Source organism: Mustelus asterias, chromosome 5, assembly GCF_964213995.1.
Source record: "Mustelus asterias chromosome 5, sMusAst1.hap1.1, whole genome shotgun sequence".
Classification (NCBI taxonomy): domain Eukaryota; kingdom Metazoa; phylum Chordata; class Chondrichthyes; order Carcharhiniformes; family Triakidae; genus Mustelus; species Mustelus asterias.
In genome coordinates, this window is record NC_135805.1 from 63,323,850 (window position 1) to 63,384,797 (window position 60,948).

The 60,948-nt window shown below is 43.1% G+C and overlaps 1 protein-coding gene across 2 annotated transcripts; it reads left to right on the forward strand.

The window, feature by feature from the left end:
- The first annotated feature begins 31,328 nt into the window (after positions 1 to 31,328).
- LOC144494107 (uncharacterized) lies at positions 31,329 to 60,050 on the forward strand. Of its 2 annotated transcripts, XR_013497822.1 has the most exons (12): positions 31,329 to 31,570; positions 32,941 to 33,039; positions 34,717 to 34,862; positions 43,107 to 43,177; positions 47,944 to 48,083; positions 49,344 to 49,491; positions 50,043 to 50,156; positions 52,979 to 53,032; positions 53,191 to 53,307; positions 53,881 to 54,040; positions 59,225 to 59,318; positions 59,635 to 59,985. XR_013497822.1 is itself a non-coding variant. In XM_078213691.1 (11 exons), the coding sequence occupies exons 1-11, from the start codon at positions 31,344 to 31,346 to the stop codon at positions 59,669 to 59,671; spliced, it is 1,290 nt and encodes a 429-aa protein (XP_078069817.1). In that variant the 5' UTR covers positions 31,329 to 31,343; the 3' UTR covers positions 59,672 to 60,050. The 2 variants fall into 2 exon arrangements, 1 of the variants encoding a protein (XP_078069817.1); XM_078213691.1 differs by lacking the exon at positions 53,191 to 53,307 and having other exon boundaries at positions 59,635 to 60,050.
- The last annotated feature ends 898 nt before the right edge of the window (positions 60,051 to 60,948 follow it).

Here is a 60,948-nt window from a genome sequence, read left to right on the forward strand (position 1 = left end):
TCTGTCTGTCATGAATCCTTGCCATTTAAGACTTCCTGAATGACTGTCTAGGATCTAAGACTTGTGAGATTAAGACTACACAGTTTATTTCTAATAGTACTTTATTATAAACTACTCTCAATTGACACATACAGAATTGCAGAGTTAAAATATAAATTGATTAACAGTCCTTTGTTATCTGTTAACAAACTAACTTCTCTAAGAGAAGAATACATCTAAACATGGAAAATCTTAAAGTATCTCATATCAATCTCTAATACATTTCTAAGAAATTTAATAGAAACATACTTACAAAAACCACGAGGGTCTTTGTTGATGAAGCAGGCTTGCAGAACAGAATTCTTTTGACTGCACTCTTAGCAAGAGAAAGAGTGAGTGATGAATCTATAGTGTCTGCCTGTTTATGTACGTATTTTTTACTTATCTGGTACTATAGGTCCCTTTGTGCATTTATCTCTTGCATTGAGTAGTTTTATCACCAAGCATGTGATTTAATGTTCTTAGAGTCTGCTTGAATGTCAGGTGTCTAAGATATATAGTCAGACAGGGAATTTGTTAGAGACACATCTCTATTTTTGTTTATATTTTAATGTGTCAAGATTCTTAAATGTATAGATATCCAAATAGCCACTATTCCAAATGGGGATATCTTAAACGTCAAAGGTTAGGAAGTTTGCTTATTTTATTATTTGCTTGTTATCTGTAAAGTTAAAGTTTATTTATTAGTCACAGGTAAGACATTGCAATGAAGTGACTGTGAAATTTCCCTAGTCACCACAGTCTGATGCCTATTCGGGTCAATGCACCTAACCAGCACATCTTTCGAATGTGGGAGGAAACCAAAGCACCCGGAGGAAACTCAGGCAGACACAGGGAGAACATGCAAACTCCAAACAGACAGTGACCCAAGCCAGGAATCAAACCCGGGTCCCTGGCACTGTGAAGCAGCAGTGCTAACCACTGTTCTACCGTGCCGCCCCAAATAAGTGGATATTCTTTTTACACTCCAGTTAGTAGTTATAATTGCAGGAAGGTAATTAGAAGAATTTATGGGCTGTTAGTTCCTAAGGATCTTCAAGCCTGCTTTTTCTTTTAGTGGTTTCCTGAGCCAGCTAAAGTTTATTAAGCTGATACTGACTTTTGAATGAGCTGTCTGCTAAAATGGTTTTATTCCACTTTGAATTAAAACACTTTGATGTATTAATCTCTATCTCTGCTGCTTATACGTGTCCTTATTGTGAACTGAATTCTGGGTTGGTGGGCAGCCAAAAAGAATAGAGAAACCATTCAGATTTGCCAGCAAGGCATATTAGTCTTTGAATCTTTGAAATTGAGCAATACAGATAAATGAATTAAATGAACTTTTCAAGTTAGATGAAAACATTTAAGAAGGAGAAATAAAAGCTTTATTTGGTTCACATAAAGCAGCATGATTTAGGAACCCCACCCAATTACACTTACCTAAAAAGTGACAAAAATCAAAATGCAGATTAAATATATTCATATTGCAGTGTGGCTGATGATTGATTTAGCCTAAGCCTTGACCAAAATACATCCAAATTGGACATAGATGCAATATTATCTCTTGGTAACTGACTATGACAATATATTTTATAAAATGAAAACTTAATCTAAACCTGCGAAGAAGACTGAACTTTGTTCCCTTTATTAGTATCTATCTTAGCACAGCTGCTAAAAGTGGTTTCGCGGCATCTACGTGTCAGTTATTTTATCTGGCAGCATGACATCAAACTATGTGGCTTGGGTAAATATTTGAATCATGTTGGAAATGTTGGAGGCGATTCTCCCAAAAGTGCTGGATTGGTGAGAAAACTGTTCTAGATCACAACTGTTTTTTCAGAGCAGCTTCAGACCTGAATTTCCGCACCCTGTGCATTGCAGAGGTCACAATCGTGAAGGGGGGGGGGGGGGGGGGGGGGTGGGGTGGGTCTATTCGTGCTGGAGTCTGACAGTAGTTCTGGAACTCTGTGCATGCACAGTGGTCCTGATCAGTCAGTCTCCCCATTTGCTGGACAGCTCGATCGCTCGCCAGCCCAGGACCCCCACAGTGCTGCCCCTCCAGCCCCCCTCCCAATGGCCCGATCGCAGCCCCCACAATTCCCGGGCCAACTCTGACCCCCCCACCCCGGAGCGCCCCAATGTCCAGCCCACCCCTCCCAGCAGTGGCGATCCCCCCATCCCCCTCACCCCGGCAGAGCAGCCCCCCCCCGCTGACCCCCCCGGGCCAGACCCCCCGGGAGACACGTCCCCCCCGGCAGACCAACCCCCCTCAGCCCGCCCCAATCATTGGCCTCTCTCCAGCCCAGACTGATCCCAATGCAAAGTGGCAGCAGGACCCTCCACCCCCACCAATCACTCCTAGGTCCTGCCTACAATAAGCCCCACCCCCTTGGCACTGCCCGATTTCCCCCTGGGCATGGGACACTTTGCCCCTTGAGGAGTGCTGGGGGCACAGGCTGGCACTGCCAGGGTGCCCATGCCCATGGGGCACCAACCCCCCGCCGCCTGACCCCCCTGGGGGGCCCTGATTGCCTCCCCTTCACTCCAGCGGGGTCTCCCGCTAGTTGCCCGAATGTGGAGAGCTAGTGTAAATCCTGCCGGAATGAAGTACTCCTGGCAGGGTGGGAGCTGCTATCGGACCCGGCAAGTTCCGTATTTAAAACATATTCAAATTACTTACCTCACTTCCCGCCGGTTTTCTGCGCGTTCCTGGCAGTGCCATTTTCTTCTGGTTGGGAGATGCGTGCGGGTCGTAAAAGCTCGAGGGGAACCCGCAAAATGGCCAACACTCGCATCTCCCGACCCGACCCGCCAGAAAAGTTGCAGGTCACAATGGGAGAATTGGGCCCATTCTTCTGTGACATTAGCAGCCTGCAATACGAGGAAACAATGGCCACACACAGTGCCAGTACTTAAAGTGAAATCAACACCAGTCTTTTCTTATGTGAAATTTTATTAACATCCATATGCATGCAATCATCTGACAAATATTTGGAATTATTCATTCTTGTTGGATGGAGAAATACAATAAATAATTCATAATATTTTAACACAGGTATATCTCTCCCTCCACCAGCCGTCAAGCCTTATTTTTTGCAATGCAAAGATGGGAAGGGTGTGTAATTAAAGTAGTTTGCGTGTTATATGTAAAACCCAATAGTTTTACCACAAAACCTTCCATAGAATTTTGGCTTATAAAAGTATAATACTAGTCTTACCTTATGAGCCAATGTTCTGTGGAAAGTTATTTTAGTAGAATTACAGAACAGAAGGTTGGCTGCAATTGTGCGTTATTGTGGGAACACAATGCAGTCATACCTCTTTTCTGCCCCTGTTGTGGTTCATGGTTCATCTGTTTCAGAGTATTTTGGAGTTAAAATTTAACTATAGAAAATGGGGCAAAGGCAAATAAAGCAAATAAAGCTTAAGGACATGTTGCCTTAAGGGGTTAACAGCTAGAAAGCTAAGATTATTAGGATGCGGCGTTAGAGATTGCCAGAACAACTAAATAAATGATTGTTCGAAAGGTGTCCCATGTTAGTTTAATAAAGTCAGAACAGACTGGTGGAGCTATGAAAACAGGAGGGCTTATTTAGCTCCAGAGCTGGATATTTGACATATGCAATACTTGAGTATTGGCATTCCAAGGAGATGATTTTGTTTTGGAAGGTAGAGTTAAATTATTTTTAAAACATTCAGGAAACATATTTACTTCATCAGATCAAAGAAGAAATGGTGAATGAGGGATAATTCATCTTAAGGTCTGTTGGAGGACAACTCACAGCAGGTTACATCATTCTTGAGGTGGGTGGAGCTTAGAAAGATTTTCTGGTTTCAATTTATCAAGGTATTTGCTGAGATAGTTGCAATTTAGATCCTGTATAGTTTGCAGCTCAGAAGACTGCAAATGTAAGTAACAGTTAGATAGACCTAATTCCCATTACTTCGATAGATGAGGCGTAATCTAAGTTCAAATTTTGTGAGGGAACAGAGACTTGAAGTTTGAGAACAATGGGAGAATCTATAGTGGCAAAGGAAGAAATGATCAAATTAGCTTAGAATTATTGCAAAATATCCAGGATAAGGCACCAAGAATTCACAGTCAAGAGATGGTAAATTAAAGATGGTTTTACCTCTCTTTAATGGCTGGAGAATTCTCCAGATAGGACTCTGGCATGCATATATGGATGGTCCCTACAGAAGCGAATAATTTTGTGGGGAAGTAAGAAGTAACAATGAATGCATGACATATTTAATCATAAGCCAAATTGTTAAGTTAGTCCCCCAATTCTCTTCCTGTCCCTAATGATGTGCTAAGGCAGAATTTCATCTATTTCCATAATTAGTGATTTCCAGAACAGCTCGCTTGTCTATCACCAGGAGCTTATAGCTTGAGTGGCACCACACCACAGCAAGCGTGGCTGACCAGGAGTCTCTCCCACTCTTACCACCAGCCGTTGACGTGTAAAAAGGATTTGCAGGTTGATACACTCAACCTGTTTGATTGCATTATGAATGCACATTCCTTGGTCATCAAGTCCTGGGTGGGACTCGAACTGGAGCTTATGGCTCAGGGACAAAGTTAAAGTTTATTTATTAGTCACAAGTAGGCTTACATGAGCACTGAAATGAAGTTACTGTGAAAATCCCCTGGCCGCCATACTCTGGTGCCTGTTCGGGTACACTGAGGGAGAATTTAGCATGGCCAATGCATCTAACTAGCACGTCTTTAGACTGTGGGTGGAAACCCATGCAGAATAGGGGAGAACATGCAAACTTCACACAATCGAACCCGGGTCCCTGGCACTGTGAGGCAGCAGACGCTACCGACTGTGCCACAAGACCTCCCTTTCGTTAGTAATGAGTGTTTCATTTAATTTTTTATACAGATTTCTCTTTAAATAATAACGGTCCTTAATTGGATCACAGTGCTTCTTTATCAGTATTCCTACACATTGGAAGGTAACTAATCCATGATGGAGCCTGGTTCCTTCCCACAATACAGCAGAATGTAGCTCCAAATATCTGGCAGTGGATCATGTCTGTGAGAAACTTGAAATTATAAGAATAGAATAAAAATGGGGGATCTTATTGAAACTTACAGGATACTGCGAGGCCTGAATAGAGTGGACGTGGAGAGGATGTTTCCACTAGTAGGAAAAACTAGAACCAGAGGGCACAACGTCAGGCTAAAGGGACAATCCTTTAAAACAGAGATGAGGAGGAATTTCTTCAGCCAGCGAGTGGTGAATCTGTGGAACTCTTTGCCACAGAAGGCTGTGGAGGCCAGGTCATTGAGTGTCTTTAAGACAGCGATAGATAGGTTCTTGATTAATAAGGGATCAGGGGTTATGGGGAAAAGACAGGAGAATGGGGATGAGAAAAATATCAGCCATGATTGAATAGTGGAGCAGACTCGATGGGCCAAGTGGCCTAATTCTGCTCCTATGTCTTATGGTCTGATGGAATATATCCCCCAAATGTAACTGAGACTCACTACTGCCTGAACTTAGCTCCCAATTCATTTGCACATGAATTTGTTGCTGGATCCTGTACACTTATTACTACCTCCGATGCCCAAATACCATCCTAATTAATGCTTTCCTAATTTTGACAATTAAAAAGATACTCAGAGGAAAATTTGAAAGGAGGTGTTTGACAACTAAAACTGCTGTGCGTGTGGAAATGCAATACACGCAGGCTCATGGAAGCAAAGTCATGCACGGGTAGCGTTTTGAACATATGCAATTGGATTTATTTTGACAGTAAGTTAACTAAGAACTGGTCACATTTTTAAGCAAAGATATGGGACACTGATTCACAATGAATGGTGTTTGAGACACATACAGCTAACCACCTGAACACTTTTACTCCACATGGCACCTCACCCAGGCAGTGTGCTACTGGCCCACACAGGGGATGCCTCATGTCATTTAATTTTAGAATACTTCAAGATCAGTCCACATGCGTTAGAGTTGTAATGTATTTTTATGTGAGTGAGCAGCTGAAAACACCTTACAACTAATTAAATATGAATTGTATAATTGCATTCTAAGACTTTACAATTTTAATTAGCTTTAATTACATACTCATTGTTGGCCAGGGAACTGCAGCTAATTCCTTTCAAACCTCAGTGAGAATAAAAGCACCCACATCTTTTGAAGCAAATGTCTATTCGCTTTAGCTGCTATTTTTAACTAATTTCTTTGGTTGTCCTAAATTTGAGATAAATACTGAAAAAGGATTTGAAAACACTATGTTGTGATCCAGGTGTACACTGCAGTTAGTTGGACTTGGCTGTGTGAACTTTACAAACAAATGAATTGTGTATCTCTGTCTGCAGAGGTCGGTATGAATATGATTTGATGCTGGCAGTAGATATGTTCACTGGCAGACATACCCAATGGTATTACTTTCGGATTCAGAACACAATGCCAGATGTCACCTACAAATTAAAGATTGTCAACTTTCTGAAAAAAGATAGTCTTTATAATTATGGTAAGTGATATTTTCTATTGCAGAATGCTATTTGGATTTTGCATTCAACTTTAACCTGACAGATCATTGCTAGATAGATAGCAAAGGATAGAAATGTGATAGTCCATGAATTGTTGATCTTGTTACACTAAAAATGATAAGGAAGATACAAGGAAGAAGAGATCACTTGGCCTATCAAACTCTGGGCCATGTACAATCCATCCTCCATCTCAAGCATAATGTGCATCTCCTGAAAGCTGATATTGATATACATACTATAGGATATATGAATATTTTTAATTCAAAAAAATAACTGTTTAATCAAAATAAGATAAAAAATGAATTTTGCCCTGTTAATGAGTTACAATAGACAGTATAATACATCACACAGGAGAACAACTATCCTGGGCATTCAAAAAACAATGACATATAATGAAATACATTTTATAAAAATAATGACTTGCAGAACTGTGAGGATGTGACAGGAGATATTTCCAGTTATGAAATCAGAATGGCAATTTAAACATATTTAATTAGGTGAAAAATGCAAATAAAATTGAGGAAAAATTAGAGTAATAAAGTCTTAATTTAAAAATCAAACAAAGAGATGTTCAAAAACAGGAGAATGAAATTTATTGGTTTCTAATTTGATATGGTGCAGTGAAAAGTCCATTATTTCAAAGCCTTGGAGAGGGTGCAAAAGGGGATCTACTAGAATAATGCCAGGATGAAGGATTTCAGTTATGAGGATAGACTAAAGAAGATGTAATTATTCTCCTCAGAGCAGTGAAGGCTAAGAGGAGAGCTAATAGAGATGTTCCAAGTTAGGAGGGGACTTGATAGAGTAGATAGGGATAAACTGATTCCACGGGCAGAAGGGCAAGTAACCAGAGGACACAGATTTAAGGTAATTGGCAAAAGAACCAGAAGAGAGGTGAGAAATGTTTTATGCAGCATTTTGTTATGATCTGAGGGACACTGCCTGAAAGAGCCAGCAATAACTTTCAAGTGGAAATTGGTTACATTTTTGAAAAGAAAAATTGCAGAGTGATGGAGAAAAGCACTGGAATTGGGATGATTGAGTAGCTCTTTAATAAAGCCAGCACAGTGTAGGCCGAATGACATCCTACTGTGTTGTTGTCATTGTATGAATGTTGTTCCACAGAGACTGAAATTTTAATGAGCTAGAAGATTTTCTTTGCAGTAGGATTCCAGAATGCCGCAGCTTTTCTTGGAAAGGAAAGCGCTGCTGATGTGCTAATTGCAAAGTAGAGGGAACATGAACAAAGAGACAATCGCCTACATTCACAGGCAAACAACCTTTCACATAGAGTCCACTATTGGTTGCTTGATAGTACAGAACTTGAGCAATGCTGTAAAATAGAGTTGCTGTCAAAGCTTTCATCTTACACTCATCAGAACTGTTCACAAGATTACCAGTAATAAAGGAAACAACAATTTATACTGCATGAGAAGAGAGCTGATTTGTTGAAAAGTGGACCCTGATTGGTAGTGGAGTTGCCATTGAGAATATACCAGGGAATAATTTTAGTTTAAATTCAAACCAGGCAGGTTGATTCTGATTGGTCATGGCATTGCCATTGGGAATGAACCAATGCATAGCTGTCCCTCAAGCTTTAGTTTAGTTGAAGAAAGGTGCAATGCATCGACATCTTCTGACCACAAAGGACAGGGCCTTGTGTATGAATATATGTAGTTTATAGCATGCGTAAGTGAGTCACACTGCCAGCTGGACTGTTAATCTTAAATTAGTTTTCAGTTTACTTCTTAGCACGATCAAAATTACAAATATTGGGTGGGATTTTTCAGCCTCGCCCCCTGAAACCAGAAAATCCCACCTGAGTTCAACGGACCTTTCTATTGTCCGCCCTTTGCCCGCTCTGATTCCCGTGGTGAGTGGGATGGTAAAATTTGCCCAATTTTGCTTAGCTGAAACAGGTGCTTTGTGTGTTCATATTCTCTTGGTTTGCTTCCAATAAATGCAAATGTGTCACACCACCTCCCAGTGAAGGCAAGCATGTAATAATTACCTTACATGTCCTAATGGACTCTATCCTATGTTCAAATTCAATTTTGAAATGGAGCAGTCAAATTAACATCCCTTTTCTTGATGTAAGTTGACAAATCTGCCAGGGCTTTCTCTACCATGATCTACCACAAGTCTACCTTCACTGATCATCATACATGTTGCGGTCCATGCAGTTCCATGCCCGAATAGATTGGCCTTATTGGCAAACTGTAAATTGGGCCCAAGCCATTTGATCACCATGCAAGCTCGATGCTGAAATAGGGCTCATCAAAGACACCAACAAAGCTCATCAGAGCTCCCCTGATCATATCATTTCGCACTGTATATTATGCAAACTCATGAATGGGCCTAAGGCCATCACGTTTGGCCCTGGAAAGTCTCTGGTCAACGTCAGATTATCCTGGAAGGGCAAGGTACCTCAGAACTTTGAGCAAAAGGTGAAGCTAGCTGTTTCATGTTGCTACAATGAAGTAGCAACACGAGTGGTATTCACCACTAACAGAATGCTACCACCAAGTCAAAAGGACATTCTGTCCATTGCACAAATGAATAATGTGCTATATGAATTCCAGTGCATGTGTAAAGCTAAGAATGTAGGCTGCACATCCAAAAGGCCGGTGGATCATATTTCTCTTCCTTGTTCACAATGGGTGAGGCACAAACCATATCCAACCAGCCCATGCTTGCAAAACTCAAAACAGTGTCCAACATTAGATGTGATCCCATGATTGGACAATAATCCTCAGTGTGTTAAGAATTATAGAGTCATAGAGGTTTGCAGCATGGAAACAGGCCCTTCAGCCCAACTTGTCCATTCCGCCCTTTTTTTTAAAAAACCCCTAAGATAATCCCAATTGCCCGCATTTGGCCCATATCCCTCTATACCCATCGTACCCATATAACTATCTAAATGCTTTTTAAAAGACAAAATTATACCCGCCTCTACTACTACCTCTGGCAGCTTGTTCCAGACACTCACTTTTGTATCTCTTCCCTATCACCTTAAACCTATGCCCTCTAGTTTTAGACTCTCCTACCTTTGGGAAAATATATTGACTATCTAGCTAATCTGTGCCCCTCATTATTTTATAGACTCTATAAGATCACCCCTCAGCCTCCTACGCTCCAGAGAAAAAAGTCCCAGTCTATCCAGCCTCGCCTTATACCTCAATCCATCAAGTCCCGGTAGCATCCTAGTAAATCTTTTCTGCACTCTTTCTAGTTTAATAATATCCTTTCTATAATAGGGTGACCAGAATTGCACACAGTATTCCATTGAGGCCTTACCAATGTCTTGTACAACTTCAACAAGACATTCCAACTCCTGTATTCAATGTTCTGACCGATGAAACCAAGCATGCTGAATGCCTTCTTCACCACTCTGTCCACCTGTGACTCAACTTTCAAGGAGCTATGAACATGTACCCCTAGATCTCTTTGTTCTGTAGCTTTCCCCAACACCCTACCGTTAACTGAGTAAGTCCTGCCCTGGTTCAATCTACCAAAATGCATCACCTCGCATTTGTCTAAATTAAACTCCATCTGCCATTCATCAGCCCACTGGCCCAATTGATCAAGATCCCGTTGCAATTGGAGATAACTTTCTTCACTGTCCACTATGCTTCCAATCTTAGTGTCATCTGCAAACTTACTAACCATGCCTCCTATATTCTCAGCCAAATCATTAATATAAATGACAAATAACAGTGGACCCAGCACTGATCCCTGAGGCACACCGCTAGTCACAGGCCTCCAGTTTGAAAAACAATTCTCTATAACCACCCTCTGGCTTCTGTCAAGAAGCCAATTTTGTATCCATTTAGATACCTCACTCTGGATCCCGTGAGATTTAACCTTATGAAACAACCTACCATGCGGTACCTTGTCAAAGGCCTTGCTAAAGTCCATGTAAACAACATCAACTGCACTGCCCTCTTCTCTTTCTTGGTTACCCCTTCAAAAAACTCAATCAAATTTGTGAGATATGATTTTTCACTCACAAAGCCATGCTGACTGTCCCTAATCAGTTCATGTGTCTCTAAATGCCTGTAGATCCTGTCTCTCAAAATACCTTCCAACAATTTACCCACCACAGATGTGAGGCTCACTGGCCTGTAGTTCCCAGGCTTTTCCCTGCAGCCCTTTTTAAACAAAGGCACAACATTTGCCACTCTCCAATCTTCAGGCACCTCACCCGTGACAATCGATGATTCAAATATCTCGGCTAGGGGACCCGCAATTTCCTCCCAAGCCTCCCACAATGTCCTGGGATACACTTCATCAGGTCCCGGGGATTTATCTACTTTGATGCGCTTTAAGACTTCCAGCACCGCCTTCTCTGTAATATGTACACTCCAATTACACCGACAAACATTTTAAAATTGTCAGTCGGGCTTGCCATGTAGCGCATTTGTGTTTACTAGAAGCTATGTTAATACACAGGGTCCTGTTCTATGCAGACAGAAAGAATATGTATATACAGTGTGCCGATTTCAGCTAAATAAAATAAGTGACAGCCATTCACTGACCCATTCCTCAGGGCAATACCTTGACCAATCAGACTCAAGCTTCCTGGTTTAAATTTAAAACTGTCAGTAACCATCAAGTGGTGCATTCTCCATGGCAACACCTCTACCAATTAGAGTCCACTTGCCAACCAATCAGTACTCTTTTCTCATGCAGTATAAGTTTTCTCACATTGCTATTCTTGCAAATTGTCCTGACGATCCTGTCTCTCAAAATACTTCAATAAATTGACTCTTTTTTCAACAACGCAATCCGTATTGTTTAGCAAGTGTTGCCCAACCACAGAATAACATTTAATATTGTAAACTGTTTTGAATTTTGCAAGCACTGGCTGGTTGAGAATGGTCTGTACTTTGCCTGTTGTGAACAGCTGAAAGGATGTGCTGTTTGATATGATACACCAATCATTGGCACGTATCTGGCTTGAATTTGAATAAACACTAGAAAACTAACTGTTCCCTGGTGCATTCTCAATCATACCGCATCTACCAACCAGAGTCCACTTGCCAACCAGTTCTGCACTCTCTTCTAATGCAGTCTAAATTGTTGTTCCTTTTACTACTGGTATTCTTGCAAACTGTCCTGATGAGCGCAAGACAAAAAGCTTTGAACAGCATTTGTCTTTTTCAGCAATGCTAATGTCCACTGTGTTTAATTCAACTTTAATTTCTGTTTATTTTTCTATTAGGAATGAAACCTCTTGTTTACTCAGAAAAAGATGCAAGAGAGCTAAAAATTGGTTGGTTTCGTTCAGGGCATCACATCACATATAAACCATGGAATAGGAAAAACTTCAACAACATTTTTCCTTATGTGCAGCACTACTGCTTAGAGTTTCAGATAGTAAGTGGAAATTCCCTGTTCATTAATGGCATAAAATCAATAGGATTGAGTGAAAACTCTGTCAATGGAGAGGTAACTACCTCAAAATGGGGTCAGTGTGCTCAGTGCAACTTTTATAGAAACCAATTGCTGGACATTTGAAATGCCTGCCTAAGGCAGCAAGCCTCTTTTATCATGCAGATTGGGGCACCATGACTTTTATGGATCTTTATTAGGACAAATTGAAATGTTCACCATGCACACTCTGGCTGGTTTTAGTGGTGATCGTAACCAATTGCTCCCTAACCAATCTGAGCCAGTATAATTTTGTCTCTTCTGGAATGAACGTACCAGTATCAATTTATTTGTTATTCATTAGTCACAAGTAGACTTACATTAACACTACAATGAAGTTATTGTGAAAATCCCCTAGTTGCCACACTCTGACACCTGTTCGGGTACACTGAGGGAGAATTTAGCATGACCAATGCATCTGAGCAGCACATCTTTTGGACTGTGGGAAGAAACCCATGCAGACACAGAGATAACGTGCAAATTCCACACAAACAGTGACCCAAGCTGGGAATTGAACCCAGGTCCCTGGGGCTGCGAGGCAGCAGTGTTAACCACTGTGCCACTGTGCCGCACCAATGGATAACAACTCATCACCGTTCTGATAAAGGGTCACCTAGACTCAAAACGTTGGCTCTATTCTCCCCCCACAGATGCTGTCAGACCTGCCGAGATTTTCCAGCATTTTCTGTTTTTGTTTATAACAATGCACATATTGGCCTGATTTTACCATTTTGAGCCTAAGTGCCGAATCTGGGCGTCAAACAGATCCGAGCCTGGAATCCTCTTTCCAGCGCGCCCATACGCGTTTTGCCGGCTCCGGTCCGATTCGTGCTGTGGGCGGGGCTTAGCGCTGCCGGAACGATCGGAGCTCTGAACTGCGCATACGCAGTTCGAAAAGAAATCCGAAGCAGTGCGCAAGGGCGGGGAGAAAAAAGCAGAGAGAGCGGCTCTCTGACCCAGATCATCTGAGGGGGGGCGGGGGGGGAGGGAGGAGGAGAGGGGGCGTGATGGATCATCCTCTGGGGGGTGGGTGGGAGCAGGAGAGGGGGTGTGACGGATCCATCTGGCTCATCAAGTCAGTTACAATATTGCGTTCAGCATCTACTGAACCATCTTGGTTGGATACAAAGGATAATGGCATTAGGGTTCTGCATGTAAGTTTTGCTTATGCTAAAAATTATATCCTTGGTGGCGGCAGCCATTCCTGATGTTACAGTAATGGTAGCACAAGAAAGATCAACCAGTACCATTCATTATCCTTTGTATCCAAGATGGTTCAGTAGATGCTGAACGCAGTATTGTAACTGACTCGGTGAGCCAGATGGATGCCACAAGGCAGAAGGATCATCTTTGTGTTGACGAAAGTGGATCTAGCTGAGGAACATACAGCTTATCTTGCTCACGGAAGGATGGTGGAGGGAGACCAGCAATTGAGGTAGGTTGGGGGTGTGCTCTACCAGGGTGGGCCTGCCTCCCAAGGGTGTCCGATCCCGGGGGGGGGGGTCTGCCGGGGTGGTTAGCCGGGGGGAGGGGGGGTCCACGAAGGATGGCTGAGGAGGATGGCGACTTCACAAGGGCAGAGAGGGCTTCAGAGGTTCCCCTGCAGAATAGAAATCCACTTCGGACTTTTATTCTGCAGGTCGCTAAAAGCGCAGATCCGGAACGGGCCAGAAGACGGTAAAGTGGGATTTGGCGGTAGAGTTGGGCGTGCGGTTCATTAAGTCAATTTAAATGCATGCTAATGCATTTAAATCATTGGGGCGCCCGAACCGGGTGTCGGTAAAGCCGCAATCTGCTTGGAATCGGGTGCAGATCGCAGTATAGGCCCGACGCCCAACTTTACCGCGATTTCGCGCCCAGAGTTTTGGTAAAATCGGGCCCATTGTGTTTGTCGAATGCTTATTTACTTGACTAATGAATGTTTTATTGATGGTTCACATTGCATTCTCATCAATGGGAATCAAACCACTGCAGTAGAATTTCCCCTGATAAGGACTTAAGGTGATCAACTTGCCGTCCACTAATCCCAATTGGTCATTTGAGTTTCAGAAGCTTTCAGACAGGGTACAGGCAGAAAAGGAGAAAGCTGCCTGCAGCTTACTGGCTCGCTCTTTCTGAGAAGTGTTTGTGGAATTTAAAGCTCTGAGTCCAAAGATAATATCAGTATCTAAAGTGACAAAGTTCTAAAGCCATTAACTCAACAAGATGTAAAAATTGCAAGTTAATTAGCACCACTGCAAAACAGTGTTGGGAGTCATCACACTGTTGATAAGAACATAAACATGTCTTCTGGTAGCTTCTGATTGCCTCAAACACTGCTAGCCAAATAATTACCTCATCAGTTGAACACTAACTGAATAGTTTGAAATGTGAGACAATCAATCTCAAGTTTGTTGAGCACCGAATTTTATTTGCTCTTGATCATATTTTTACACAAGTTCCTAAATGCCTTTTCAGGAATTTCATAATAAGGATGATACGTACTATCTGGCACATTGCTACCCCTACAGATATACTGACCTGAAGGCTCATCTGGATGAAATAATAAATGATTCCAAATATTTGGCATATTTTAAAAAGGAGGTTCTGTGTGAAACAAGAGCAGGGAATAGCTGCTTTTTACTGACAATCACTGACTATACAGGTGAGTGCCATGTGCCTTGTGCTGACTCATGTAGTCCGTTTACAAAACTTGTTATCAACTTCAAACAACTATAGACAGTACACAAGTCACAACAGTGATTTGAGAAGTTCATTAACATTTAAATAAACATGATTGGCATAGAACATAATTATGTTTGTTACGGTTATTAATTCCCTTAATAGGCTACACAGAAGCTGAATGAAGATTAGAATATGGAGACACAAGCACTATGACTTTTTCAGGATTATAATCCTTTTAATTCATTCATGAGATGTGGGCATTGCTGGTAAGGCCAGCATTTATTGCGCAACTCTATTGCCTCTGAGAAGGCAATGATGAGCCATTTGAACCCCTGCGGTCCGTGTGGAGATGGTACTCCTTTAAGAAGCAGTTAAGAAGGGAGTAACAGGATTTTGACTCTGCGACATTGAAGGAACAGTGATATATTTCCAAATAAGAATAACGTGAGACTTTAAGGGGAACATGCAGGTGGTGGCGTTCCCATGTGGCTGCTGTCCTTGTCCTTCTAGGGGTTAGAGGTCACAGGTTTGGAAGGTGCTGTCGAAGAAGCCTTGGTGAATTGCTGCAGTTCATTTGTAGATGGTATACATTGTAGCCACATTGTGTTGGTGGTGGAGGGAGTTAATGTTTAAGGTGAGGCATGGAATGCCAATTAAGCAACTTGCTTTATCCTGGATGGTGTTGAACTTCTTGAGTGTTATTGAAGCTGCACTCATCCAAGCAAGATGAGGGTTCTGACTTGTGACTTCTGGGAGGAGGGCATGCTTTGGAGAGTTAGGAGGTGGGTCACTCAGCACAAAATCACCTCTAATCTGATCTTATCACCACAATTTTTAAAGGGCTAGTTCAGTTCAGTTTCTGGTCAATGTTGATCCCTCATTTCCGCATGCAGGATATGCAGACAGGCTGGTTTAGCCACTTAGAGTCAAGCAAGGTGACATTCAGCTTTCATGAGACACTGAATGAGCAGAGCAAATTGACCATACATTATTAACCTCAGTACCTTTTCTGATTCTTGAAGTCAATGGAAAGGGGCGTGGGGGGGGCGGGGGGGGGGTTGCAATTTGTTACCATTATGTGCCCCCACTGAAATTCAGTTTTACTCCTATATTTGTTTAGGAATGTACTTACCAAGTCTGTTCAGAATGATACCTTCAATGGTGGTTGCTTATCCTTTGAGATTAAGTTGAGCAACCTTTCCCAGTCAAATTGTGTTATTTATTCTGCAGGCCCTATTTTACCATTTAAATTCTAAGTTCTGGGCGGACTTGAAACTGGGAGTGTTTCAAATCCAGCTTTTAGACCCGTTCTCAGGTGCCCCATACGCACTCTGCCTGAAAAAATAGCAGCGATTCTGAATCGCGCTGCACAAGCCTGTGGGTGGGGCTTATCGAGCTCGAAACGCTGCAGTTCCGATCGGCACCTCCAACTGCGCATGCGCAGTAAAGAAAAGATAGAGAAACGCTCCCCTGCCACATCACCCCCGGGCCAGATAATGCCTCCCCCCCGGCCCCCACAGACATTGCCCCACCTCCACAACATAACTGACCCCCTTATCCCACCTCCCGAGGCATGGTACATTGGGGAAACTATGCAGACGCTGCGACAACGGATGAATGAACACCGCTCGACAATCACCAGGCAAGACTGTTCTCTTCCTGTTGGGGAGCACTTCAGCGGTCACGGGCATTCAGCCTCTGATATTCGGGTAAGCGTTCTCCAAGGCGGCCTTCGCGACACACGACAGCGCAGAGTCGCTGAGCAGAAACTGATAGCCAAGTTCCGCACACACAAGGACGGCCTCAACCGGGATATTGGGTTTATGTCACACTATTTGTAACTCCCACAGTTGCGTGGACCTGCAGAGTTTCACTGGCTGTCTTGTCTGGAGACAATACACATCTTTTTAGCCTGTCTTGATGCTCTCTCCACTCCCATTGTTTTGTTTCTTAAAGACTGGATTAGTTGTAAGTATTCGCATTCCAACCATTATTCATGTAAATTGAGTCTGTGTCTTTATAAGTTCTGTTTGTGAACAGAATTCCCACTCACCTGAAGAAGGGGCTTAGAGCCTCGAAAGCTTGTGTGGCTTTTGCTACCAAATAAACCTGTTGGACTTTAACCTGGTGTTGTTAAACTTCTTACTGTGTTTACCCCAGTCCAACGCCGGCATCTCCACATCATCACTTCTAGATGGTAGCAGTCATGGGTTTGGAAGGTGCAATCTAAGGAGCTTTGGTGAGTTCCTGCAGTGCATCTTGTAGATGAAAGGCAGAACAAGGCTGAACGCATTTTTAAAAATTCATTCGTGAGACATGGGCGTCGCTGGCTGGCCATCCCTAGTTTAAATGTCCTATTCCTGCTTGTGTGTTCTTCCAATCAAAATGAATATTGCCTATAATGACCTCTTGATAAAAACAGGGCCATGTTTTTTTAAGAACAGGTAAGGAAGATTCTAAAACAAAGCTGGGTGTTGTGCTGACAGCACGAGTGCACCCTGGGGAAACTCAAGCCAGCTGGATGATGAAAGGCATTCTGGATTTCCTGATATCTGAGGAGCCCACAGCAAAGGTAGAGATTAAACAAGATAACTATGTTTGTTAAATGTTGTATTTTCACTTCTACACTACAGCCATAAAAATGGAAGGGAGTTTTTAAAGTTACTTATTAGTGTTACAAGTAGGCTTACATTAATAGTGCAATGCAGTTACTGTGAAAGTCCCCTAGTCGCCACACTCTGGCAACTTTCAGGTACACTGAGGGAGAATTTAGCATGGCCAAAGTCATAACCAGCACATCTTTCAGACTGTGGAAGGAAACCGGAGCACCCGGAGGAAACCCACGCAGACACAGGGAGAACATGCAAACTCCACACTGACAGTGACCCAAGCCAGGAATCGAACCCGGGTCCCTGGTGCTGTGAGGCAGCAGTGTTAACTGCTGTGCTACCGTGCCGGGAGGGAGGAACTCAGGAAAATTGCAGTCACTAAAGAAGTGGTACCTAGTAAATTGTTGGAGCTGCGGGCTGATAAGAGACTGGGTCCTGATGGACTTCTTTCCTAGGGTCATAAAATAGTTGTCTAGCGAGATAGCTGATTAATATAATATAAAAGCAAAATACTGCGGATGCTGGAATCTGAAACAAAAATGGAAAATGCTGGAAAATTTCAGCAGGTCTGACAGCATCTGTGGGAAAGAATAGAGCCTCACAGATGCTGTCAGACCTCCTGAGATTTTCCAGCATTTTCTGAGATAGCTGATTCATTTATTTTAATTTTCCAAACATCCCTTCATTCAGGAAGAACCTATTAGATTGGAAGATAGCAAATGTAACTCCATTATTCAAAAGGGAAGGGAGACAGAAAGCAGCAAACTACAGGCCAGTTAACTTAACATCTGTCACAGGGAAAATGTTAGAAGCTGTTATTAATGAAGTTATGGCAGAACAGTTGAATAAGTTCAACGTAATCAGACAGAGTCAACCTGGTTTTTGGGAAAGGGAATCATGGTTAACCAACTTACTGGAATTCTTTGAGGAAGTAACATGCGCTGTGGATAAAGGGGAACTGGTGGATGTTACTATACTTAGATTTCCAGAAGGCATTTGATAAAGTGCCACATGAAAGGTTATTACGGAAAATAAAAGCTCATGTTATATGGGTTAACAAACTGGCATGGATAGAAGATTGGCTGGATAACAGGAAGCAGAGAGTAGGCATAAATGGGTCTTTTTCAGGTTGGCAAAATGTAATGAGTGGTGTGACACAGGGATCAATGCTGAGGCCTCACCTGTTTACAATTCACTTAAATGACTTGGATGAAGCAATTGAAGGGATGGTTGCCAAATGTGTTGATGAGACAAATATAGGCAGTAAGTTGTGAAGGAGGCTACAAAATGATATAGATAAGTTAAGTGAGCAGGCAAAGATCTGGTGAATGGAGTGTTATGTGGGAAAATGTGAAATTGTCCATTTTGGCAGAAAGAATAAAAAAGAAGCATATTATCTAAATGGTGAGAGATTGCAGAGCTCGGAGGTGCAGAGGGATCTGGTTGTTTTAGTTCATGAATCACAAAAAGCTAGTACACAGGTACAGTAAGTAATTAGGAGAACTAACAGAATGTTATCATTTATTGCACTGGGAATTGAATACAAAAGTAGGGAGGTTATGCTTCAGTTGTACAGGGCACTAGTGAAACCACGTTTGGAGTACAGTGTACAGTATTGGTTGCCTTATTTAAGAAAGGATGGAAATGCATTGGAAGCAGTTCCGATAAGGTTTACCAGACTTTATCTGGAATGTGTGTGTTGTCTTGTGAGGAAAGGTTGGGCAGACAGGGCTTGTATCTACTGGAATTTAGAAGAGTAAGAGGTGACTTAATTGAAACATATAAGATCCTGAGGGTTCTCGAAAGGGTGGATGTGAAGAGGATGTTTCCTCTTGTGGGAGAATCTAGAACTAGAGGTCACTGTTTAAAAATAAGAGGTCGCCCATTTAAAATGGAGATAAGGCTATTTTTTTTTACTCAGAGGGTTGTGAGTCTTTGGAACTCCCTGAAAAGGCAGTAGAAGCACAGTCTTTGAATATTTTTAAGGCAGAGGTGGATATATTCTTGGTAAGAAAGGGAGTGATAGGATATCAGAGGTAGGCAGGATACAGATTTGAGGTTGCAATCAGATCAGCCATGATCTTAAATGGCGGAGCAGGCTTCAGGGCTGAATGGCTTACTCTTGCTCCTTATTCATATAAACAAATTTGGGTTTCTTCTGTTCCTTTTGTTGCGTCCATTTTACACCAGTTGGCATCGCTGGCTAGACCAGCATTTATTTCCCATCTCTAATTTCCCTTGTGAAGCCGGTGGTGAGTTGCCTTCTTAAATTGCTTAAACTGCTGCAGACCGCATGGTGTATGTGCACCCACAGCGCTTTTAGGGAGGGACATACATTTGTTTATTTTAATTCCTCCCTTTCAACCTTTATTGTGCCAATAAAACCATTCAATCAATTCAGCCACTTCATTTCTGCAAGATACAAGACTCAGAAACATTCCTGCGCAATTCAGGATGATTACTTTCTTCTTGAACAAAAACTGAAATAATTTTGTGTGCTTTACAGAACACTTCTAGTTTGGCTTTAGACCCCAGATGTAAACCATTGCCATTAAAAGCTGGAAAGAATAAGAATTAAATTATAACAAGTCAATTGAGGCAATCAATTTAATGTAAGAAAATACCAAGGAAACGATGAAAATGGAACATATTTAGCTGAGCATTAAGGCCATGCAGGGAAAATGATCTTATATCAGAAAGCCATTCTTTGACTGTCAATCCATAGTTTTTAGGCCAGCCAGCCATTGCTGATTTGGTGCCAGTCCTAACCAATTACTTGTGCCGCCCTTACAAACCTCACCGCTGCTGTGGCTGAAAGCTGACACAGCTACTGCTCAGTGTGTTGTCGGACAGGTCACAGATCATATATGCTGACAGCTGTACTGTGTGAGAAGCATATTACAGGAGGCACCATTAGTCAGCCATCCCGAGAGTGAAATGCCATTAGTGCAAAGCAGTGAAGTGTGCTAATTAGAAAAAAGGGAAATGGTAGAAAAATAAACAGAACAATGAAAAACTAAACATTTCAAATGTTTTCTTTGATTATTATTTTTAGTGTTTCCTGCGTGCTCTACATACCTGGATGTGCTTTCACAAAAATAACAAATTAATGCAAGTGGGTATTTTCAGCTGAAGATTAAAAGCTAGCAGCAACCCTGGCATTCTGATATATACAAGCTAGGCAGCACATAATCACTATTTCTCTATAATCTTCTATTTCGCTCTGTTTGACCTTTGGTGGTGTGCTATCTTTAGGGTTTTTGTCCTCACTTTGATTTATCAATTTTAAAAAGCAGTTTGTTATAATCTGAGCATCATAAGTAAAGAAATTGCAGTGGTGCCTGACTATTTTCTTATCATACAATTCAATTCTTAATCATCTGATAGTATCTATTTACTTCCTATCCAATATTTCCCATCACAGGTATCAAATTTTCTTAGAAAGTTCTATATAGAGATGGAGGAGATCATCTTTTTGTTTCATCTACCAAATAAAAATTGCCAGATAGACTATTTTGCTCAAATTCCATGGAATCTGTCCTTCATAAAAGCGGTAAATGCTGGAAAAATGTAACATGTCTGGCAGTATCTGTGGAGAGAGAAACTGTGTTAACGATTTGAGTCAGCATTCTCTCCCTGTTAACAAAAAACAAAGAACAAAGAAAATTACAGCACAGGAACAGGCCCTTCGGCCCTCTAAACCTGCACCGACCATGCTGCCCAACTTAGCTAAAACCCCCTACCCTTCCGGGGACCATATCCCTCTATTCCCATCCTATTCATGTACTTGTCAAGACGCCCCTTAAAAGTCACTACCGTATCCGCTTCCACTACCTCCCCCGGCAACGAGTCCCAGGCACCCAATACTCTCTGTGTAAAAAATCTGCCTCGTACATCTCCTTTAAACCTTGCCCCTTGCACCTTAAACCTAATTGACTCTTCCACCCTGGGAAAAAGCTTCTGACTATCCACTCTGTCCATGCCTCTCATAATCTTGTAGACTTCTATCAGGTCTCCCCTCAACCTCCGTCGCTCCAGTGAGAACAAACCAAGTTTCTCCAACCTCTCCTCAAAGCTAATGTCCTCCATACCAGGCAACATCCTGGTAAATCTTTTCTGTACCCTCTCCAAAGCCTCGACATCCTTCTGGTAATGTGGCGAGCAGAATTGAACACTATATTCTTAAGTGCGGCCTAACTAAGGTTCTATAAAGCTGCAACATGACTTGCCAATTTTTAAACTCGATACCCCGGCCGATGAAGGCAAGCATTCCGTATGCCTTCTTGACTACCTTCTCCACCTGCACTGCCACTTTCAGTGACCTGTGTACCTGTACACCCAGATCCCTTTGCCTATCAATACTCTTAAGGGTTCTGCCATTTACTGTATATTTCCTATCTGTATTAGACCTTCCAAAATGCATTACCTCACATTTGTCCGGATTAAACTCCATCTGCCATCTCTCCACCCAAGTCTCCAACTGATCTATATCCTGCTGTATCCTCTGATGGTCCTCATCGCTATTCACAAATCCACCAACCTTTGTGTCGTCCGCAAACTTACTAATCAATCCAGTTACATTTTCCTCCAAATCATTTATATATATTACAAACAGCAAAGGTCCCAGCACTGATCCCTGAGGAATACCACTTGTCACAGCCCTCCATTCAGAAACACACTCTTCCACTGCTACCCTCTGTCTTCTTTGACCGAGCCAGTTTTGTAAACACCTTGCTAGCTCACCTCTAATCCCATGCGACTTCACCTTAGCTTTAGGAATTATCAAGATTGCTCAAAATTTGAAGCGATTTGCAAACCTCTTTGTCATCAAATCAACTGCTAACAGAGCCATCGAACACCATTCACACTTTCTTTGGAAAGGGATTTACTTCATTGTAACAAAACTTCAGACATGATTTTAACCCTAAATCTGGCCAGAACTAGCTGATTGGGAAATTAAACTTATCTGTATTACTTCCTCATCCTTGTTGTACCTAAATTCTGCTGACCAAGATTTGCAGGCTTCCGGAAGAGTGGCTAAAGCATTCTTCGAGCATTTAAATGTGCATATTTGGTTTCATTGACATCATGGACAATTCTAACTGAGGTGTGGGCAGAGCATTAGCCATGGGTATAAATTTGCAAGTCCTCTGGCGATGAGTTGAGAGGTGGGAAGATTGAAAAAATGGCATGGAAATAGCAACAGGGAAGCGTACCCAATGTCGTCCCACTGCCATGCCATTTTCCCAGTGGCAAGAAAGGTGGAAGATCAGCTACCTATCCAGAGCCCAATTTTGCCACTGGGATCATTCAGTGAAATAGCCAGCTTCCATGGGGCTCCTCCTCTTTAGGGTACTCCATGGCCCATCGATTGTCTCTCTGGCAACAATGGCCATCTCCTTTGCAGTAGTGTAGCCAGTTCCTTACAACAAATCCCTGCCTGATCGCCGGGACCCGCCCATCTGACCGCAGCTTCTCCTCATACTTACCCCTGTTCAACGTAGCCTCAGCCACTGAGGCACGCACCCTCTCCTCACAGCTGCAGCTTCAAGTATGGCCAGTGGTAGTGGGCACTGCCTAGATTATTGATCTGCTAGTCCCCTGATTTAGGCTAGCAGCTCTTTGGGGTGGGCTGCCACCCTCAACAGGGATGGTGGACTTGGCGCCAATCACGGAATTGGCCACCACTGGGACGACGCCTCTTTGGGTTCTCCCATGGGGTTTGTCTTCCTTTTTTGACCCCAGCGGTGGGATCTCAGATATTTTGGCAAAGGTCTGGTCATATCAGCAATAAAAAGTGAAAAATATTTTTTTTGAAAACATTATTTATGGACTAATATTTTACCAGTTATAATCTTAGAACACCTACAGTGCAGAAGAAGGCCATTTGGCCCATTGAGTCTACACCAACAACAATCCCAACTAGGCCCTATCCCTGTAACCCCACATATTTACCCCCCTAATCCCTCTAACCTACGCATCCCGGAACACTAATGGGCAATTTACCATGGCCAATGCACCTAACCCACACATCTTTGGACTGTGGGAGGAAACCGTAACACAAGGAGGAAACCCATGCAGCCACAGCGAGAATGTGCAGACTACACACAGACAGTGACCCAAGCTGGGAATCGAACCCGGGTCCCTGGAGCTATGAGGTAGCAATGCTAACCACTGTGCCATCATGTCATGCTTATTTTACTGTCGTATATTTTCAGTTATGTTCTAACCTTTACCAAAATGTTTTTTTTCTCTACAGGAGCTGCGACAAAGGTGCATCTTTAAAATCATTCCCATGTTAAATCCAGATGGAGTGATAGTAGGAAATTATAGGTAAAGCATTCTCATAGAATCATAGAATCCTTACAGTACAGAGGAAGGCAAATCAGCCTATTGAGTCTGCACCACCTCTCTGACAGAACATCTTACCCAGGCTCTCTCCCCGCACTATCCCCGTAACCCCACACATTTACCATGGCTAATCCACCTAACCGACACATCTTGGGACACTAAGGCGCAATCTTACCATTGTCAATCCACCTGCACATCTATTGGAGGAAACCCAAGCAAGCACAGGGAGAAACTCCACACAAGCAAGGCTGGAATTGAACCTGAGTGCCTGGGCTAGCAGTGCTAACCACTGTGACACCATGCCGCCCTATTCTGAAGAATTACATTTAAAATAAATTAAATACTTTTCTGTTGAGTCCTTCAGCATTATAAATGGGGATATAGTGCACTGTCTGGCATCTTTCAGTTGCCTTGTTTCTATTGTGAGGTGGTATTTAGAGGCAGTTTGAGGCAATAGTTCCATATACAAGAGACAGTTTTCACACTGCCCATTCTGACACAAAAACTCATCCCAAGATGTCTGCCCCCAAGCTACCTCCAACCAAGAGGCAGCTTTTAATTGCAGACAGCGCCATTGAGAATGGTGGCTGCTGCCGATAGTGCACTGAGGCATAGCTGCCAGATTGACCCCAGGACACAGGTGAGTGGGGGTGGTATGGGGGTTGCATGGAATACTGTGGTGAGGGGAAAGGGTTGGATTTCTTCAACCCCTGTATCGCACCCCCTCCCACCTTGTGCCTTCCCGTTGCTGGATTCCTTGAGTAGGCTGGTTGGTGGGTGGAAGCTCAGTTGCTCTGCTTCTTCTTTCCTGTGGCATTCATGCAACCATCAATCATTATTTAGTCAGAATAACATGCTTACTACTACAGAAGCCTTGTTAATTTATAGCAGTCTTTAAATATTTCTACTTATTATACTGCAGTTCTCATCGAATTTAAACTAGTAATTTGTAAAATTGGACTTGTCTGGCTAAGTTATAATACAACATAACTTTTATTTACAGCATGTGTCCTGTTCCTTCCAGGTGCTCTCTTTCTGCTAGAGACCTCAATCGAAACTATCGGCATCCCAAGCGGGAACTGTTCCCTACAGTATGGCACACTAAAAAAATGGTGGCAGAGTTACAGAAAAACCATTATGTGAGTCAAAACAGATGGAGCTGAGAGATCATATTTTCCTCGCAGGCTTGAGGGGCTAAAGGACCTGTTCCTGTGCTGTATTGTGCTTTGCTGTTTGTAAAAATAGTTTTCAGAAACATATAAATGCTCATATGTTAGTGTGTTCTTTCCCCAACTATTTGACTTTCCACTTCTCCCACCTTTTAATCCCTACAATGGCATTCCCTGGGCAATTAGGTGGAAGGAAAAGCTGCTCCCTTCCCATGGTGCCTTTTTGGGGAAATGACACAACTTTTCAGTTCTCCTAAACTGAAAACATGTTCTATTGAAAATTATAAACATGAAACATGAATCTGCAACCTGAAAAGGAAGGAAAACTTACTATATCTCTGAAAAATATTTCAAATTGCTATACTTACGAACATACAGATTTAGGACTAGGCCATTCGGCCCCTTGAGCCTGTCCCGCCATTTAGTAAGGTTTGATTATGGCCTCAACTCCACATTCTGCCTACCCCAGATTACCTTTGACTCCTTTGTTAGTCAATAATCTATCTACCTCTGCCTTAAAGATAGTCAATGACCCTGTCTCTACTGTTCTCTAGGGAAGAGAGTTGCCTCTGACAGAAATAAATTCTTCTCATCTATCACAATGCACAATGCAACTTTAGGTGCATGGTAGAGATATACTCTTGAATCTTCCCTTCGGCGTACCAGTGGCCTGCTTGATTAATTATGGATAGGGTAGATAGATAGCAAGAAGCTTTAACCCTTAGTAGAAGGTCAATAACCAGGGGGCATAAATTTAAGGTATTTAGAGGGAATTTTTCACCCAGAGGGAGGCGGGAACCCTCCCAACATTTAAGAAGCATTTAGATGTACACTTGAAACACCATTGCATACATGGCTATGATTCACACGAACATAAGAAATAGCAACTCCCCCAGGAGGGGAACCACCCTCTCAGCATTTACTCTGTCAAGCCCCTTAAGAATCATATATGTTTCAACAAGACCACCTCTCATTCTTCTAAATTCCAATGGGTAGGGTCCCAACCTGTTAAACCTTTCCTGATAAGACAATCCCTCCAAACTGGGGATCATCCTAGTGAACCTTTACTGAACTGCCTCCAATAAAATACTATCTTTTCTTAAATAAGGGGACCAAAACTGCTCACAGTGCTCCAGATGTGGCCTCACCAGTACCTTGCACAGTTGCAGCAAGATTTCTCTGCTCTTATACTCCAACCCCTTGAAATAAGGGCCAACATTCCATTCGCTTTGCTGATTACCTGCTGCACCTGAGTGCTAGCTGTCCGTGTTTTGTGCAAAAGTACGCCCCAAGTCCCTTTGTGTTGCAGCTTTCTGCAGTTTTTCCCCATTTAAATAATACTCTGTTCTTTCGTTCTCCCTTCCAAAATGAACAACTTCACATTTTCACATATTATACTCCACTTGCCAACTTTTTGCCCACTTACTTAACCTATCAATATCTCTTTGTAAACTGTTTGCATCCTTTTCACAACTTGCCTTTCCACCTATTTTTATGTCTGCAAATTTGGCTACAGTACATTCGCTTCCTTTCTCCAAGTCATTAATATATATTGTAAACAGTTGTGGTCCCAGCACTGATTCCTGTAGAACCCACTGGTTACAGATCACCAACCTGAAAAATAACCCCTTATTCTCTCTTGCTGTTTCCTGCCCATTAGCCCATTCTCTGTCCATGCCAATATACTACTTACAACAATATGAGCTCTTTGTTATGACTTAACCTTTTGCAAGGAACATTGTAGAATGCCTTCTGGAAATGCAAATACAACACATCTATTGGTTCCCCTCCATCCATATTTGAGACTTCCTCAAAAAACTCTAATAAATCAGTCAGACACGATTTCCCTTTCATGAAGCCATGCTGACTATGCTTGATTAGGTTATGTGCTTGGAAATGGAATTAGAATAGATAGGTGCTTGATGGCTGGCACAGACACGATGGGCTGAAGGGTGTCTTTCTGTGCTGTAAAATTCCATGACTCTGACTCTGCTCTAGTATGCAAATTGAGGTCCTAATGTATATTTTGCACCCAATGCAAATGTTTTGGGTCTTCAGTGGACAAACCAGTCATCCTTAAAGGCACTGCTGGGGTGACCCACAAAAAGATAAGCTAACTTATAAATTTCTTTGGAGTTAGCTGTAGAAAGAGTACTCCTCCTGATGCCAACAAAATACCATTGGCTCCTGTCAGCCCAAGTTCAGCCCACACCACATCACCTCCCCCTCCACCATCACTGTTAACACCCTGACCATTCCTCCCCCCTCCCCCCCAACCCTGGACCCACTTATGAGTTGGTTCAGTCAAAGTGGACAAAATTCCAAAGACCCTTACTGATAAGCTGAATTAGGGAGCCCAATTCTTGTTGATTTTGTATAAATGAGGCCCACAGCTCCCATTTGGAATGACCCTGGGAGCAATTTCTTTCAGACTCACATTTTCATTGCACCATTAATTTCTTAACAGGAACTGGTGCAAGTTTAGTTTCTGCCCTATGTCTATAATTGCATGTTAATTGGATATTAAAGGGCGTTAAATTAATTTCATGATTTGACACTGTGGCCACAAATGCAATCCACAGTTCCAAAGACGCATGGAAACCTAATGATCTGACAAAGTTAACGGTGCATTACCCTTCATCCAAATCCTGCATCTAATCTATGTAACTGAGCATCCCTGCATACAGTGCATTAATTAAAGTTTATTTATTAGTCACAAGTAGGCTTACATTAACACTGCACTGAAGTTACTGTGAAAATTCCCTTGTCGCCACACTTCGGTGCCTGTTCAGGTACACGGAGGGAGAATTTAGCATGGCCAATGCACCGAACCAGCACGTCTTTGGACTGTGGGAGGAAACTGGAGCACGCGGAGGAAACTCATGCAGACACGGGGAGAACGTGCAGACTCCACACAGACAGTGACCCAAGCCGAGAATCAAACCCGTGTCCCTGGCGCTGTGAGGCAGCAGTGCTAACCACTGTGCAAGCTTATTTGTCGTCAGCAAGAACAGACAGCAAATTAATTTGCCTGGCAGAAGTCACCAGTTGCCCAGAAATATATTCCAGCAGGCCTCACCGGCTTGCTTACTGTCAAAATTCAAATAAGAAGGGTGATTACAGGAATAGGGTATTGGAGGGCTAATATCCTCAGAACTTTACTCATTGGGTCAGCACCTCTATCAGAAAAAGAGGTTGGGGGATGCTGGGGGAATTGAGAAATTTTGATTTTAAACGTAAAAATTGTTAGTTAACAGGGCTTGATTTCGACTATCAGACTTGTTTAAGTTGATGGGCTTTCCTCCTCATTTTAAATTGTACATCTATATCTTCATTTTGTGTTTTGCTTCACCACAGATCCTCTTGTATGGTGACCTCCATGGCCACAGTCGAAAACCTAATGCTTTCATGTATGGCTGCAGCCAGACAGGATCCATGCGTCCATTTGAAATTCTTGACTACCTCAGAGAGAGAATATTTCCATGGCTGATCTCCCAGAGAGTAACTCAGAGTGGATTCTTGCTTTGTATTTTAACCTAATTGCAGGCACTTTTATACTGGCCTCCTTTCATGTTTATTGGCAGGAGCCTGGTGTGTGTGAACAATGGCTCCCAGTATACATACTGTTACACCTGTTTTGTAGATCAGCAGCAGGCTTTGTAAATTGAGTTATAAAATGGCCAGGTGCTCTTGAGATTGTGTGTTTCTGAAGCTCAGGACTGTGGCAGCCAGCTGAAATTCCCTGATAAAACTCTCAAGGTTCACGAACACTGGTGGCTGGGAAAATCCAGCTTTAACAGGTCTTTCACGCCATCATTCCCAGCAGCCTTCCACTGAGTGGCAGCTAGTCACAAGAGACCCATGTTTCAGAATCTATGGCACTAGCTTTGGAATCTGGAGTGTAAGAAGACCAAACTAAATGGCCCCTTTCTCTCATTTAGAGGTCTACACAATTATGAGAAGCATATATAGGGTGTATGGTCAGAGGCTTTTTCTCAGGGTGGAAAGGTCAACTACAAGAGGGCACAGGTTCAAGATGAGAGATAGTAAGTTTAGGGGAGATGGGTGGGGAAAGATTTTTCACACAGAGGATGGTGGGTGCTTGGAACGCACTGCCAGTGGAGGTGGTGGAAGCAGGCATATTAGCAACATTCAAGGCATATCTTGCTAGACACATGAACGGGAGATGAACACAGGGAAAGAAACCGCGTATGGGCAATAAGTAATGGGTCTAAATATGGATTCGGAATTGGCGCAGCCTTGGTGGGCTGAAGGGTCTGTTCCTGTGCCGTATTGTTCTTTGTTCTCTCATCCTGACCTATTATCTATAGAAATAACACTAGCTATTTATTCATTTGGATAGGTAGATCATGGATTCCACATCCTTTTTTGCATCAATCTGTTCTAACATTAGTTAACAACTGGGTCTACAGATGCTGCCTGACTGCTGCAAACTTCCAACATTTTCTTTTTGCTTGAGGCCATCACCTGGCAAAACCTGGCCAAAAGGAATCACTTCGTATTTTTGAGATCACAAAGTGATTAAAGTTAATATCTTTGTCAGTAAAGTATTGGTCTCTGCAAGAAGAGTATTGGAATTCAGGTTATCAATGTCAATTAGCCCTTTAACTGCTTAATCCAAAATGATTTGAAATATTACACCTTATTGGTGATGGTGGTTCTATTTAATCAGTATAAGTAAGACTTGGCACATGCTAATGTCTGAGCAGTAACATCAAAGCTCAACAGTGTTGCCAATAAGGTCTAGGTAGAGGTGTCATTTCTATGTCCCCGGTCAACAGTTTTTACTGTTTGGTCAATGAAGGCCCAAACCACAATTCCCATGTACTATTGCATCAGTCAATGTTGCACATCTCTACAATCTCTGTGCTCAGGGAACCTCATAGTATACTTCCGTTACACAGCAAAGCCTATGGAGACTGATTAAACCCAATTGTTACCTCAATATTACTTGAATGACCAATTACAAAAGATGTCATTTTTCCATCTACCCACCTAGGGCAGGTCAGTGTCTCATGATTCCCAACCTCATTTTTTTTTTCCTACTCTCAGAGCCTTATCAACACCTTTACACTCCAATGCAAAATTTGGCTAAAGCACGAAAAACCAGGAAAACAGCCTTGGCTACTTGGCTACTTGGTCTCCAATTTATCCATATCTCGGCCTCTGAGATTCTGCTAAGGCGTTTATCTTTTCATACTCACACAGCGGTCTGTGTGAGTATGAAAAGTGTTTCCATGTTCTGTTAGATTTCACCTGAAGCCTACATTTTTACTGTTTGGTCAATGAAGGCCCAAACCACAATTCCCATCATCCCATCTCTCATCTGCCCTAACCCAGGGAGTATCATGAGCAATAATTAAAAAACAAGAGTTCAATGGAAAAGGATGGGAAAAGGAGCATGGATAGAGGGATGATGGAAGAGGAGGGAAAAGGGGAAAGGAGGAGGAACTGGCAAAGGGGAAATTGGATAGGAAGGGAAGGATCAAAGGTAGGGAAACTATTGCAGTGGGAGAAGGACAAGGCAACAAACTCTCAGCAGGAGGGAAGTCCAGTGAACAATCCTTCTCTTTGACAAACAGTGAGTGATCACCCCTTGCATCCTGTAGGTCACAATTTATCCTATGGTTCATCCTGCCAACAGACCATTGGTTTTCCAACAGACTTCAATCCTGGCATCCAGAACTTCCATCTGAAATAGTGCTCAACTTCCCTGCTCCTATATGTCGAGTTTGTCTAGTAATGATAACTCATCTCAAGCTTATAATAATGGGCAGATCTCCCACCAATTATTCCAGGTATTTCTCTCTCAGTATCCATTACCTGCCCATTTACCACTCGGAGACCAAACTTGTCCCATACAAATCAAAATAGAGATTGGATAGCCTGAGATAGTGGGAGGAGTCTGGTCATGGGAAGATGTGGAGGGGAGGAAGTGTCTATGTAGTTCTGGGACCGACTATGTTGCCTTGGGAAAGAGAATTAGGACCAGAAGAAGTCCATACATGCCTGGGTAAATAAAGGGTACACGAGGACAGGACTAGCTGCCTCACTCTGCTTAGAAAAATTGTTTTAAACATGGGGAAATAGTACAAATTGCTCATGTGGAAAGTATTTTGGCAGCCTTGGATACTAAACAAGGGGTGACCTTGAGGTACTGTGAGGTTAATTAAATTTCCTACAATGCTCTTCAAGCATGTTTTGTATAATTAAGAGCAGTTGCAGATCTGTCATCCTTGGCCAAAGTTAATCAATATTTTGCACGATCACATCCATGATGTAAAATAAGTTCGCAGCAGATTTGAAAAGCATTTTTGGAACATTTAACAGTGGCCTTTATTGAAAAGCGTCTTACAGGAGCATCAAGCTTTTAAAACTGATCAAACAATTGCATTAATCTTGAATAGCCCAGAGCTTTCTATATAATGTTTAATTAACACTTATGAGTTTCCAGAACCTAAGGCCAAATCAAGCTTGCAAATGTTCTTTAGAATTTGGTTTAATCCAAATCCCCTCACTGAAGCACGACACATCTTTTAAATTAAATATTATTTAACAATGAAAAGTCGAATGAGTTTTTTTTTCATTTTTGCTTTATATTGGGGACTAAACATTTTTTGTTGCATTTTGCGTTTTGAGGATCCAGAGAGATTTGACTGGAACAGCTGCAAGTTTCATATTCATAAATGCAAAGAATCAACAGGACGTGTGGTGATGTATAGGCAACTAGGCCTCAACGACTCCTTCACCTTAGAAGCCTCATTCTCCGGAGCAGTGAAAGGACGGTAAGATAGTCACTGTGCCATTAATGGATCGCACATTTCTAAATATAACAGTACATATAATTATTATATATATATATATATATATATATATAAATTTTAAAAAACAGGAGGGTAAATTCAGTGGTCACAGGAAGTTCAGGACAGAAAACTGGATGACAACTTTGCAGACATATGAGCTTCTGCTAAGAGTACAGGATGGTTGACTTCACCCTTGAGTGACAAAGTGAAGTAACGCACCAGAACACATTGGTAGACCAATGTAATAATCTGCTGAAGAAGAATGTTTGTACAGCCCCTGGAGGCTAAAGTCTGTCCTCCGGGGCGGGAAGAAGAATTGTAGGACTTAACCCAATATACTAGCAATTGTTCATCAACAGACAGTTGGCAAAGGAGTGAGACCAGGGCTTCTTGCCTGAGCTCTCTGCTCAGGATTTGCAAGTGCCACAGAGATTCAAATTAAGTGAGGTTTATCTCAACTACTTTTAAATACTTTTTTTCAATACTCAGCTACTTTTATTAGTCTCTCGGGGCTAATACATTCTTCCATCAATCCTTTCTGGAGAGGGATTCCTTTTTTGCTTAAGTAGTGCACTCTTGGGCTGCTAATTTGGAACCTGTCCAGTGAAAAACTAGTTAGACTTATAAAGTCTCCAAACTCAAAATGGCAGACATAGGGGTGATATTCCAGGCTGCAAAATGAAACTTAACTTCAGTTCTTTGCACCTCCAAGACCCGGGGGACTGACATTTGTTTGTTTAGATTTTGAATGGACAGAAAGTGGTAGTAATCAACTTTTATTAACTCTCCAGAAAATCTTGAAGCTTTCATTATTTTACAGGAGGAAAGGAGAGGTAAAGGGGGTGGAGTAGATGGACTGGAAAAGAGATGAAAAATAAGGAAAAAACTGGAATACAGGGCCTCTTGATTTTTTTGTTTATAGGGACGGGATCTAATTTCTTGTTCTGTTTTGTGTGGGACTTCCACTTTTTGCAAACATAGGGATCTCCATGGCAGGGGTCTTATTGTTATGTGTCAGAGTACCTCACTTTCTTGTGTATGGTGTTGGGTGAACCCTTTTTTTTGTCTGTGTGGGGCTACCCACACTTTTTGCATATGGGGTGGGGGGTTTATTTATGTGGGCTAGATTTATGTGTCGTTATATGATTTGGACAAGGGTATCCTGGCCCATAATTTCAAATCGTTAGACATCACTCACCGAGAGGAAGAGGAAGAGGATCATGGAGACATGGTGGCTCTGCGAGGGGGGCGGTTGAAAATCTCGACACAATCTGCCACCATGCTCATATAGCTTATGGGAAAACTCTCACACTGCAATTTCCATTTCTGACATGTGTTTCTCGTTTCTTCAGACTTGCTGTGCGTCATTTCAATGTAAACGATTATATGTCAATCGGAAAAACATTTTGTGAGGGCATTATGGACTATATTAGTCTGGATGAAAATCCCTTGTAAGTTCTGGAATTTATAACTGGTTTTAACACATCACAAAAATGTAGAGGTCAAAGAGCAGATTTTCTTGCCCCAGCCCTTGCCGTAGTGCTGGGTATCCATGAATGCAAAGAATCAATGATTCCTTCACCGAAGAAGCTTCATTCTCAGGAGCAGTAAAAGCATAAGATCGCCACTGTGCCTTTAATGGATCTCACTGTTTCTCCCCAAACTCAAGAGCACCAAACTCAACACTCCCCTGGACCATGTACATAGCTTCCCCAGCTAAAGAAGGGCCCAGCATCTGAGGGTCAAGAAAGGAAAGAATGGCAGATCTCTTGAGCCAGCAATTGCATATTGGGCTTCAACAGCGAAAAGTTCTTAAATAGATTTCAACACCTTGAAGCTTGGTGACATTGCAGGAGGTGGGGACGTGGGGGTTGCAAGGAGATGTAGGAATTTACAGAAGTTCACTGATCTTAAAATCTTCAGTCTACTCCTGAGGGAAAAGCTGGGTAGTTAAAGTCTGGAGGCAGGCTATGGCACCATGCTGTTTGGATGCATTTGCACTGCCCAACAGGCAGTAATATACTGAGAAATGAGGGCTGGAACACCAGCTTCCATCTCATTAACATAGCTCCATTAATGAACCTACACCGACTGTAGATGCAAACCAAAATCAGACCCGCCTCCAGCCAAGAAAGCCCAACTAATCACCGTGCCAACGTAAAGGAGCTCAGGCATTGATGGAGTGCTGCTGGAAAGCTGAATTCTAATATCGACACGTACATGCACACACACACACACACACACACACTCACTCTCACGTCTCTCACACACCTCTCTCTCTCTCTTACACACACCTCTCCTTCTCTCACACATAGACCACACTCTCTCCTACACCCACTCACCTCTCTCTTACACACACACCCACACACACACCTCTTTCTCTTACACACCCACTCATCTTTCTCTCTCTTACTCACACACGTCCCTCTCTTAAACACACGGACAAACCCTCAACCCTCTCTTTCAAATGCTAGTGATTCCTGTTCACTCTGCACCCCGACCCTTGCCCTGTTTTCCCCCTTTCCACCCTCTCACTCCCACGCACCCCATGATGGCCGCCTTCTCTGTCACTTCTGCGCATGCTCCACATCATCCCGTTCTCCAATCTTGCCATTACTCTGTCGTTGGCACTCCCGGTCACTCCACTGGCCCAACCACTCCACACGCCGCTGTCCCCATCACTCCGCTGTCCGCTCTTCCTGTCACTCTGCTGTCCATGCTCCCCTCATTCCATTCTCCCCATCTCTCCGCTCTCCCCATCTCTCCGCTCTCCCCATCTCTCCGCTCTCCCCATCTCTCCGCTCTCCCCATCTCTCCACTCTCCCATTCATTGTATTATCAGCTGTCATTTTATTTTTTTAAATATAAATATTTGGGAAAAAACTAATCTATTTTGAGCCGCATTCTTCCTTGTTATGCAGATTAGAAATGCTGCTGTCACATTAATGTCTTTTAATTTCAGTTATAATATAAATATTATATTATTGCTAATTAACATATTTTGCAATTATGCATAAATATTTCCTGGCAGACTTGCAATTTTGAGACAAGGCCGTAATTCTCTGTCATGATGTACCGCTAATATGTTAATAGTCAAGATTTAATCCTCTGCTAATTTGTTTTTGTAGGAAACTTAATGAAGTAATTCTGAATTTGACAAATTCGATGACAAGAAATCAAAGAAGGGACAGCGCTCCTACAGTCAATTCAGACTTCAGTTTGTTTGCAGAAGAAGATAAAGGACAGAAATATGGATTAACTAGTTCAGATTCTGGTAAATTATAGAACAATAGTGTATTAAATGGGAATACACTCCAGTTGCAGTCATGCTTAAGCAATTTCTTTACTTTTGGATTTAATTTCTACTTGGGTAAGTAGAACTTCAGATGTTAGGTATGGTTGAGAACTAGGAATACTTGTACAGAAATAATAGAAGTGGCTGTAAAATACTGTGATACCTCATCACAATTTCTATGTGTAAAAGTGAAATACTACAAACGTTGAAAATCTGAAATAAAAACACAAAAATCTGGAAATACTCAGCAGGTCTGGCAACCATCAATGGAGAGAGGAACAGGTTTAGCTTTTCAGATTGATGATTTTTCTACTGAATACTTCCAGCAGAAACCTTAGGGGCGATTCTTCGAGCCCGCCCTGCCCGGCTAGATCTCGGCACTGACAGATCGGCACATGCGCAGTGGGCCACTCGGCACTCTGCTGCCGGCCTCTCCAGCAGGAATAGGCCCCGCCCACTGATTTTCAGTGTGAATCTTGCTCGGGCACTCAGCAGTGCTCAGAGTGTGGGAGATTCATTTTGAAAATCCCGCTAAAAATATCGTCGGGATTTACTCCAGTTTTCACGCAAATTCAGCACTTACAATTTTTTGGGGAGAATTGCCCCCCCTTTTCTATTTATTTCAATTTGTTCTCGCTTGCCTTATTTTTGGTCTATTAAACTTCAGTTTGTATATAAATAGCTTCTTTTTATATACAAACTGTTAACATATAGCAAGAGCATTTTTATGCAGGCTGGACTTTGTACATTTTAAAGAGATTCTTCCATGTCTTGAGTAAAGATACCTTTCATTTTATTACAATTATTAAGTTTTTTTAGTTTGTTAGATTATAGAACTGTGTCTTTAAATTTAAGGTTAAAATGAAGGGGGTCATGTGACCAGTTTTGAAGCCTGCTTCACAATGTGCCTGGGACAGTTAAAGATCAAAGGGAGAAGATGGTGCAAGGTGTTCGGATTGGAGACAATACACAAAGGGTAGGCTCTGAGGGCCAATTCTCCCATCTGGGTTCAGGCCCGGGGGCATGGTCGAGTACAGGGAGTGTTTCTCGCTACGGAGGCCCATGGGAAACCACTCCATATCTTCCATCCCTGACATGATTCATTTTGCATCCTCTTCCATGGTAGGGCAGGTATGTTGGGACAAATCCTGCCTTCATACCTAGGTTCCATATTGATCCACATCACTGACCACCATTGAAGAAAGAAGATGGACTTCCAGGAACATTCTGAGGCTGGAAGATGAATCTCCTCGAAGACACTGAAGTTGGAAGATCCAACTGAAAGATGCTTCCCCCAACCACTGCTGTGGTGTTCCAGGGTCCAGGCTTACAGGTGGCCTTGATCCTGAATTCCAAAGGAAGCTGTTGGCCTTCTTCAGGTAAGTTCTGACTTTACCACACCATGTTGGTTCAGACATCGGAAGATCACACTGTAAATTCATGCCGATGTGAAACCAATCCTTGGACCTCCTGCTAAGTTCTCCTCCCTCGCATCCCCCCCTCCTCCAGAATGAACCCGCTGGCAGGAGCATGGGAGAATTCTGCTCTGAGTCTCCCAAAGTTTCAGAAAGGTGTTGAAAGTATCAGGCATTAAATGACTGTCCATTTACTTCCAAGATGGAAAAGGGTTGGGGCTAAGAATAGATAATGAGCATTTCTACCTCAATGCAAGCTAATATGTTTCTCATTGCCATAGGGAAGAGTGCAGAAGAAGTCATTTTTGAGATCAGGTAACAGGCTTCCCTATTAATCAATGAATATCACAGCCAGAAAGCAGTTATGTGTGGGCAGCAGAGAGAAGAGGCTGCATGGCTTTGCAAACTACCATAGCCAGATATGGGAGGGAAATGAGCTCTAGTTGAAGAGATGCATCCCACAACAGTCTAAAGATTCGAGGAGATATGCTCTGTTCAGCACAGATTAGAAGAGGCACGGTAGCACAGTGGTTAGCACTGCTGCTTCACAGCACCAGGGACCCAGGTTCGATTCCCGGCTTGGGTCACTGTCTGTGTGGAGTTTGCACGTTCTCCCCGTGTCTGCGTGGGTTTCCTCCGGGTGCTCCGGTTTCCTCCCACATTCTGAAAAACGTGCTGGTTAGGTGCATTGACCCGAACAGGCGCCGGAATGTGGCGACTAGGGGAATTTCACAGTAACTCCATTGCAGTATTAATGTAAGCATTACTTGCGACTAATAAAAAAACTTTTAATGATCGTGATGAGCTTTACTTTTAGTCAGATTAGGAAATCCAAAAACTAAGGAAAGTCCCTGGAAGTGGTCACTCGGAGATATTGCCCAGCAAAATGGGGAAATGCAACCTCATTGGAAGCTGGTAGAAACTGTGGACTGGTTGTTATAAGAACTCTAATTGCATGGAGAGTGGATGATAAGTATAAAAGAGGACATTCCTTCCTATAGTTTAAAATATAAGTTGCCCACAAAGGGAAGGTAGTGTTTGGTCAATAATGCTTTTAGTCATTTATTACAGTAAAAGTCGTAAAGCATGAAATTATGTGTCATCCTTTTCGGATGTGTACTGGAAGTTCAAATGTCTTTTTAAACGTTATCAGTCTCTTTGGGATCATAACAGCTTTAAAAGATTCAACATTATGATTTGTTCCACTTTATTCTTAGATCTTGTTCCCCATGAATCTTTTCTATACTTTCTGAGAAACAAAGATCTTGCAACTAATGATCAATCCACAATGATTCAGCTTAAGAGACTGCAACTATCAAGCTGGATTCAAGCAATGTAACTGATGGTCGTTGAAAGATGGGTGAATTCAGAACAATCAGTAGCAGCGCAAGCTTTGAAATGTTGGTCAAGAATGTTCTGACCGGCAAAACTGACATTTTCATCAATGGTTACATCAAGAAGTCATCTTAAAATCTTAGAATCTTAAAATGACTACATCAAGAAGTGACAGGGAAAACCATTTGTTGTTGATCAGAGAAATGACCAGCAGAAGCAAGTTCCATTTTTATCAGAATGATATTGCCCTCTAGAGGACAATGGTACACTTTGATGCAGTTTTCATCGTTAGAATCTGGGCTAACGAAAACAAAAGTTTGTCAAAATGTTCTTTTTCCATACTGACAGTGTCAGTGTAATTGTTTTTGGCAGTTTCTGCAAGCTCCAGGCTTATTCACTGACCTGTGAATGACAACCCAAATCACTCCAATTTGCTCATTCCAAAATCTTAAAATGAACAGCAAGAGCTGAGAGAAAGATGAAAACTGTAGGGTGCTTGATGGTAGATTTAGGCTCATTTTGAACTAAATTTAGCTACAGGCATTTCTGTACTGTGAATATTGATGAGCAAAATGATATCAAACAGCAAGTTCCTTCCCACATAACTATGCATTTTGTCAGCAATTATTCCATGGGTGGGCCGTCTTTCTTTTCAGCAGGGGTCTGGTGTTCGTTTGAATATGCACACAATTCAAAACTTTGAGATTTTTCTACATTTAAACATCTAAAATATCTGAATCAGAATTAGAACATAGAACATAGAACAGTACAGCACAGAACAGGCCCTTCGGCCCACGATGTTGTGCCGAGCTTTATCTGAAACCAAGATCAAGCTATCCCACTCCCTATCATCCTGGTGTGCTCCATGTGCCTGTCCAATAACCGCTTAAATGTTTCTAAAGTGTCTGACTCCACTATCACTGCAGGCAGTCCATTCCACACCCCAACCACTCTCTGCGTAAAGAACCTACCTCTGATATCCGTCCTGTATCTCCCACCACGAACCCTATAGTTATGCCCCCTTGTAATAGCTCCATCCACCCGAGGAAATAGTCTTTGAACGTTCACTCTATCTATCCCCTTCATCATTTTATACACCTCTATTAAGTCTCCCCTCAGCCTCCTCCGCTCCAGAGAGAATAGCCCTAGCTCCCTCAACCTTTCCTCATATGACCTACCCTCCAAACCAGGCAGCATCCTGGTAAATCTCCTCTGCACTCCTTCCAGCGCTTCCACATCCTTCCTATAGTGAGGTGACCAGAACTGCACACAATATTCCAAATGTGGTCTCACCAAGGTCCTGTACAGTTGCAGCATAACCCCACGGCTCTTAAACTCCAACCCCCTGTTAATAAAAGCTAACACACTACAGGCCTTCTTCACAGCTCTATCCACTTGAGTGGCAACCTTTAGAGATCTGTGGATATGGACCCCAAGATCTCTCTGTTCCTCCACAGTCTTCAGAACCCTACCTTTGACCCTGTAATCCACATTTAAATTTGTCCTACCAAAATGAATCACCTCACATTTATCAGGGTTAAACTCCATTTGCCATTTTGCAGCCCAGCTTTGCATCCTATCTATGTCTCTTTGCAGCCTACAACAGCCCTCCACCTCATCCACTACTCCACCAATCTTGGTGTCATCAGCAAATTTACTGATCCACCCTTCAGCCCCCTCCTCTAAGTCATTAATAAAAATCACAAAGAGCAGAGGACCAAGCACTGATCCCTGCGGCACACCGCTAGCAACCTGCCTCCAATCCGAAAATTTTCCATCGACCACCACCCTCTGTCTTCGGTCAGACAGCCAGTTGCCTATCCAATCGGCCAACTTTCCCTCTATCCCACACCTCCTCACTTTCATCATAAGCCGACCATGGGGGACCTTATCAAACGCCTTACTAAAATCCATGTATATGACATCAACTGCCCTACCTTCATCAACACACTTAGTTACCTCCTCAAAAAATTCTATCAAATTTGTGAGGCACGACTTGCCCTTCACGAATCCGTGCTGACTATCTCGGATTAATCCGCATCTTTCTAAATGGTCGTAAATCCCATCCCTAAGGACCCTTTCCATCAATTTACCAACCACCGAAGTAAGACTAACCGGTCTATAATTACCAGGGTCATTTCTATTCCCTTTCTTAAACAGAGGAACAACATTCGCCACTCTCCAGTCCTCTGGCACCATCCCCGTGGACAGCGAGGACCCAAAGATCAACGCCAAAGGCTCTGCAATCTCATCCCTTGCCTCCCAAAGAATCCTAGGATACATTTCATCAGGCCCAGGGGACTTATCGACCTTCAGTTTATTCAAAACTGCCAAGACATCCTCCCTCCGAACATCTATTTCCTCCAGCCTATTAGCCTGTAACACCTTCTCTTCCTCAAAAACATGGCCCCTCTCCTTGGTGAACACTGAAGAAAAGTATTCATTCATCACCTCGCCTATCTCTACTGACTCCATACACAAGTTCCCACTACTGTCCTTGACCGGCCCTAACCTCACCCTGGTCATTCTTTTATTCCTCACATAAGAGTAAAAAGCCTTGGGGTTTTCCTTGATCCGACCCGCCAAGGACTTCTCATGTCCCCTCCTAGCTCTCCTAATCCCCTTTTTCAGCTCATTCCTTGCTAACTTGTAACCCTCAATCGAGCCATCTGAACCTTGTTTCCTCATCCCTACATAAGCTTCCCTCTTCCTTTTCACAAGACATTCCACCTCTTTTGTGAACCATGGTTCCCTCACTCGGCCATTTCCTCCCTGCCTGACAGGAACATACCTATCAATTCTCGCAGGCCTCAGCCGTGACTCAGTTGGTTGCATTCTCACGTCTTGAGTCACAAGGTTCTGGGCTGAGTCCCACTCCAGGACTTGAGTGTAAACATCAAGGTTAATATCCCTCTGTTGTGCTACTGAAGGAGTGCTGCACAGTCGGGGGTGCTGTCTTTTGGAATAGCTGCTAAATCTAGGACACATTTGCCTGACTGGATGAATGTATGGAACTATATTGAAGAAGACTTGGCTTGTTATCCCCAGTGCCCTGGCCATTATCCTTCAATCAACAAAAACCAGCTCTGACGAAGGGTCATGCTGATTTGAAACATTGGCTCTGTTCTCTCTCCACGGATTCTGTCAAACCTACTGAAATTTTTCAGCATTTTCTGTTTTTGTTTCAGATTCCAGCGCCCACAGCATTGTGCCTTTATCACGAAAATGGATTATCTGGTCATCGTCACATTGTTGTTTGTGGGAGTTTACATTGTGCAAATTGGCTGTCAAATTTTTTTACATTACAACAAACTGTGCACAGTACTTCACAAATATTTCACTGGCTGTGAAGTGTTTTGAGCAGCCTGGTGGTTATATAACGCATGTTTTTATCCTTTTTTTCCTTTCCACAAACGGCCCCAAAATGTGATTTCACTTTGGCTGGCATGTTAACATGCAGCCAACCTGAAACGAGTGCTGGGAAAGGCTCCACATTGCTGGGGAGGGTAGGAAGAGGGCGGACGCTGAGATAAGGGAGGGTGCAGACGGGCTCTTCTAATGTGCTCCTTCAGGGGAGCAGCCCGGTGTCAGGGAGCTGCAGACCTGTAAAAATTACATTGCCACGGCAAAAAACTATGCAAATGTGTGTAGGCAGCACATCCAAACACAAAGCTCAGTCCCCGGACACCTTTTAAAATTTTATTGCAGCCCTGACATTTCATCCCACGCTGGGTCGAGGTTGAATCTAAAACGTAAACATCGCCTGACCCGCCAACCATAAAAGCAGATGGGTCAGATAAGATTGTGTTCAATTGGTACTTTAATGGGCTTAATTGCCCGCTTGATTATTGACAGGCGCGCTTCTGATATTCGCACGCACCCCTTGACCAAAATATTGCCCATGCATGATGTCATCGGGAAGTGCACACAACAACTTCTCACGCACACCTGCCTGAGCAATGTAAAATTGTGGCTACTGTGTCTTTCTTCTTCATTGTAAGTTGTAGCATAATTAATGGATTATTCATAGTCTGTTGTTTTCTCCCTTCCCCTTTTAAATCCTTTACTTTTATTATTAGCCAGGCCACACAGCATGCCACAGCCAAGTGTAACTGACTTGGTCCTGGGCTTCTGGGAGTCAAACTATAAATCAAGATACTTAAGTGAGGATCCGGGAGTTTCCCCACTTGTGTTTTTGTCCTTTGCAAAGCAGATTGTCTGTTTAGCATATCACACCTGAGATTCGGAGGTAGTGTTTTGGAGATACGCATCATACGGGTGAATCTCCGACCATAGGTGGTGGTCCTCCCAACATGATGTTTTTTCTATTAAATGAGGATGAAGCACTGGAGTTTCTGGGGTGACACAAAACTGATGATACTGGGGAAGAAAAGGTAGAAGGGCCAGTCCCAGTGGTTGGTCTGTCCTGAGCATCTGTACCTTCCCTGTTTCCTTCATGATGTGGAGTTGCCGGTGTTGGACTGGGTGTGCACCTGAAGGAACAGTGCTCTGAAAGCTCATGCTATCAAATAAACCTGTTGGACTTTAACCCGATGTTGTGAGACTACTTACTGTTTCCTTCATTAAGAGCACAGACGCGTGTACAAGCAACCTGTTGTTACCGCATCATATGCTACTCACCATACATCACATTTTGTGCCTCAGTCTAACTAATCCTTATCTCCTCTTCCTCTGGATGAAATACCTCCAGATGTTGCCAAGGAGGAAGTAAGTGGACAAGAAACTCAAGCATCTATAAAGCTCACTGTGGTGGCTCCAAAATACCATTCATCAATCGATGAGATCCACAGAGAAGACATTAACTATGGACCTCAGACCCCATGGGATCTTATGTGGGGCCTGACTTCAACGACATCCTGTGATCTGTGGTGGGCAGGAAGTTGGGAGGGTGCAGGTCAATCTGGAATACCCTTTGACTTCAAAATGCATTTTTCACTCTGGATGGCAAGATACGTGAGCACTGGTTCCATGATTCTTCTGCTGGGCTGGGGAACACCTAACCTGGGAGTCAACTTAACCTGGCCACCCTCTCCCTGTGTCATTGACTCAAGAGTCTACTGAACATTCCTTTATCTGGGTGTAAGGGAGTTGAGATATTTCACAGACCTATTCTTAGAACAAATGTGCTCTTACAGCTTTTAGTTGACTTGAATTGTTCTATTCCATTGGTTACATATCCACCTGGATATCTAAGGAATGAAATATTTTGGAACTGCAGAAATTAAAAAAAGGGATGAGTACCTGTTTGTTATTGTCATTAGAATCCCAGCAAAGCTAGCAGCAGCAAAAAATAATACTTTCTGGCTATTGGGCGGACATACAAAAATCAATGAATTGTGCTTCATGGTTGATCAGAAAGTATTTCAGTTATCTCACATCCAGCAATGGAGAGAAAATTAATTAATGTCGTTAAAATCCTTAGTATATCCAGCATTTTCTGTTTTTATTTCAGATTCCGAATCTAACTTGACTCAACTGGATGAGGTAAAAGGAAAAGTAAAACTAAACAGCGATAATGAAGAGGTGAGGTACCTGAACAAAGCTGTCCTGCTCTGTCAATCTAAACAGCTATATTTCAGTGTGAGTCGGATCACTGCAAATGCAGATCCTGTTTACTGCTAAATGTTTAACAGTCTTTACTGACACAATGTTCTAATCATTGATGCTGCTAAATTTACTGTGTTAAAACATTGTCATCCAGAACTGAATAGAATCATAGAATCCCTACAGTGTAGGAGGCCATTCAGCCCATCGATCTGCACCGACTCTCTGAAGAGCATCTTATCCAGGTCCCCATGCTCACACTAATCCCATACTGATGCACTATCAACACCCAGAGACGGAATCTGGAATAATAGGCTTTTATTAACTATAAAAGGGAACTAACTCTACAGTGAACTCTAACCGAGGGACCGGACCAGAATGAGGCGAAGGGGAGGAGCAGCCACCTTTATACCCCAGTGAACAGGGGAGGAGCCTCAGGCAGCACCGGTAGGGGTGTGTCCAGTCATCAGAACATAACAGTGGTTATCAGGACATAACAGTGGTTTACCACACATACCCCGCGCATTTACACCACTAATCTATCTAACCTACACATTTTTGGACACTAAAAGGGGGCGGCACTGTAGCACAGTGGTTAGCACTGCTGCTTCACAGCTCCAGGGACCTGGGTTCGATTCCCGGCTTGGGTCACTGTCTGTGTGGAGTTTGCACATTCTCCTCGTGTCTGCGTGGGTTTCCTCCGGGTGCTCCGGTTTCCTCCCACAGTCCAAAGATGTGCGGGTTAGGTTGATTGGCTATGCTAAAATTGCCCCTTAGTGTCCTGGGATGCGTGGACTAGCGGGTAAAATATGTAGGGATATGGGGGTGGGATTGTGGACGGTGCAGACTCGATGGGCCGAATGGCCTCTTTCTGTACTGTAGGGTTTCTATGATTTCTATGAAAAGGGCAATTTAGCATAGCCAATCAACCTAACCTTCATATGTTTGGACTGTGGGAGGAAACTGGAGTTCCTGGAGGAAACCCATGCAGACACAGTGTGTGTGTGCACAAGAGAGTGGGTGTTTGCATCAGAGAAAGGGTGTGTGTGCAAGAGTGTGTCAGAGAGTGTGTGTGTGTGTGCACACAGGAATGGTGACCTCCTCAGCCTCAGACAGTGGCCCCAGCCCCGACTCCAGGCAATGGCTCTATCCTTGACCTCAGGCGACCTCAAATTTACATTCACTAGTCAGTGGAATGGGACAGGGAGAATGGGTGAGTATCTGATCTGGGGTAGAAACCAGATGCTAAGGAGAGGGTGGTGGGGAGGGTGACACTGATGTGGGGAGAGAGGAAATGGCTGCTGGCGTGTGTGTGCACAAGAGAGATGGTAAGTGTGCAAGAGAGAGAAAGTGTGTGTATGTGAGAGAGAGGGAGAGGGTGTGTGAGAGAGAGGGAGAGGGTGTGTGAGAGAGAGGGAGAGGGTGTGTGAGAGAGAGGGAGAGGGTGTGTGAAAGAGAGGGAGAGGGTGTGTGTGAGAGAGAGGGAGGGGGTGTGTGAGAGAGGGAGAGGGTGTGTATGAGAGCAGGAGAGGGTGTGAGAGAGAGAGAGCGGGAGAGGATGTGTGAGAGAGAGAGCGGGAGAGGATGTATGTGAGAGCAGGAGAGGGTGTGTGAGAGAGAGAGCAGGAGAGTGTGTGTGAGCGTGTGTGTGAGAGAGTGTGTGTATGTGAGAGTGAGTGCGTGTGTGAGAGAGAGAGTGCGTGTGTGTGAGAGAGAAAATGTGTGCAAGAGAGAGAGTGTGCGCGAGAGAGAGAATGTGTCTGTGTGAAACAGAGTGGGCAGGATTCTCTGCGCATTCACACCTTCATGCCAGTGGGATTCTCTGGTCCCATGGTAGTGAACAGAAATTTGGCTGAGCACCAAATTCTCCAAGCTTACTGCCAGCAGCAACGGCGCGTAAACGGCCGGAGAATTCTGGCCAGTGTGTGTGCAGGAGAGCAAGAGCACTTGTGCGAGAGAGAGAGAGAGTGCACGTGCGCGAGAGAGAGCGAGACGGTCTGTGCACGTGAGAGAGTAGACAGCGTGCGAGAGAGAAAGACAGTGTGCATATATGAGAGAATGTGTGTGAGAGAGACAGCGAGAGAGACAGTGAGAGATTCAGTGAGAGAGCCTACTGAGTGCTCAGAGTTGGAGTTAGTGCTGTCACCTGCTCACAGCTGGTGGGCGAGACTGGGTGCAGTGAGATGGGAGACAGAAGGTGCTGTTTGGTGCTCAGAACTGTGGCCTTCCCAGACTTCTATTGGTGAGAGGCAGTGTGAGATTCTGGATGAGTGTGCAGGGTGAGTGTAAAACACTGAGGGCAGGATTTTACAGCCTCACTCGTCCCAAAACCATAAAATCCCACCTGAGGCCAACGGACCTTTCCATGGTCCAGCCCTCGCCTGCTCCGATTGCATTAATTCCTAGGGCGGGCTAAATTCCGGCTCGAGTGTGAGGAGATGAGTGTCACTCTGTCTTATGCCCAACCTCAGTTTTCTCACTCACTCTCACCACCACACACCAGCACATACACATGCACCCACTCATTCACCCACACATACCCTCTCTCACCCTCTGGATTTTTATTACTTACTCTTTTTCAACTTAATTTTTCTGCTATGGCGTTGCTGTACTCTTCCTCAGTAATTATTTATCTCCTTAAATCCTCAACTTATTTTTTGAATTTCAGTTTATTGTTGTGCCAAACGTTATGATTCTGAAACTTGCTCATCGGCCCCTTGAGTGAGAAAAATATAGCATTTATTGCCCATTCCTAATTGCCCTCGTGAAGGTGCTGGTGAGCTGTCTTCTTGAACTGCTACAGCACTTGCAGTGTAGGTACACCCACAGTGCTGTTAGCGAGAGAGTTCCAGGATTTTGATCCAGCGACAGTGAAGGAACAGTGATATATTTCCATGTCAGGATGGTGAGTGGCTTGGAGGGCAACTTCCAGGCAGTAGTGTTCCCAGGTACCTGTTGCACTTGTTTATCTAAATGTTAATGGTCGTGGGTTTGGAAGGTGCTGCCTAAGGAGCCTTGGTGAGTTTCTGCAGTGCATCTTATAAATGGTACACACTGCTGCCATAGTTCGTCAGTGGTGGAGGGAGTGAATGGAAGGGGTGCCAATCAAACTGCTTTGTCCTGAATGGTGTCAAGCTTCTTGAGTATAGCTGGATCTGCACCCATCCAGGTAAGAATTTCATCTGAATTACCTGAAGATAGACAGAAACTGGCCTCTCTTCATTACTGTTTGTTGGTCTGTCGTTCTTTTTGTCTGTGAACAATAATCTAAAAATTAATGGATGAATTTCAATGGAACTTGGTAGATAGATAGGATATGGCCCAAGGAAGAACTGATTAGTTTGTGATGAGGATCTGGAAGTTTGTAAAGGATCCATTAACATTAGGAGTCTGAGTGATCTGACTTTTTTTTAGAACGTTCTGGATTGTCTCAGCTGCTGTGGTAGATTTTGTCATGGCTATCAAAATGTGATGATGTGGAGATGCCGGCGTTGGACTGGGGCAAACACAATAAGAAGTCTAACAACACCAGGTTAAAGTCCAACAGGTTTATTTGGTAGCAAAGGCCACTAGCTTTCGGAACAGGCTGTTCCTTCGTCAGGTGGGTGGGAGTTCTGATCACAAACCCTGTTTGCCCTGTGAGATGGATGCTCTTAATAAAAATATATATTTTTAACTTTGTAGTAAGGAAAACATCAACCAGGCAAGGAAAGGCCTCAAGGAAGAGCTGCATAATTGTAATAGCATTGAGTTAACACACTGATGGAGGAATGCAGTCTACCGAGTGCCCTCTTCACTTGTTCCAAACTGATTTTGAAGTGCCTTTTGATTTAAATGACACCATTTTGATTTATTTGCAAAATTACAGATGTTAGCTTAATTTAGAAGTTAATGATCAAATATACTACACGTATCAAGTTGTTTTACACATTTTTGTTTCATAAAATACAGGTCTAATTAAATGACTTGGATGATTTTAGTTTTGTTTTCATAGAAATCACAGAATCCTACAGTGCAGAAGGAGGTTATTTGGCTCATTGTGTCTGCACTGACAAAAATCCCATTCAGGCCCTATCCCCGTAATCCACATATTTACCCTGCTAATCCCCCTGACACTAAGGGGCAATTTAGCATGGTCGATCCACCTAACCCACACATCTTTGGACTGTGGGAGGAAACTGAAGCACCTGGAGGAAACCCATGCATACACGGGGAGAATGTGCAAACTCCACACAGAAAGTCACCTGAGGCCAGAATTGAACCCGGGTCCCTGGTGCTGCGAGGCAGCAATGCTAACCACTGCGCCACCGTGCCGCCATTTACTTCAATGCAATCAGCGTAAGAGGTCTTGTGGCACCTTTTAGACTAGAAAGTCTAGGTTCAAGTCCAATGCTAGGACTTGTTGGCCACGGAAGGGACATACATAACGTGGTTCAATGGGCTAATAATCAGATTGGGAATCCTCCCGCTATTCCCCAAAGGGAAAAAAAGTGTGTGAGTGAAGATATGCTTCAAAATAAAATTCAATCAGTTTAAGGACTTTCAATTCCAGCTGTCTGTTTTCTTAATTGTCTCGGGTACATTTTTAATCAAAGATACCTAGTTCAGGATTTATAAAGATAACAAACTGCTGAAATTTCAGATATTCAGAAAATCAGATATTCAAGCCTATGACCAATATTGTCAAGTGAATATCTCAACAGCTTCATGCACCGATTATCATAATTATATTACATTTCTCACAGAATGACTTGACAAATCAGCTAAAACATCAACAAGCAAAGAACTTTCTTCAATTAGAAGACAAGATGTCACTGGAGTCAATACAGCAATGCTACGCAGTGATAAACCAGATGAACTTGCCTGAGTCGGTGCTCGAGTCAGAGTATGTATTCAGTTCACTGTAAGAATTCAATACACACTGAAGTTGCAAACAAATGTGTAAAAAGACTTTAAGATTTATAATTTTGTTTTGTTTTTATAAGTTGTATGTATCTGTATATAGAATGCAGCCCTTCCAGTAAATTTCCAGAGTAGGTGCGGTCAGGAGTGAAGTGGTCCAGCAGAAGGGCCACGTATTAAGTCAAGACCCAGCTATACCTGCTAGGAACTCTTCAATTTCATTCAAAACTCATCAAGGCTTCTTCCACAGCACCTTCCAAATTCATGATGTCTACCACGTGGAGAAACAAGAATAACAGGCACATGGAAACATCGTCACCTCCAAGTTCCTCTCCAAGTCACACACCATCCTGATTTGGAGCTACATCACCATTCTTTCACTGTCTCTTGGTTAAATCCCTGGAACTCCCTCCCTAACAGCACTATGGGTGTACCTACATCGCTTAGATTGCAGCAGTTCAGAAAGGTGGCTCTTTAAGTTTAAGTTTATATATTGGTGTCACAAGCAGGCTTACATTAACACTGCAGTGAAGTTACTGTGAAAATCTCCTAGCTCATCACCACTTTACAAGCGCAGTTAGGGAGGGGCAAGAAATGATGCCCACATCCCATGAATGTACAAAACGAAATTCACTGGGCAGATCATTCCAGGTTTAGATTTTTTTTCAATCATGGTCTGGACCTTCTAAGATGGAGGTAATTTTGCGATGACATTTTGGCATCCCCATTATAAAGGAACAAGGGTTAGTTCTGTCTGCTTGTTAGGAAGTCGGCTTTCTCATGCACCTAGCCTCCTGTGCCAGGTTTTGTATATTTAGGGCTGGCAGCTATCACAGAAAGGTCCCAGAGGTGAACAACCTGACTATTTATTGTCATGGTAATATTGTCATGGCAGTCATTGCTAGCCCCCTTGGATTTTTAGTCCCATGGTCATTAGTTTGTTCCTGCAGCTTTATCTCAATAACATTTTGTACGTTGGTGTACATGATATTTAATCATCACTATTTCACTGGTATCCCCTCGAGCCAGTGAGAAACATTGAATTGCATTTGCCATAAACTATGCCAGCCTTTGAGGCTGACAAAATTTTATAAATGGGCCTAACTTATTGCACTGCCAGTGTTTCATCACCAGATGGCACAATTTAGGAGGCTCGCTACTGACCTGAAGTAGAAGAAAAACATGTCAATTTTCCTCATTAAGTGGATTAACATCTGAATGAAAATGTATCTAAATTTTTCAGGACAAGTGAAGACAGCAACAGTGAGTTTGAATCCGAGGTAACATTTTATTCCAAGGCAAGGAAGAAAAAAATACAAAGACCCTCAAAAGCCAGGTCTGCTCTCCCTGCCCTCTCCATCCGTCAGATGGGCAAGCACAGGACTAAGCAGGTAAATGCTGTCATCTTTTATCGAGTTTGTCACCGAAAGTTGCAGGAGATTCGGCTGTAATTAGAATATCTGGTGAGGTGCAAAGCGGTGGTAGTTCTGTTGGCTAATAATAATGAGGTCTGAATGCATTTTTCTCAAATATTAATTTTGCCAAAATATGTTGAACAATTTTTGTGGGGTCTCAGTATTTTCTGAGGGTGGAATTAGGACCCCCAACACCTCCTCTGGACATAGCAAGCATTGCCATATTATGTTATATTCTCTGGTCAGGTGCCATGAATGCAGCCCTGGTGGCATAGCACCTGCTTTTTACTGTAAATAAACATACCTTTTCCTGACCACACAAGCTTTATTGAGATCAATGCTGGCAGGCACATTCTGGAATTCATTTCAAGAAGTGGCTGCCACAGACTGTCAGGCCAATGTCTTTAAACACATTTCTGCGATCCAATAAAGTGAATTTTCAGAACGTACGTTGCCAAATGAAATAAATGTGAACAACTAAATGAGGATTTTACTGTAAAATAAACAAGCCGATTGACAAGTTACAGATGAATCTGGTGGCGCTGAAGAGTTACACACCATTTGTGAACCAATACGCAAATCGCAGCAATGGAGGAATCCCAATGTTTGCTCAGGAACGTCTGATGGAAAGAACTGCAAAGGTAAAGCTCAGGGCTCTCATTAGAATGAAATAGGTTAAACTCTAAATTTGAATTTCTCTCTGTACTTCCTTTCTACAAACACACACTGTCTGTTTAGAAGTGGCAATGTGATGCTGTAACTTTGTATTTCTGACAGATATATGTGTTTGAAATTTTAAGATAATCCAGAGAGGGCCATTTGATATGAACAGATAAAATTTACCAGTGAATTGCATTGTGTTTTCTCTTCATTCAGCATCATAACCTTGTTTTATGTGGCTTTAATAGACGAGGGAAAGTCAATTTACAAATTGGCTTCCGCCAGCTATCTCCGGAAGGTCCAGAAGATCCAGGAGTCTCTTTGTACTGTCTGGTGGTTAATGCATGTTCAGATACAGTTAGACCTAATCAAGGTATTCAGTAGGAAATATCTCACCTAACAGTATCAGCTGGAGCTTATCACTAGCTTATGCTGTGTTTGAGTGTTGTGATTTCCTTTTATTGATCTATCTTCAAATATAATTTCCTCTAATATCATGCATCAGCCAGCTAAATCAGCAGGATGCAAACATTACCAAGATGAGATTGGTTTGTTTGCTGTGATAGATGTCTGTTCATATTTTGATTGTTAGGGCAAACTTTTCAAAAGAACTACTGCAGTCCATGTGGTGTAGATACTCTCCCCACAGTTAGGAAGGGAGTTACAGGATTTTGAACCCACAAGACTGAAGGAACGGCAATACAGTTCCGAGTCAAGATGGAGGGAAACCTGAAATTGACGATGTTCCCATGCAGCTAGTAGCCTTGTCCTTCTAGGTGATAGAGGTCACAGGTTTGGAATGTGTTGTTGAAGGAGTCTCAGTGAGTTGCTGCAATGAATCTTGTAGATGGTGCACACTGCTGCCACTGTGCATCAGTTTTAGCTAAAGTGGTGGTGGATGGGGACCAATTAAGTGGGCTGCTTTGTCCTGGATGGTAGTGAGTTTTTTGAGTGTTGTTTTAGCTGCACCCATCCAGGAAAGTATGAACAGTAATGTCAAAGTCTCACTATGCCCTGTTTCTTCCCACTGCAAATGTTACTATTGAATTTTATACTCGCTGATGTGTTACATGATGTTAATTTTGGCAGCTAATGAGGACATGGTGGCAACATATGTTCAAATGAGTTTATATTGAAAGAGAAGCTCTGCCCAACCTTCCATCTCGAAAGTGTATTCTCTTTGTCCATGATTTCTGTATCTAATTTTAGGCATTACAAGTCAATTATTCAGTCATTACAGTTCGAATGTTATACCATTATATGGCAGGAGTTCCTCCATAGATTTGGGTTGGATGCATGCTCTAACAAGGAGAAAATTGCAGAACAGGAAGTGCCAGGCAATGACCATCACCAATAAGAGACAATTTAAGCACCGCCCCTTGACATTCAATGGTGTTATCATCACTGAATCTCCCACTATCAACATCTTTGGCGTTAACATTGACCAGAAACTCAAGTGGATTTGCCACATAAACAGTGGCTACAAGAGCAGGTCAGAGGTTGGGAATACTCTGGCGAGTAACTCACCTCCTGACTTCCCGAAGCCCGTCCACCATCTACAAGGCACAAGTCAGGATTGTGATGGAATACTCCCACTTGCCTGGATGGGTGCAGCTCCAACAACACTCAAGAATCTTGACACCATCTAGGACAAAGGCAGCCCACTTGATTGGCACCACATCCACAAACATCCACTCCCTCCACCACTGATGCTCACTAGCATCAGTGTGTACTATCTACAAGATGCACTGCTGAAATTCACCAAAGATCCTTAGACAGCACCTTCCAAACCCACGACCACTTCCATCTAGAAGGTCAAGGGCAGCAGATACATGGGAACACCACCTGCAAGTTCCCCTGCAAGTCACTCACCATCCTGACTTGGAAATATATCGCCGTTCCTTTGCAGTCACTGGGTCAAAATCTTGGAGTTCTCTCCCTAACGGCATTGTGGGTTAACCCACAGCAGGTGGATTGCAGCGTTTCAAGAAGACAACTCACCACCACCTTCTCCAGGGCAACTAGGGATGGGCAATAAATGCTGGCCAGCCAGTGACACCCATGTCCGATGAATGACATAAATTGTATTCTTTAACGCTTTAACTCCTTGAAAATGATTAAGGTTAAAATGGGATTCAGATTTTTAAGGAATTTGCTAAATTTTGTTTGAAACATGATGATTTGTGAGCTCACTAAATCATAGAACTCTCCACACCAAGGAAGCTAAAAAGCATGTGTAACAAATCATGAATAGCGTATGATGCAAAGGTTAGATAGATCACCTAGATGATAGTACTAGATAATACCGTAATACCTGCGTGAATTTATATTTGGTGCTCTTTGAGTTTATTTAGCATGTTCTTAAATATTTGGAGAAGTTCTCCTGCATTCAACAAGGCTGAACTCACCCAGTGCCCACCACCAGCCTTAGTTAAGTGGGGTCAACCTGATAATCTCCCTGCTGCTCTAAGCACACCTCGATGCATGCACACTCCCCAAGATCAGCCAGACAGCTCAATTTGCATTCCATATATGATGGTCACACTCACTCACTTGGAAAATCCCTAAGAACTCATCAGGTGTTGGTTTGAGAACCACTGAAATAGATAAGTAATTGAGAGTTTCATCTGAATTACCTGAAGACAGAGAGAAACTGGAATCTTTCCTCGAGATATTAAAGAGGTCAGATCACTGGACTTCCATGCTCTGCAAAAGGAACAGACTTAATGAGCCAAATAGCCTTTACTTATTCTATGCTTCCTTACATTCTTCACTTAATGACTGAACAACTGATATTTTACAGCGAGTAAAAGAAATGGAAAACGCTGAAAAATTCCAAGAAAAATCAATTTCTCATGTAAGTATCTCTAGCATCTTACAAGCCATGTTGAGTAAAATATTTTCCAAATTTTAGTATTTTACACTAAGTCAGGCTGAGCCCTTCAGTGATAATGACAATGGCAATTTTGTACTAGTCTGAACAGAGTGAACTTGATGAATCCTATTTTTCCAAAGCAATTTTAAACTCCAGCTTTGTCTACTTATTGGTTCGCAACTGCCAGCCAACAATTCCCATCCATGAGGGAGGATGTGAGACATGCTCACAGGACTTTGCCAATGTCACATTGCAAGGTACGTGGGCATGTCCTGTGTTCAACCTTAGATTGGTCATTTTATTCACAAAGGCTCCATCTTTGTGCAGTAGATCTTGCATGGTGAGGATGAGGAAAATTTCTAGATGTATTGTGATCAAACGTGAGTTAGAAGGAACTAGATTTAATTTGATTGATCTATTATCCTGGGTGGTGCAGCAATCTTTTGTATTCGCTATTTTAGATCCCTCACTATTCTACTGACACTGTTAACTTCTCCTAAGAGGGCAACATGGTGACACAATGGTCAGCATGGATTAGCCATAGGAAATGTGTGGGCTTACGTTGATAGGACGGGGTAGAGGGATACTCTGTCAGAAAGTCAGTCAGTGCAGACCCAATGGGCCAAATGGCCTCATCTGCACTGTTGGGATTCTGTGATTCAAGTAAGTTCATCTGTTATTCACTATTTAAAGTAAAATATTTGAAGGTCCCCACCTGGCATGGAATAAAACTAAAAATATTTAAAGCCAATCAGATTTCTTCGTGGGATTTTTGTTTTAAAATGGGTAATTATCTAAGGACAATCAAATTGTGTGATTTTTTCTTTCAGTTACTGAGAAAGAAAGATGATGTCAGTTATGTTCCAATGAAGAATCACATGTTTTCCTTTTGCACTGGCGACCAGAATAATAAAGGATTCAATGGATGTGTAACAGGAATTAAAAGTGAAGCAGTATTTTCACAATGCAAGAGCAACTACAGGAACATTGGTAAGGAAAGCAGCGAATGTATTTCCAATGCTTCTCGATGACCTAAATGCACTGCAAGTGTGGTATAGAGCATACCAGGGTGGTCCCATGAGTGATAGGTGGTACCAGCACAGTCCAACAGAATGGAGCATTTCATGGAAGTATGGCCAGACTCATCCTTCTCAGCACTGGGTCAGTTAGAAGAAAGAGGCTGTTTTATTAAAACAAATAAAGACTCTGAGAGGGCATGACCAGCTAGATGCTGAAAGAATGTTTTCCATCGTGAGAGAATCTAGAGCTAGGGTTCACAGTTTAAAAACAAGGAGTCTCTCATTAAAGACTGCGGTGAGGAGAAACTAATTCTTCCCTGAGTATTATCCTTTGGAATTCTGGTCTTGCCCTCTTAGAATCTTTATTTTTATAAATAAAATAACCTCTCTGTCTTCTAAGCTCCAATGATTATAGGCCCAACATGCTCAACTTTATCTCATACAGCAACCCCTTCATACTTAGCGAACTTTCTCTGAACTGCTTTTTTCCCAAAAATATGTTTTATTCATAAAATGTGTTAAAGTACATGGCATGTTCAACATTGACCTCAGTGCACACCTTAGATAAACAGCTCCAATATTGAAGTATTCAAACCTACCTCGTGATTCTTTATGCCCCTTTGTCCACAGGGACATACATAATAGCAACCTCCACAAGGTCTCCAGAAAATATCAGAATTTGATTGAACTGGAATCCAAACGATGCATTGGTAAGAAACATTACCAGCAAAAACAACAATCCATGGGGGCGATCATATCAAAAAAATTCTTAAGTGCCAAATGAGCACATGGTTTTTTTCGGCAACGTAATAATTGAATCTTACCTGACTCTGTCAAACAAATGAGGCCAAACCAGATTTCCACCAGAAGGGGGAGTGGGCGGGGCCTAGCACACCCAAAAGCCGGCTGACAGCAGCAGAGGATGTCACTGTGCATGTGCAGATGTGTCACTGCCTACCTCCACCCGGACCCATTCCCCACACCCACCCAGACAGCTGAAACTTCCATCCTCCACCGACCGCTGTTGCAGAGCGGCAGCGGTGTCCCCCCCACCCCCGCCCCCTCCACCGATTGCTGTTGCAGAGTGCACAGTGGTTCCCCCTTCTGAATGACCCGCCTCCTCAGACCCCACCCACTTAGCATGCCCGATGCCTGGTGGACAGTGCCAGGATGCCAAGCTGGCAGGGTGCCAGTGATTGGTGTGGGGGAATCGTCGCACACTCTGCAACAGCGATCGGTGGGGGCTGGTTTCAGCTGCGAACTGTCCTGGCAGCAGGGAGGGGATGGTCTAGGTGGGGGGTGGGGAGGTGGTGACCGACCATGAAGGCTGGCTATGGCTGGGGGAGGCAGTGACATATCTAAACATGCGAGGGTGCCAGGCTGACAATGCCAAGGTTCCCAGTGGGCAGTGTCATTATGCTAGGCTGGCACTGCCAGGGTGCCAGGCTGACATTGCCAGAGTGCCAGGTTGACACTGCCCAAGGGGCACCCCCTCTGCCCCAACCTACTGGGATAAGGAAGGGGGGAAATCGGAAGGTCTTGGGACATCTGGAGTCTCCTGGGTGGAAGGTCCCGGCATGGGCTCTAGCTCCTCCTCCTCCCTCAGGGTGCCCATAGACCCTGGGGACACTCCATGGGAAACCATGATAGCTGGACTGAGCTCCAGAAGTTCTGGTGTCACCTGGCTCTGACTGTCCTTGAGGTCTAGATGTATCTGCTCCATAGTCTGTGATCCCTCAGCACTGGTCCTCTGAGATGATGCTGTGTTGTCACGGACCACAGCCACGGCCTGCTGTGTCTCCAGAATGCCAGTGAGAGTCCCAGCAATGGCCAGCAGTGTCTCCAACATGCCCCCGACACCCATGGCCATGGACCGATGTGCCTCCTGGATGCCAGCGACACCCTCAGCCGTGGCCTGCTGTATCTCTGCCATGTCCACTGTGTCTCCAGGATGGTCTATACTTGGTCACCCATGAGGCCTAATCCCTGACTCAGACTTTCCACTGCGGATGCCACCCTTGCAGTGTTGGCCTGGTTCCCATGGTACATTGCTGGTACCACCTCCTGCAACAGCACTTTTTTTGACTCCACTAAACAGCCTTGCAGTCACAGCGTGGCTCCTGACAGCCCATCCACAACTCCCCGGGTTTTCTGATGCATCTCCACCAGCTTCAGGACAAACGAACCGTCAGGCCCGGCATCTGGAGCCAGCTGATTCCTCGCTTCTGGCAGACTTCCGTGTGCCCAAGCCCTTGGATGTGCCCAGCTCCACCCGATGTGCATCAGCGGCTGTGATGTGCTCACCAGTAAGTGATCCAGAAACCTCATCACTAAAACGACCATCGTGACATCACTGTCGTGATAGTCTCTATGTTGGCGGGTTGTGTGGTTGATACCTGTGTCAAATCAGTCATGATGTCCTTGGAGGAATCTTCAAGGCCTCCCTCTGAGGTATTGTCCAAGGTGCCCTGGGTAATTGGTTGGGGAGCAGTGGGGTGGGGGGGGGGGGGGGGGGGGGGGGGGGTGGTGGCGCTGACACCCGAAGAGCCTGGTGCATCAGGGTCCAGGACTGTAAAAAAAGAACACACATTAGGGGAAAGGAGGGAAAGCGGTCTGCACAGCATAACACTTACTTCAAAGAAGACTTAGGAAGAGGGTTAAGCTGATGCTCACTTGCATGCCGGACGCCAACCTGGCTGTCGGTCAGCATTCGAGGTGTGGAGTCTCCCCTGCCAGCTCCAGGGCACGCTGCTCGCAGGGGGGTGGGTGGGAGCCCTTCAGGTGTCTGAGCATAGTTTGACGTTGTTAGCACAGCACATGTGCAGGTTTCAGAATGGGATGCACTCTCACCCTTGCTGCCCGAAGAAGTTCTGACACTGTTCCCCAGACCGAGGTGTCAAAGTCCTGGCATTAACTGCAACTGCCACCTCCCCGCATAATGCCTTGGCGGCACAACCCCTTGGGTGGCAGCCCTGAGTAAGGAACAGCAGCTGGTGCCTCTCCTCCACTGTGTCTATCAGGCCGGCCTGGTCAGCCTCGCAGAACCTCGGGCAGGTTCCTTTCCAGCTATCTTCCTGGCATGACTTCTTGCGTGTCCATTATTACAGCTTACATACAGCTCTGGCTTGTTAGGGTAAACACAGTAAGAAGTCTCACAACACTAGGTTAAAGTCCAACAGGTTTATTTGGTAGCAAAAGCCACTAGCTTTCGGAGCGCTGCTCCTTCATCAGGTGAGTGGGAGTTCTGTTCACAAACAGGGCATATAAAGACACAAACTCAATTTACAAAATAATGGTTGGAATGCGAGTCTTTACAGGTAATCAAGTCTTAAAGGTACAGACAATGTGAGTGGAGAGAGCGTTAAGCGCAGGTTAAAGAGATGTGTATTGTCTCCAAACAGGACAGTTAGTGAGATTTTGCAATCTCAGATTTTGCCAGGCAAGCCGTGGGGGTTACAGATAGTGTGACATGAACCCAAGATCCCGGTTGAGGTCGTCCTCATGTGTGCGGAACTTGGCTATCAGAGACTGATAGTGTCAGGGGGATTGGCAGGGTAAATGTTGGGATTGCGAGAATAGGGCCTGGGTGGGATTGTGGTCGGCACAGACTTGATGGGCTGAATGGCCTCCTTCTGTACTGTAGGGATTCTATGAACATTCAGAAGCGTAAGCCCAATGAATCAGTTTTAATTAGTCAAATTGCAGACCTGCGTAAGCCCAATGAATCAGTTTTAATTAGTCAAATTGCAGACCTGACTACATCTGGAAGAATGTTGTTATCTCTCTGCCTAAAGTACTTTGTTTTGAAAGAATGACTGGTCAAATATGAATAAATCATTGAAATTTCAGGAGGTGTTCTAACACCACCGCCCAACTCCACTCTCCCACCCTCCACCTACCCTGACAGCTTGAATCAGGATTCCAGCTTTGAAGCAGGTTGAAGTTGCACCACATCAAAACTGAGTATCAATTGTACAATAGTAGAGAATCAAAGATATTACATATTATATATTATTACATTAATAGATGTCTACCAAAGTTAAAGATGGTTTATTATAAAAACATTGCTTCCCATTAAGTATGTGTGACAAATGTTAAATATTTCCATCCATAATAATTTGCCCATTGCCTTCATTATTGTTGGCTGCAATATACATAGTGAACCTTGGCTTGTGTTTCTGCAAGGGACAGCACTGTATGTTGTGGTCAATCAATGAATATAGCAATTGTTTCAATGGCCAAGCTTTCCATTTGAGATTTCTGAATCACAGATGGTTCCCGGCTTGTCTCTCAAGAAAATGTCTGGAGATGGAGCATATTCCCTACTTCTTTCCATCGATGACTCAGCCTGACTGAAGTTCTAGTGGTGGTGTTGTCAATGGACTTTGTCCAAGCCATATTACAATGGAATATTATACCCAGGAACTTTTTAAAAAAGTTTATTTATTAGTGTCACAAGTAGGCTTACATTAATGCTGCAATGAAATTACTGCAAAAATCCCCTAGTCGCCACACTCCGGTGCCTGTTCATGTACACTGAGGGAGAATTTAGCATGGCTGATCTTTCAGACTGTGGGAGGAAACTGGTGCACCCAGAGGAAACCCACGCAGACTCCGCACAGTGACCCAAGCCGGGAATCGAACCCGGGTCCCTGGTGCTGTGAAGCACTGTGCCACTGTGCTGGAATCTTCTCTGCATTGGCCCTGATTGGTTTTGACAACAGCTCAATTCTCACACCCTATTTCTTGTGCATGCTTCTTTTCGATAATAGCTGAAATGTAGTTTTCTGGGAGCAAATCAGGACTTATCACTGGGATATCAGTTTCTCTGGGTCATCCAGGCATCAATTAGACTTTCCTGACACTATTCTGGAGCTCATGGGGGATATCCAAATGGTGATGTCCTCAAAAGACTCTGAATAAGTGTTGACATTTCACTGGCATAAATGAGGAACAGGAGTGGGCTGAAGACCTAGCCCTGAACAAATCCTGGTGGAAATTGCTGTTCCCTATGCTGGCACCACGCTCAAACCCTGCTAGGAGATTCTGTATCCATTGAATCCACTCGCGGGTGATCTAAAGCTCAAAATTTCAGGCTATGATATATTTTGTTTATGGTAGCAGTTAAAAATTAAAAATGTATCTTATTTCGCAGAAGCAACATCTGCTTTGAAAGGTGCCTGTGCAGTGGGTTTAATTCAAGATCAAAGGAGTTCAAAATGTAATTCACCTCTGGCAAGCAATGAAAGGTAAGGAAAGAGAACACAGTGGTTGAAAGTGCAGGGTTCAATATAAAATCCAGCAAATCTTAGTTCAAACAATGTTGACTGTCTTGCTGTGTATTTTTAGTTTGGAGTAGGATGGGCATTGAATCCAGCTCCTCATTCACTATGTGGCAAGTTCATGGTTTAGCTATTTATTTAGAGTGGAAGCCAAGTAATGGCTCAATACTTTCCATAGAAAAGACAGCAATTTAGTAGTCCAGATGCAGAGCTTTGTGTGGCGGGAAATAACATTGAATTGATGTATGTTACAAACAGGGCTATGCTTCTTTATTTTAAATAGGTGTCGATCTCCTAGTTGGCTGTGGCACAATAAGTGATGGTTCTTTCTCTTTTAACGAGGACACAAAAACAATATATCAAAACTCTCACATCACCAGCTACAAGACAGGGCGTGTAACAATAAAGAAGATCATGTATGCTCTGACAAAGTGTCATCCAGACTCGGAACATTGGCTCTATTCTCTTTCCACAGATGCTGTCAGAACGGCTGAAATTTTCCAGCATTTTCTGTGTTTGTGTCATGTATACTTAGTCACTTGAATTAAGCCTGGCACTCTGTCATAATCAACAGTGAATTATCTCATTGCCTTTTTCATGAATGATGTTTGGAAATAAAAACTTTGTTAAACTTGCGAATTATAAAGTTATTAATTCTGGCTTTAATAAATTGGTCTCCGATGACTTTTTATCTAGTTCAACAAAATCCTTATTTGAGTGATCTGTTATTATTAAAATAAATTGATTTCCATTAATCCTATTTTTTAACAACATCAAATTTTTAAAAATAGTGCCATGCACATTGATTTTCATCCAAGCTGTTGCAGTGGTCATTTCATTAAGAGTGAAGGATCTACACAGATCCAGAGGGCTAGGGAGAGGGAAGGAGTTACATTTTTGCTACTTTCAACTATAAACTTCTATCGGGATGGTGTTCAGTAATGTCTGGTTCACTAATGTCCTTTAGGGAAGGAAATCTGCTGTCCTTATCGGGTCTGGCCTACATGTGACTTCAGAATCACAGCAATGTGGTTGACTCTCAACTGCCCTCCAAGGGCAATTAGGGAAGGGCAATAAATGCTGGCCAGCCAACAGTGCCCATGAATGAATAAAAAACAGTACGAGATTTGTATTAACAGGAAAATAGAATTTTAGATAAGTTCTTCCCACTAAAAAATTCCATGTTGCCTTTATATTGTACACAGTGCTCAGAAACTATGGTGCCAGGCATCACTATTTCTACAAAGGCTAAGAACCAAGATTCAAGAATCCCCCTTCGTAGATATCCACAAAGAAGAACAATCCCACAAGACTCTATTGTAGACTAATATAGCCAAGCAGGTAAATGTATTATTGTACAATCAATTCCATGTTACAGTCCTAGGTAAGCATGTAATGAGTCTAGATGTTCTTGATAGCACATTAATTAGCATTGCTATCAACTCTGAGAGAATCTTTGTCACATTGATAATATTGCAAAGCTATTTTTTCTGAAATTACTCAAAATAGTCTTTGTACTGCATTTGATTTCCATTGGCAATTAATGTTATTATATCCTTCCAGATGGTTGCTAATGTAAAGTGTTGCGAAAACATCA

What these genes read in the sequence shown, in the direction of transcription:
- LOC144494107 (XM_078213691.1), top strand. Translation starts at nt 31,344, where the DNA reads ATGAAAAGTCGAATGAGTTTTTTTTTCATTTTTGCTTTATATTGGGGA. An exon ending in TAAACAGCGATAATGAAGAG is followed by an intron (nt 43,178 to 47,943) that starts GTGAGGTACCTG and finishes CATTTCTCACAG; the next exon opens with AATGACTTGACAAATCAGCT. An exon ending in GAGCAACTACAGGAACATTG is followed by an intron (nt 54,041 to 59,224) that starts GTAAGGAAAGCA and finishes CTTATTTCGCAG; the next exon opens with AAGCAACATCTGCTTTGAAA.